Source organism: Lactuca saligna, chromosome 7 (assembly GCF_052625555.1).
Source record: "Lactuca saligna cultivar CGN05327 chromosome 7, ASM5262555v1, whole genome shotgun sequence".
Classification (NCBI taxonomy): domain Eukaryota; kingdom Viridiplantae; phylum Streptophyta; class Magnoliopsida; order Asterales; family Asteraceae; genus Lactuca; species Lactuca saligna.
Genome location: NC_136423.1, coordinates 119422903 through 119494991, shown reverse-complemented (window position 1 = coordinate 119494991; position 72089 = coordinate 119422903). Strand labels below are relative to the sequence as shown.

General features: G+C 38.9%; 2 protein-coding genes across 2 annotated transcripts; one reads left to right on the top strand and one right to left on the bottom strand.

Annotated features, from left to right (window-relative positions):
- Positions 1–36330: 36330 nt before the first annotated feature.
- On the bottom strand, positions 36331–39109 carry LOC145005892 (Pentatricopeptide repeat (PPR-like) superfamily protein). Its single transcript, XM_078965007.1, has 2 exons — positions 36762–39109; positions 36331–36625 (listed from the first exon to the last, which is right to left on the bottom strand). Exon 1 carries the CDS (start codon positions 38944–38946, stop codon positions 37120–37122), a length of 1827 nt encoding a protein of 608 aa, XP_078821133.1. The 5' UTR covers positions 38947–39109; the 3' UTR covers positions 36331–36625; positions 36762–37119.
- Positions 39110–44918: 5809 nt separating this feature from the next.
- Positions 44919–47406, top strand: LOC145007174 (protein FAR1-RELATED SEQUENCE 5-like). Its single transcript, XM_078966156.1, has 8 exons — positions 44919–44993; positions 45099–45274; positions 45345–45603; positions 45902–45966; positions 46133–46332; positions 46404–46462; positions 46785–47115; positions 47192–47406. The coding sequence occupies exons 1-8, from the start codon at positions 44919–44921 to the stop codon at positions 47404–47406; spliced, it is 1380 nt and encodes a 459-aa protein (XP_078822282.1).
- Positions 47407–72089: the final 24683 nt, after the last annotated feature.

Below are 72089 nucleotides of genomic sequence, written 5' to 3'. Positions count from 1 at the left end.
AACAACGGCTACCATCTGTTGGTATTTTTATCTTGCAGAAAGCATTTAACAATAACTGATTTTATCCATTGGTCTTTTAAAAAAAATTAAAATAAATTCTCACTACTAAGTTTAACAATATTATTGGTCGTAGGTTTGGAAATATCATTGTGCATTTTTTTTAAATCATGGTGAGCGAGATTTCTAAGACTTCATTTTCTAAAAATGCATTTTGTTGAGGCAATACGAGGAGTATCATTGAATTGTAGATAGTATACGAGTACTTAAGGAAATGTTGGAAATATTAGAGCATTGCAACTCATAACAGTGGCGAAGTCAGGCTCAAAGCTGTGACAACCCGATATTTCAACTATATGTAAACGACCTAAAAAGTCAAGTATTGTAACCATGTTCATTATAATGAAATTAATTTCGAAAATAAAATATCCAAAAATCACTAATTAAATTACCTATTATGTTAGATCTCATTAAACCGTGATCATACGTAAAAAGAACACCCAAATTCGACTTCGTATATTGAAGTTATGATTTTTCCAAGTTCGGCTTAACGACAAACGGCTAAAAACTCGAATCGGAGATCGAGCGACTTTTAGCCGGAATGACCTAAACGAGAATCGAAGGTCTCGACAATGGTATTTCAGCGGTAAAAAGTCTGGCAAAAACTGACGTCAGATAAAGAAGTTATGAATTTCTAAAAGAAATTTTCTTACCGCGACCTTTTAAAAATAAATAATAAAAATAATTTCAAAATTTGCCGACGGGATCTAAACAAAAGTTGTAGAGTATGGTCTCACCTTCGCATGGATATAAAAAACGTCGAAAACGGAGTTCGTATGAAGAATATATGAATTTTTGAAGTTTATTAAATAATTAATATATAAATTTTAATTAAAACCCTTGGTATTATCCGAAGGGGAGTCACCAGATACGGCCGAGTTACGCCCAACGTAAGCTCGTATGCCCAGCGTACGCGAGGCCTTGGCCTCGGATCGTCCACGTCACGCCTATGCGAGGCTATGCCCCGTCCCATCCGAGCTTCGTTGCAGTCGAGGATCCGGTCATGCGTGACGTACGCGTACGCCCAGCGTACAGGCGTACGCCCTGCGTACGAGGTCGGTTCCCAGCCCCTATAAAAGAGATGCGAGGGTTCCGAAGAAAGGGCTCCATTTCTCTCAATTCTCTTGTGTTCTTGCCTCGTTTTCCGTGTCTGTGCTACCCCGAAGCCCCGATCACTTTGTTCAAGTCCCGAAGGTTGTTTGTGCTCCCGAGATTCCCGAGAATCCCGAGAAAATCCACTTCTCGAGTCGAAATTATGTCCGGTTTTTCATCCCGCCTCCTCCGATCTTTCAAGTGAGTTCATACCCCTATAATTCACACTTTTAAATGTTTTATGAGTACTTTTACATGCTTTTAAAGGGGGGAATACAAGTAAAACACTCGATTATTATCGTGTGTTATATAAACTTTCACTATACGCGTTTTATCAAATGAATCATATGTGATTTAAAACTATTATAGAGAAACTTTCATATGCAAATTATACAACGACAACATTTTATCTTTTGAAATGAGAAACGATTTATTTATTTATATAAATCAGATACTTTGCTTATACTACATTTCTGTGTGTCGGTATTGGCACTACAAAAACTACACTTTTCATAACAAGTGAACATTTTCATTAAGGGTTTATTATACAAACGAACACACTTTTAGGAAACTATAATAGGTATAGTTTTACGAGAATACTACGAACTTTTACATACATGGAAATACTATTTCAAGAAGCTACTTTCCTATACAATAACAAACGAACATTTCCCAACGTAAATATGTTTTATACTAAGTTTTGTGAGACATTAACTTCACGTACGTTCGAGTACACATTTCAAGTCATGTATTATAAACCAGAATCCCTTGGAGGGGGAGCATGGTGTTTGTGTATAGATCTATACGGGCTTGACAACCCCGCGCCCTGACTGTTAGCTACAATACACCATTTGGGGTGACAAATGTCAGAACATTCCAATGCCTGAAGAACGTTGTGTATAGGCATTCCTTGTCAATAGCATGGTTATAAAACTCACATAGAGTATTAAAAACACATTGATTTACGGGAGTTTTCAAATATAATGGAGGTTTTATACATACATAAGTTCATTTATTTTATGCATGAAAAACCCAATTGTGATATAAGTTTGGAACTTCTAACCATCACTCATGGATGGAAAAGCATCAACTTTTTAACATATATTAGTCTTGATTTAAGGCTACATTTATACTACTAGGAAATATGGGATTTTCTAGAGTCTAATGAACCATTTCATTTACATACAAATACTATCATTAAATGCTTATGAAACTCACCAGCTTAAATGCTTATCTACTCTTTCAAAACTACTTGTATGTCCCATGGATTCAGTAATTACAGGTACTAAATCGCTTTTGAAGAAGGAACGCTGCGGCACTAGTTTAAATTCATGTTTTGACATCATATTGTAATTGGTTTTGAACATATACTCTTTTAAACAATGTAAACTTTCAATTATATATATATATATATATATATATATATATATATATATATATATATATATATATATATATATATATATATGATGGTTGTATTGCTTTCTTTACTATGTATTCATTTGTTACGTTACCACATGAAGTCATCCGCCCCCGAACGTTTCCGCCGTTCCGGTTTGGGGGTGTGACAGATTGGTATCGGTGCAATGTTTATAGTGAACTAAGTATATCGAACCTCATAAGATATACAAACTATAAATGCTTAGGGACTCAAAGTCTCTGACAAAAGGTTTTCACACCAAAAATCTTTATTTCATTTAAATAGATTATTTTAAGTCATGAAAAATTCAAAATACATGCATACAACAACATATTTTCATAATGAGAACTATACAAAAGTATTAAGACAATTTGGACACTACGATTAGTTCTCGAGATATGTAATCAAAATTGGGACGAATATAGCCTGATCAACTATGTTTATCCGAAATTGGACTAACGTATATCGAGGAATGATCGTAGTGAGCAACGAGTCAAAACTTACTACAAATGGACACTAGTATCAAACGTACAATTTAAATACTATAGGAGTATTTGGTGCATACAATAGATTAATTAGTATTACATATTCTCAAGTTTGTTCAAATCATATAACCCTATTCTCGTATAGTCAAATGACTGGATTTCACCCGCATGGGGACCCCTACTACCCGAACCAAGGCAACGGAGGATGGGTAGAGGAGGATCCGGAAGAGGATGAAGATCCTATCGAGTTGGATGGAGGGGACGAATCTGGTACAGAATCGGAACCAGAAGTAGTCAACCCTCCAGCCATTAGGAGGAACTTCCAAGGACCGACTCCCGTTTAGGGAAGTCACCTCATCCATTGGAGCCAACAACAAGGGATACGCACTCCCTACGGTATGTGTCGAGACTTCTACGACATCAGGGATGGAGGTTCATTTGACCGAGCACTTCCGGTCATGGTAGGTAAACTGGCCAACCAGTCCTACCAATCGGGGGTTCAAGAAAATCGAATCCGCGAAGTCAATGTGGAAGTACAAGTTCACATGGCCGATATCCGTCGACTGGATATGTTGCAGAATGACACCCACCTCCGCGCCGATGCATTCCAAACACAAATGAATGCGGCCCTCGCAGAGTTGAGGGAACAACAAGCCGCCTTCGATAGGCGTCTTATGAAGTCAAAACAATCGGATGCCGAGTCAAGCTCCAAGCGCAACACACGTCGCAAGTAGTACTTGCGAAAACCTCAAATTTTGTTATAAGATAGGACTTCGGCTAAAAGTTTTTACTTCCTTAAAATTTTTGTAATCGGAGACCCTTTTTAAGGGTCAAATTTTCATGATCGTTGTATAATCTATTATATTAATATAATTCGCACGCTATTATTACTACGTTAAGTATCTTGTTCAATCTTTAAAATATTATGGTAAAACCATACGCTTGTTCATATATTCGGATTGACGAATAGCCTTCGCTCTTCTATCTTTGAGACTCATACTATCATCTATTGTTGAACTATAGCAATTTAGTTCATGAGACACATACATTTTCTATACTATGGACTTCTTACCCTTGTCTTGTCAACCTTTAGCTGAAGGATGCCTCCGCGTAGAAATCCGAGACGAAACAACAGTGGGGAAGAACCAATACCACCACCACCTCCACCTCCTCAATTCGACGCTGTCATGTTCCAGGCAGCAGTCACCGTAGCTGTAGTAGCTGCCATGTCACAGATCAATACCCCTATTACTACTGGGTCAGGAATTGGCATACATCCCTCCAACCATGGCGATAGTCATGGGTAACCCCGGGAGTGCACCTATAAAGACTTTACGAATGCTAAGCCCCGAATTTTTAATGGAACGGGTGGTGTGATGATTTTAAGGTAGTGGATTGAAAGGATGGAATCAGTATTTGAAATCTGCTCCTGCCCAGAGCACAACAAAGTCAAGTTTGCAACTTACACACTTACTAATAGGGATTTAACTTGGTGGAATGGCCACGTTAAGGTACTTACCCTGATAGTGGCAAACTCAATAAACTGGGAGAGCTTGAAAATCATGTGGATGAGGGAGTACTGTCCACGAGGAGAGATTCAAAAACTCGAGCACGAACTCTGGACTCTAGGAATGATTGGTACCGACATAGAAACTTATACCAACAGATTCTACGATCTGGCAATCCTTTTCCCAGATATGATTGTTCCTGAGAGCAAGAAAATAGAGCGATACATTTGGGGATTTTCGCCCCAAATTTAGTCAAGCGTGTTAGCTTCAAAACCTGACACTTTTGAAAGTGCCAAGGAGCTGGCACAATCGCTTATTGATCACGGAAATCATCGAAACTCAACAACTTCTGCACCAGAAACACAAAAGGGAAACAACAATAACAACAACAAGAAGAAGAGAGGGTGGAATACGGGGAAGGGTGGGTCTTCCTAAGAATATTCGAAGAAACAACAACTGGTTGCCGTAAACACTACGACGGTACCTACTACCGTTCCTACAAATCACTACCCAACAAAGCCTTATGTGGGCAACCTCCCAAAGTGCACCAAGTGCAATTACCACCACCACAGACCTTGTTGGGAGATGCAGTGCTCCAACTGCAACAGAAAGGGATACACTGTTGGTTTCTGCAAGGCCCCCGTAAAGCCGATCACTCAAGTTCCCGGTGCTGGTGTAGGCCAAGCATGCTACGGTTGTGGCGAGGTGGGCCACTACAAAAGAAACTGCCCAAAGGCAGCAAATACCGGCGGAGTGGGACGACTATTAGCTATTGGTCACGAGGAAGCTGTAACTAATCCTACAGTAGTTGTTGGTACGTTTCTTCTCGATAACTCATATGCATGCATCCTATTCGATAGCGGAGCAGAGAGAAGCTTTGTGAGCCAAAACTTTATTCACTTACTTAAACGTAAACCTAGCATGTTAGAAGAATCATTCACTGTATAAATGGCAAATGGGAAAACGGAAAACACTAATTGCATATACAAGGGTTGTACATTAACTTTAGACGGTTACTCTTTCCCACTCAACCTTATGCCAGTCCAAATAAAAAGTTTTAACGTTATAGTTGGCATGGATTGGTTAAGTCCTCTTCGCCCCGACATCATGTGCTTTGAAAAATCCGTTCGTCTGAATCTCCCTAACCATGAAACATTAGTGATTTACAGCAACAAATCAAGTACAAACCTTCGCATCATTTCGTGCATCCAAGCTCGAAAGTGTTTGCGGAAGGATTATCAGGCATTTCTTGCACACATCGTCGATACAAGTCGGGAGGTAAAGGATATAAACAGCATCCTAGAAGTACGTGACTTTCCCGATATCTTCCCAGAAGAACTATCGGGATTACCACCACAACACCAAGTCGAGTTCAGAATTGACTTAATTCTAGGGGCTACCCCTGTAGCAAAATCGACTTATCGCCTGGCACCAGCAGAGATGCAAGAACTTTCCAGTCAGCTTAACGAACTTCACCAAAAAGGATTCATTAGACCAAGTTTCTCACCTTGGGGAGCACCGTTCTTGTTTGTGAAGAAGAAAGACGGATCGTTCCGGATGTGCATTGACTACCGAGAGCTGAACAAACTCACTGTCAAGAATCGTTACCCTCTACCCCGCATTGACGACCTATTTGATCAACTTCAAGGAGCGAGCTACTTCTCGAAGATAGATCTACGATCCGGGTATCACCAATAACGAGTGCTGGAGGAAGATGTTCCTAAGACAGCCTTCCGAACCCGTTATGGACACTACGAATTTGTAGTGATGCCGTTCGGATTAACCAACGCACCAGCAGTATTCATGGACCTAATGAATAGAGTGTTCTGCCCTTACTTAGATCAATTCGTCATCGTATTCATCGATGATATACTTATCTACTCCCGAAGTAAGGAAGAACATAGTCAGCACCTACGAAGAGTCTTAGAAACACTACGATCAGAGAAGCTCTATGCGAAGTTCTCTAAATGTGAATTTTGGATTCGAAGAGTCGAATTTTTGGGCCACGTTGTTAGCGAAAAAGGGATACATGTGGACCCCTCCAAAATTAAGGCCATTAAGAACTGGTCAGCACCAAAGACACCTACAGAGATTCATCAATTTCTAGGTCTAGCAGGCTACTATCGCAGATTCATAAAGAACTTCTCTAGCATCGCGAAACCTCTTACTACATTAACCCAGAAAGGCATGGTCTTTGACTGGGAAGCAAAACAAGAGAAGGCGTTCCAAACACTGAAACAAGCCTTATGCACCGCACCAATACTATCCCTCCCCGAAGGGATAGAATATTTTGTAGTGTATTGCGATGCATCGAATCAAGGGCTTGGTTGTGTTCTTATGCAATGAGGGAAGGTTATTGCTTATGCCTCCCGTCAGCTTAAGACACACGAAGTAAACTATACAACACACGATCTTGAGTTAGGAGCAGTGGTATTTGCTTTAAAAATCTGGAGACACTACCTGTACGGAACGAAGAGTACTATTTACACTAACCACAAGAGCCTTCAACACATTTTTGATCAGAAGGAGCTCAACATGCGACAACGACGATGGTTCGAGTTACTCAATGATTACGAATGCGAGATTCGTTATCATCCTGGCAAGGCCAATTTAGTAGCTGACGCCCTCAGTCGAAAAGAATACAATGGCGGAGAGTGAAATCTCTGAATATGACCATCCATTCCCACTTATCCACACAAATTAAGGAGGCTCAACTGGAAGCTTTACAACCCGAGCATGTGACGGGTGAATCCCTGAGAGGAATGGAAAAGAATCTAGAAATCAAGGGTGGCGGAGCCTATTATCTCATGGAACGTATCTGGACACCAAGACATGGTGGTTTCAGGGATGTGGTCATGACTGAAGCGCACAACACGAGGTATTCCGTTCACCCAGGTTCAGATAAAATGTATTTGGATCTTAAGAAACTGTACTGGTGGCCTAACATGAAAGCAGAGATTGCTACCTTTGTAAGTAAATGTCTTATTTGTGCTAAGGTTAAGGTCGAGTACCAGAAACCTTCAGGATTACTACAACAACCAGAGATACCAGAATGGAAATGGGAACAGATTCCTATGGATTTCATAATCAAGTTGCCCAAGACAACGGGTGGACTTGATACCATATGGGTCATCGTCGACAGATTGACCAAATCCGCGCATTTTCTACCAATCAAGGAGACAGACAAGATGGAAAGGCTTACAAGAACTTACATAAGGGAAATAGTACGATTGCATGGACTTCTGATGTCCATTATCTCCGATAGAGATAGTAGATTTACATCAAGGTTCTGGCAGTCACTACAAAGTTCCCTAAGGACTAGATTAGACATGAGTACAGCCTACCATCCACAAATAGACGGGCAAAGTGAGAGAACGATACAAACTTTGGAAGATATGTTGAGAGCTTGTGTGATTGACTTTGGAAAGGCATGGGATATCCATTTACCTCTTTTCGAATTTTCATACAACAATAGTTATCATACGAGCATAAAGGTTGCTCCATTTGAAGCCCTCTATGGCCGCAAGTGCAGATCCCCTCTGTGCTGGACAGAAGTTGGCGACACACAACTAGCTAAAGGACGAGATACTGAAAACACTCTCACCGGTCCAGAAATCATACGAGAAATGACAGAGAAGATTGTTCAGATTCGTGAACGGTTGAGAGCATCTAGAGACCGACAGAAAAGCTACGCTGACCAACGGAGAAAACCTTTGGAATTCCTAGTAGGAGACCGTGTTCTATTGAAAGTCTCGCCATGGAAAGGCTTAATACGCTTTGGAAAGCGTGGAAAGCTAAATCCAAGGTACATAGGGCCTTTCGAGATTCTCACCAGAATCGACCCTGTAGCTTACAAACTTAATCTACCAAGGGAACTTAGTAACATACACCCAACCTTCCACGTATCGAATTTGAAAAAGTGTTTGTCCGATGAGACTCTTGTTATCCGACTTGACGAGATCGAGATCAACGAGAGCCTCAACTTCGTGGAAGAACCGGTAGAAATCATGGACCGAGAGGTCAAACAAACGAAACAAAGTCGCATACCCATCGTGAAAGTCCGTTGGAACGCCAAGCGAGGACCTGAATTCACATGGGAACGCAAAGATCAGATGAAACAAAAGTACCCGCATCTTTTTCTCTGATTCACTTGTATCTTTCTTACTTTAAATTTCGGGACGAAATTCCCTCTAACAGCGGGATGATGCGACAACCCGATATTTCAACTATATCTAAACTACTTAAAAAGTCAAGTATTGTAACCACATTCATTATAATGAAATTAACTTCGAAAATAAAATATCCAAAAATCACTAACTAAATTACCTATTATGTTAGATGTCATTAAACCGTGATCATACGTAAAAGGAACTCCCAAATTCGACTTCGTATATTGAAGTTATGATTTTTCCAAGTTCGGCTTAACGACAGACGGCTAAAAACTCGAATCGGAGATCGAACGACTTTTGGCCGGAATGACCTAAAAGCGAATCGAAGGTCTTGACAATGGTATTTCAACGGTAAAAAGTCTGGCAAAAACTAACGTCAGATAAAGAAGTTATGAATTTCAAAAAGAAATTTTCTTACTGCGACCTTTTAAAAATAAATAATAAAAATAATTTCAAAATTTGCCGACAAGATCTAAACGAAAGTTATAGAGTATGGTCTCACCTTCGCGTGGATATAAATAACGTCGAAAACGGAGTTCGTATGAAGAAGATATGAGTTTTTTAAATTTATTAAATAATTAAAATATAAATTTTAATTAAAACCCTTGCTATTATCCGAAGGGGAGTCACCAGATAGGGCCGAGTTACGCCCAACGTACGCGAGGCCTTGGCCTCGGATCGTCCACGTCGCGCCTATGCGAGGCTATGCCCCGTCTCATCCGAGCTCCGATGCAGTCGAGGATCCGGTCATGCGTGACGTACGCGTACGCCCAGCGTACAGGCGTACGCCCTTGCGTACGAGGTCGGTTCCCAGCCCCTATAAAAGGGATGCGAGGGTTCCGAAGAAAGGGCTCCAGTTCTCTCATTTCTCTTGCGTTATTGCCTCATTTTCCGTGCCCATGCTACCCCGAAGCCCCGATCACTTTGCTCAAGTCCCGAAGGTTGTTTGTGCTCCCGAGATTCCCAAGAAAATCCACTTCTCGAGTCGAAATTTTGTCCGGTTTTCATCCCGCCTCCTCCGATCTTTCAAGTGAGTTCATACCCCTATAATTCACACTTTTAAATGTTTTATGTGTACTTTTACACGCTTTTAAGGGGGGGAATACAAGTAAAACACTCAATTATTATCGTGTGTTATATAAACTTTCACTATACGCGTTTTATCAAAGGAATCATATGTGATTTAAAACTATTATAAGGAAACTTTCATATGCAAATTATACCACGACAGCATTTTATCTTTTGAAATGAGAAACGATTTATGTATTTATATAAATCAGATACTTTGCTTATACTACATTTCTGTGTGTCGGTTTTGGCACTACAAAAACTACACTTTTCATAACAAGTGAACATTTTCACTAAGGGTTTATTATACAAACAAAACACACTTTTAGGAAACTATAATAGGTATAGTTTTACGAGAATACTACGAACTTTTACATACATGGAAATACTATTTCAAGAAGCTAATTTCATATACAATAACAAACGAACATTTCCACACGTAAATATGTTGTATACTAAGTTTTGTGAGACATTAACTTCACGTACGTTCGAGTACACATTTCAAGTCATGTATTATAAACCAGAATCCCTTGGAGGGGGAGCATGGTGTTCGTGTATAGATCTATACGGGCTTGACAACCTTGCGCCCTGACTGTTAGCTACAGTACACCATTTGGGGTGACAAACGTCAGAACATTCCAACGCCTGAAGAACGTTGTGTATAGGCATTCTTTGTCAATAGCATGGTTATAAAACTCACATAGAGTATTAAAAACACATTGATTTATGGGAGTTTCAGATATAATGGAGGTTTTATACATACATAAGTTCATTTATTTTATGCATGAAAAACCCAATTGTGATATAGGTTTGGAACTTCTAACCATCACTCATGGATGGAAAAACTTCAACTTTTTAACATATATTAGTCTTGATTTAAGGCTACATTTATACTAGTAGGAAATTTGGGATTTTCTAGAGTCTAACGAACCATTTCATTTACATAAAAATACTATCATTAAACGCTTATGAAACTCACCAGCTTAAATGTTGATCTACTCTTTCAAAACTACTTGTATGTCCCATGGATTCAGTAATTATAGGTACTAAACCGCTTTTGAAGAAGAAACACTGCGGCACTAGTTTAAATTCATATTTTGACATCATATTGTAATTGGTTTTGAACATATACTCTTTTAAACAATGTAAACTTTCAATTTTATATATAATGGTTGTATTGCTTTCTTTACTATGTATTCATTTGTTACGTTACCACATGAAGTCATCCGCCCCCGAACGTTTCCGCCGTTCCGGTTTGGGGGTGTGACAAAAGCAAAGGGGTATCCCATTTTTTTGGGTATCACCATAAGGGTTGAGCATGGGGCGGGAGGAGTCAATTTTAACCTAAAATCGAACCCAAAACTGATAGCCTCGGTTTGGTGTTTCGATTTTCAGTTTAGACTTGGATTTTCTGGTTTGGTTTTGGTTTTAGATTCAAACCCTAATGGAATCCTTAGCTCACTTCAAGTCTTTCTTTATAAACATGAAGTTGAAGTATCTTTTGATACTTCAATCGATGTGAGATTTAAAGCACATATCATATGAAGCATGTGAATAACATGTTTATATAACAAATGAAAATAACTGAGTTTACATGTGTTTGACGATGTGGGATAGAATAGCTGAGAAAATAAAAGAATAGCATAGCTGGAAAAATAAATAAATAAAATGTAAACAAATGATTTGTAAGGAGTAAGAATTGATCTTAAGACCTTTGTTTTAATAAGTTAACACCTTAACCAATAAACTTGATGTTTGTTTTTGCTTATAAGTGAATCGATGTGTATATATACACTACATAAAATGAATTTTTTCTAAGAAATTAAACTACTGGAATTTTTTGAGGGGTATCCCAGGCTACCCCGAGATACCCCTTGGATCCGCCCCTGACTCAGAAGGATTTTCATCCATCATATATTTTTGAGTGGAATTCAAGTACTTAATAGCTTTACTCATTAATTAGAAGGTTTATCTCATTTATTAGTTTTCTCTCCTCCGCTCTCTATTGGGCACAAAGTTATCCATATATGACTTTGTAAATGATTTGACTTTTTGTAGACTCACTTGCATGTGGTGCATTAGCTTTGTGACATGAGAGATAGAGAGTGAGAGAGAGACATGTAAACACCTCTATATATAAGGTGGGTTCATACAATTTATAGAGGTGTGCTTGAGAGATATAACATTAAGTGTGTGTGTGTGTGTGTGTTTGTGTGTGTTTATGTGTTAATTATGTAGATTTAGATCTAGATCCTTTTTTGTGCAACACCATACATAATCGAATGCCTCTCTTAAACACCCAAATCATTTTGTTCATTGTGTGTTCTTTAATTCCGCATGCCAAACCAATGTTCATAATTCACTACATTTGGTATCAGAGCGATTCTTCGAAGATCAACATGATTGTTTGAAGAAATGATTCTCGGTTATTCTTCATCTATCAATCACGCCCTATTTTGACTAAATCAGATATTGTTCTTTCCTTAACGCCTTGTTCCCGAGTTTTTATGTAAATTCATTAAAAAAAGGGAAGGAAAATTTTGACAGAAAGAAAGGGAGGTGAAGGAAAATATTCATTATTCTGTGTTCCCGAGTTCAAAGGAAATAAAAGGAAAGGAAAGGAAAAATTTTAGTTTTTGTGTTCCCGAGTTAGGAGGAAAAAGAAAATAAAACTTAAAATTTTCCTTCCCCTCACTTTCTTTCCAAATCCGTCCAATTTGGGAGGAAAATTTGGAAGGAAAATATGACTCAAAAATCCTTCCCCTCCCCTCACTTTCCTTTCATTAATGAAACTCGGGAACACGATTTTTCTTCGACACCCCTCACTTTCCTTCCGTATCCTCCCATTTCTCTCCTTAAGTGGAACTCGGGAACAAAGCGTAAATCCAAGTGAAAATTAATTTAATCACATATCATGATTCTCACATATGCTCTCTGTTCAAAATATGAATCAAGTATCAATTTGTGTAGAGCAAAAGTCAAAAATAAGTTCGGTTAGTACTGAATTGAGTCGGAACTCGATTTTCATAATGATCATTGTAGTTTCGTTTGTGATCTCACAAGAAGCTATTTATCGATTTTCCAAAAAGTTTGAAGTTTTGATTTGGTTTTAATTCGATTCTTGAAATTCGATAATAGTGTTTGATTATGGATTTAGTGGTTTGATGTGATTTTGATCGCTTTGTTTTGAGTCAAGAGTCGACTTTGATATCGATTGGGAAAATGTGAAGTCAAGTATCAGTTAATGGATTTCAAAGGTTTGAAGAATAGTTGAAGAAATTGATTTTGGGGTCGATGTATTGAATTTGAAGTCGATGTACAATTTCGATGAATTGATTGTGGGTTACAAAGTATTTGGATTTTGGATTCAATGTCTAGTTTAGTATTATCGATTATTTGTCAAAGCAGATGAAGGCGAATATGTTCGATTTTTGATCTCGAAGGGTATCGATGAAAATCATTGGGTTAAAATCGAACAGTTATGTTGATAATTGAAGGTTGAAAACGTATTCGACACAGTTGAAGTCACGGTTATTTGATTTCAAATTGATGGGGATGATGTCGTGTTTAGATTTTGATTTCAAAATGGGGACGATGAAATGAAGTTAGTGAAATTGATGATTTTGAGTCGAAGGAAATTGCTTTATTTTGAAATTGGAACCATGATTTCAAAGGAAGGTTTTGATCACTAAATTTTTGAATTAAGTGAAGAATTTGAAGACAATGTAACAAAGGTTTTGATGTTGTTGTTTGCGAACTGTGAAACAAACGAATGGAAAAGAAGATACCATAGTTTCGAAAAGAGACCCTAATGTTTCGAAAGTTTGATACTTTAAGCCCACCTTCGACATTTGAGGCAATTTTCGATAGTTTAGAAGAAAACAAACAACTTTCGAAATTTTCCCTTAAAGTTTTGAAAGTTTGACAGATTGCACCCACATTCGAAAGTTGGGTTAAATTTCGAAATTTTGGGACAAAAGGCAGAAATCTCAAAAGCAGTCCCTAAAGTTTCAAAATCTTGGTTGTTTATACCCAATTTCAAAAATAGACTAATTTTGCTGAGAAATTGAAGAATATGCATTTCAGGCCCCTGCAGTTCATGCGAATTGACGCTTTCTACCCAGTTTCGCAAATGGGGGAGTGTTTCGCATATTTGGTTGTTTTAGGCGCACCGGGTGTCACACCCCAAAACCGGAACGGTGGAAACGTTCTGGGGTGGATGACATCATGTCAAATATCACAACATGTGCAGTATAGTAATCAAAGTACAACAACCATTGCATTAATAGTAATAGTTTTACATAGTTTACATTTCATAGCAAGATCAAAGTAATACAAGAAATAATATAGATGCAGCTCGGTACTAGGCTGTGTCCGCAATTACTTCCGGGATGTACCTGTCTATCGATGACCTGAGAATACAAGTTATTTTGAAAGCGAGTATCAGCATTTTTATAATGCTGGTGAGTTCATAAGTATTTAGTGTCATTTGTATAAATACACATTTTTTATTAAAAATAACTTTATGAAAGATAGTAGTTAGAATCTACGGTGTATTAGCGTCCTTTCCAGAAAATCCTATATTTTCTAAATAAAAGAATTCTTCTATCAAGACCTGACAGGTTTATGTTTTAAAGAGTAATTTTCCCCAAAATACTATCATTACCAAAATACAGTATTGACTTTAAAGGAAATATGAGAAAACACAAGTAAAAATACTAGGGGAATATAACATATACTTCAGCAGTAATACTGTTGACTAAAGGCAAATGAAAACATAGACTCCAGGAAAGTATCGAATAACTGATACGCCTGGCTCAATCTAATAAAAGGAAGCACAAAATCTAGACAGTATCAAAGGAACGATACAGCTTGAAAAATCTAAAACAAAAGGGTCAATGTGAACTCGAATTTAACCTTGCTGATCGACGATAAAGTATCCGATAACCCTCCAGGTCATGCGTAGAGGTAGTGGCATTATGTCACCCATGGGCCTTACTGGCGTGGACTGTAGCTAGGTTTCTGGGTGTGGGAGTGTCAGTCCCGTATAGATCTATACACATGATCTATACCGTGACGGAATAAATTTTGGGTTGTCACATCATCCCCCCATTAGAGGGAATTTCGTCTCGAAATTAAGCTTTAGGTAGAGAGGTGTGCATGAACAATCGGGTAGAGAGATGAGGGTACTTCCTATTCAGTTGGTCTTTGCGCTCCCAAGTGAACTCTGGCCTTTGCTTGCTTTCTAACAAACCCTCACTTACGGAATCCGGATTTCGTTTTGTTCACTTGATCGCTCAGCTCATGCTTCCTATAGGTTCTTATACGAAGTTAGAGTCCCCAATGATTTCTATCACGACGAGTGGGATTCAGAGAGTTGCGTCGGGCAAACACTTTTCAAGTATAAGAAGTGGATTGATTTGGGGCGAAGCTTATGGAATTTCCGAAAGTAGTCGTGGTCTGATGAGGGTTGACCCTATTTTTGTAAAGAAACTTGGATGGTCCTATGCTCTCAGAAAGGTAGAGTTTTTCAGTACTTAGAACATAGTGTACTTCTATGATGAGATCATCACTGGCGTGATCGCCGTTCTGAAGTTCCAAACGTTCTCTCATTCTGGGGCTGTAGTCCTTTAGGTTGGTTCTTAGAAAGTTCAGGTTATCCTTGGATTCGTGTTTCCTGTTGATTTGCTTTCAGAGGTTTTATGGATCACCGGATGAATTGGATGTATACGGGTATCTGTTTGCTGTGGGGCATCTATCTCAACCTATTGCAAAATGAACCTGCACTTTTGGTTCTTGAGATGTTCCTAATAGAACTATCAGGGTCGGGGAGATAGGGTTTTACCAGACGGCTGTTTAGAAAGTTTCTAAACTTTACATCATCGTCTAGTTGAGGCACTCACAATATGATTCCTAATAGGAAAGAACCATGCTCTTACTTGCCTTGTTGCTTCATGATTAGCAATCTCTGCTCAGGGCTAACTCAGTTCTTAGAGATTTTCTGCAGTGTTGGACTATCTCGGGAGGTGGTTCTGCTATTTCCGTGTGAGATAGTATTCTTGGAACACCTGGTAATCCAATGAACCTCTAAGACATGCCCTATTCTCTAAGGTGTCGGTTTATTCTAGTTGCAGAAGGAGTGTGCTCTTGTATAACCCATCTACTAACACCTAGACTGGTGTCAAGTCTAAAATCTCTTCGGGATTTGGGTTACGAGGTTTAATGCAACCTACTTTAAGACTTTAATCGAGTATTCTTGGCTGCGGAGGTTATTCTGTGGTTCTTGAAATTCTAGTATTCACTTTATAGAATGCAGTCTTTCATTTACAGGGTGACAGTGACTTCTTCCATGTGGGGAGGTGAAGTGTCCTAGGCACTACTCGTCAGTAACGGGGTGGACGAAGTGCCTGAGTAGTGTAAGTGTCTTTTGCAACTACTCTTCCGATGGTTTTGAGTTTTCTCGATCTAGGTCAAATCTAGAGAGTATAGGGTTCTGTTACTCGGAACTTCTAATTTCCTCATCTACTCTTCTCAGCATTTAACTTATCGCAGCTTCCTGGTTTTCGGGATATCTGCTAAGATGCTTGATTCATGGGATTAAGCGTGAATGGATGGTCGTAGTCAACGTCCTTGACTCTTACGACTTGAGTTGCTTTTCCAACTGAGGGTGTTAGTTACTAAATTGGTTTAACCGGGATGGCAAAAATTTCGGATTTGTGGTCATTTTAGTAGCTCAACCCACAGTGGTTCTCTTGACTCTAGTTCCTATTCTATGGGATAGGATGAAGGGTTTTTACTATGAGGTTCGTGGTAGAGCTCATACTTGGCATAACCACTAATACTTGGTGTATGCAAGCCGTATATAATTGAGATCGATGAGATGTTCAGTTGTGCGACTCCACCCCAGACCCACAACCCAATAAGGAACAAGGAGTAGGGAGGAAACACACCTCTTAAATCTTTTTGATCTAAATTTTATACCACTCTTATGCATATACTCAGTTAATAGTAGTCAATCCCATGAGTGCTTTCCTCTTGATTCACAAACCTGATTGTGAGGTGCTAAGGGTCTGTCTGGGGGATCTATGGAGTAGGTTTTGGGTGGTTATCGTCTTCTAAAATGCCTGCAGTGTCTTTGACTTCGGGTTCTATCTGTCTAAGAAGGGGTTGGTCAACAATGCGCGGTACCCTACTCAGGGGTATTTCGGATGGTCTTGGATAAGAGAGACGACTGATGGGACACATTATCTTTTATTATTAGGTTCGGAAGGACCTTTATTTTTCGAAATGGCTATGGTGAAAGTTCTTTTTACACAACACCTAGGAATTTACACATGGTTGTACTAAGTTGAACCATGATTGATAGAGGCGTCGAAGTTGGCATACATCAACATGACATAGAATGAGGGTCGATAGGGCCATGTGCTGAATAGGCACACAAGTTCTTGGCATCTCGAGTTTCGTCCCATATCACTGTCGCGGATACATGGACCGATAGAGTCGACGCGGAATTATAGAGGGTCCTGAGTGTTTCGGAATATTGTACCTTTCATGAATGGATTCTCACGAGTCCTTTCTATAATCACCAAGCATACACTAGTCATGTATAATTAAGGTGGGGAGTACTGTTGACTGAGCGACTCCGCCCTAAATCCACAACCAAACGAGGAACAGGAAATGAGGCGGCATCACTCACTCGAGGTCTATCCATCTTAATTATACATAGTTTTAACGTATATACCGAGCCATTATAGTTTTACCTTGTGAAATTTTTAGTTTTACAACAGCGTTGCGACTTTCAACAGAGTTATAGTGTAACACTCTAAAATTTCAAACCAATTTAAACATTTCAAAAACAACCCAAATTCATTAAGTTATTATAAAAAGGTTTTTCAATACATTTATTATCAGAGTATTCCCAGAACCATAACATAAAACGTAAACATGAGGAGCGGTACGATCATGCCTTTGCCTTGCCACGGTCTCCTGAAGTACCTGAAAAACATTAAACCACAAATGTAAGCCCGAAATCTTAGTGGGATACCCCCAAAATACCAACCACATATACCAAGCATAACATATCATAACCTAACAGAACAGCCATGCACTTCGGGTCTACTCTGTGACTGGTCCGCCGCACCGGGCCTTCAGTCCACCTGGTCCACCCTCCGAGTCTAGCCATATCCCTCGAGTCTGTAGTGTGGTTGGTACGCCCGCACTGGGCCTTCAACCCACTTGGTCCACTCTCTGAGTCTACAGTATGACTGGTCCGCCCGCATCGGGCCTTCAGTCGGTCTGGTCCACTCTTCGAGCCTCGGCACATCTGGTCCGCCCTCATAGAGCCTACAGCCTATCCAGACCGCTCGTTGGGCCTTCGGGATAACTGGTCCACCCTGGGTATGTTGGCCTACAGCACAAAGTAGGACCCGCCTCAACACAACCCCAGTCAAATAACCATGTACACATAAACATACAATCATATAACAATTCACATTCAATCAAACCGATCTAGCAGATCACAGAACATAACATACTCTAAACAGGATACCAACCTAACCGGTCACTAGCATAGCATCATCCTATATACCAGGGTGCAAACATAGCAAAGCAACAACATAACAACGATACCCGGATTACCATCCGATAAAGGGCCGGCCTTGGTGCCTTAGACCTTGTTGATATAGTGAGGATAACTCACCTTGCAACTGCTAACTAAAAAGACAAGATCACGCTGCTCCAACCTCCGACACGAACTCCACCCTGATAATACTAAAAGACTGAACCCAATAAATACCAATAATTACATAAATCCCCTTGGAAGTCAACTGGTCAACCCTTGGTCAAAGTCAAAGTCCTCAGTCAAAGTCAAACTTCCTGACTGACCCTACTCGCCGAGTCAGCCCGCTGACTCGCCGAGTCCCTCAACTCTGAAAAATCCCATCTCAACTCACTGAGTCATCCCTTGACTCACCGACTCTCAGCTTAACCAGAAAAGGCTAAGACCACAAGACCATACTCGCCGAGTCCAAGATCCGACTCGCCGAGTCCAAGTCTATCTTCAACCAACTCGCCGAGTTGTTGTTCCAACTCGTCGAGTTTCTTTCTATCTTCATGCAACTCTCCGGGTACACCCATGTGAATCGCCGATTACCACTATCTCTTAACCCATACAGAGGCTTTCCAAGCCATGCAGGGGCTCCAATCCATAGATCTACTCTTCCACACGCTATACCTCATGTAAAGTTGCAAACTTTACGTGAATCCAAAGAGATCTAAGCATAATATACTCTTGGGCTAGAGTTTGGGACAAAAAAACTTCACCAAAAACTCTTGAGCATTGACTTTATGGCTTTCTGTTTCATTAACAACCTAGATCTGAGGTAGCAACCTTAGATCTTACACCAAACTTGAGATGGACCTCATTCATACCACAAGAACCCCACAATTGATAGATCTAGATGCACAAAAACCCAAACAGCAGATTATTACCTCAAATGAAAACTCCAACTGAAGAATAAGATAAATCTCTGCAAATCCCCTTGCTCCAACCTTCTTGTTCTTCACTTCCCCTCCAAGATTTCCTCCTCCAAGACTCTATATGCTCTCCAACTCTCTCACAATCGAAAGCTAGGTTTTTTGGACTTCGAGGGAGAGTAAAGAGGTTGGGGAGAGGGTATTATGTTCATTATATAGGGCTCAACCCCGGGATTAGGGTTTTCTCCATACAACACCAACTCGCCGAGTTGGTCACTTAACACGCGACTCAACTCGCCGAGTCTATCCATTGACTCGCCGAGTTGACCCTCTTAATTACACCATTAACCCTTCAACTTTACTTCTGAATTTACGGGATGTTACAATTCTCGTCCACTTAAATTAGGCTTCATCCTTGAAGCCTGCGGCAACACAAATCCAGAAACTGATCTCGCAATGCACCACCTGGCATTAACCAAACCAGGTTCCTCAAAACACTATCATCGAAACCCGAAACCCAACTCTTCCCTTGCGGTGTCCTGACCACTACCTCAAGCCGGCCACCGGCTTCATCCTCTGATAACCACACTTATCAACCGAGTACCACTCCATGGTACTTCACTCGTTCCAGATCACAACAATGACTTGACTCTTACGAGCTAGATATAACCTTGAACCACCGGGATCCTGACCCGGTACCACTACTATCGATTTCCGCGTTAGACATATCCTTCACCGAAATCATTGCAGAGACTTAACCTACTCCCTTTTTGAGTCCAACTCTATCCCTTCCATGCTGACGGGATGACACATCCTTTAGCTTTAGAGAAACTCCCATGAGTTCTCCTCTGCAATCACATACACATGCTGAACTAGCTCTAGCATTCTCGGGCTGGAAAACCCCACATACTAATGATACCTCCTGACATTCCCAGGATGAATTACCGCCACATATGCATCCTTTTGATTACAACCATACCGAAAATTCAAGGCTCCATCCTTGCATCCCTTCCGAACTCCTCTTTGGCTCTATACCCTCGGAATTCCTTCCGTGTCCTTCGCAGACATCCAACCCGGATGTGATTCCATACCACTGGCACAAACACACTGCTCATCAACCATGATTGGAACACCTCAATCATACCTCCACGCCACTGCTTTCACTTTCGTGAACTTACACTCCCTCTCGGAGCTACATACCTTTCCCTTTCCTTATCCAAGGAAATCTACTTGGCCGCCTTGTCACTACGACAAATGCCACTGTGGTCGCCCAACACTACACCATTCCCTTATAGCATAACTGTTATCCCATTCACCACACATGCTCTGAATCTGCTCATAAGGACTCTCGAGTCCATGCACTATCCTACACTAATCATGATCAATACCCGGGGCCAGACCTTCTGATGCTATCACATCACAACATACTCATTCCACCTCCTCATACAGATCTATCAACACATTCAGAGTCTTCAGCACGACTGGACCGCCTTACCAGGCCTTCATTCAATCTGGACCACTCTCAGAACCTTCAGCATGTCTGGACCGCCCTCCAGGGCCTTCAGCCTATCTGGACCGTCCCCGAGCCTTCAGCCTGACTGGTACGCGCACCGGCCTTCAGTCTGTCCGGACCGCCCGACTAGCATTCATCAACCCGAATTATCCCTTTGGAAAACTCTTCTATGCATACTATTCTAGCCCTCTAGGGGTTCCGAACTCTAACTCCATCCTACATACTCACTCGCAGCCTGATCCTAGGCCTTCGATAATCAATCTCCCTTTTACAAAACCCTTGGTCTGTGTCCCGCCCCGCTTGCCTGTCACTTTCTCAAACCAGCCTACGCTCTTGGCTGACAAAACCGCTACTGAATCCCAAACAGCTAATTAACCTCTCATAATTTTCGACCTTCCGGAGAAATTTCCAATTCTCCCTACTTAGAGCTCTGACTATCAACCACTAGTTGCCATAACCAACCTCCCCTAGCATCCTTACACAACACATAACCTTACACACGAACCGATTCCCAGAAGAACGAACAACCTTCATAAAATCCCATATCAACACTGATCATCTCAGACTTGAAAGAAGTTCGACCTTCAGCTAACCATTCTTCAGACCGCATATGCTACCCGACATTCAGACCAGGAACCTGATTCCCCACTGATAAACCCCATGAGTGATAACCAATGAAACTCCCAATACCAAGAACCTTAACCAATGAAACTCCCTCGAGGAACAACAATTACAATACCAAAAATCACACCACGAGACTAGCAGATATACAATACTCCATAATAATCACAAGATAAACAAATATCAAGAAGGAAACATACCCGCAGCTGCATCCGGCACTACCCTGACCTCCTCTGTTGTGAGATGAAAAGCACGACCCTGAGCCCTCGGGGGCTCTGCTCCACCCTGACCTCCACCCGTAATCCTCAATGTGGTCGGTGCTGGAGCCTGCACCGGTCCTGCAATAAGTTGTGGATAGTTGGCCCTCATGTGACCAACCTGATGGCACTGGTAACAAATCCTGGTATCCTGAACCGGGGCTGACTGACGACAATCCCTCACATAATACCCCTCTCTCCCGCACTTGCGGCATGAACCTCCAGTCCTACAAAATCCGGTGTGACCCTTCCCACACTTCCCACAAGTGCAGCTTCCCTGACTGCTCAAACTAAAATCAACGGTCTTAGGCCGTTTCAGCGTCGGCTGCGACTGTACCGGAGCCTATCTCTATTCTCTCAACTGTAACTCGATCTCCAACTCCCGCCGCCTAGCGGCTTCCTGCAACTCCAACAATGTCTTGCACCTCTGCGTAGACACAAACTGCCTGATATCCCTCTTCAGCATGCTCAGATATCGGGACATCTGGGCCTGCTCAGAAGCAAACTCAGGGCAAAACATCTCCCTCTCAGTGAACATCCTGGTGATCTCCGTCACCGACTCCGAATCTTGCTTCAGCTCCAGGAACTCCTAGGCTAATCTCTCCCTCTCAACTCGCAGAACATAGCGAGTACTGAACATCTCTTTGAACTGATCCCAAGAAACCGCAGCTCGCTGCGCATCAGAATATGATCCCGTGGTCAACCTCCACCAATCCTTCGCCCCGAGCCTCAAAAGGTTCAGAGCATACCTTACCCTCTGATCAGCAGGGCATGAACACCTAAAGAAACACCCCTCCACATATGACAACCATCTCATAGCAACAATCGGGTCCTGAACTTCATCGAAGGTAGGGGGCTTCATATTATCGAAGTCCCGATATTGAAAACCTCTACCGGCCCCTCCCCGTGCCGCTGTTACAGCCGTTGTAGCTGCCACAGCAGCCGTCTCTGTAAGAGCTGCATAACGCTCATCAAAATACTCAACCATAGCAGTCTTGATCGACCCAAATAGTTCCGGAAACTCAGCCCGGAATATCGCAGCAACCTCATCATGCAGGATCTCACGAATCCTAGCATCCAACTCGTCTGTGCTCATCTGACCGATAACCTCGGGTGGTGCTGACCCACCCTGACCGCCCTCTCCTGCTCCTGATCCTGATCTGGATCCGCTCCCAGCATGCCTCGTAACCACCATACTGAAAAACACCGCAAAACATCAGATACCTCCCACTAATCCGGGAACCAACCCCCAACCCAACCCTAGGGGTTGTGACTTCCTTGATACGTGTATGGGTCCTGTGCTTTCAGTAGTATGGGCCCATACTACCTTCCACACCTACCCATATTTATATCAAGTATCACCACAGCACCCTAGAGATGAATATACATAACAAGCAACAAATCCTCAATCCTAGAGGAATACTAGATATCTCATACTGACCTACCGGTCCTACAACTCACCCGACCATGAAACTTCCACCAACTCCTGCCGCACTAGTCTATGCTAGTCATACATAATGCTAGAACCTATAGACTTCGAATATTCAATCCTACCCTAAGCTCCCAATCAAACAAGAACAGAACATAAGTCCAAATCAAACATTCTCAGGCTATAAGATCTTAAACACATATGGTCGTGATGCATACACTAAATATCTACAGTAATGATGTCAATTTCATACAAGGAAACCCTAGGCTAGTAGGCATCATATACTCAGGTAATTCTATCATGCAATTCCTGAAGATCCCTAGCCTAGTACTACCATTTTGTTCTATCATATCTCATAAACAAATAACTTGCATGGTATTTTAGGGCTACTTACTGGCTCTGGCTGATCGTACCTCCGTGTCCTCTTTTACTCATTTTGAAAACCATTTTAAATACTCTTTTGAAAACTCTCCTTGATTTGAGATTGGATTCACACGAATGTTCCTCCAATTCACTCAAACCAAGGCTATGATACCAACTTGTAACACTCTAAAATTTCAAACCAATTTAAGCTTTTAAAAAACAACCCAAATTCATTAAGTTATTATAAAAAGGTTTTTCAATACATTTATTACCAGAGTATTCCAAGAACCATAACATAAAACGTAAACATGAGGAGCGGTACGATCACGCCTTCGCCTTGCCACGGTCTCCTGAAGTACCTGAAAAACATTAAACCACAATTGTAAGCCCGAAAGCTTAGTGAGATACCCCCAAAATACTAACCACATATACCAAGCATAACATATCATAACCGAACAGAACAGCCATACACTTCAGGTCTACTGTGCGACTGGTCCGCCGCACCGGGCCTTCAGTCCACCTGGTCCACCCTCTGAGTCTAGCCATATCCCTCGATTCTGCAGTGTGGTTGGTCCGCCCGCACCGGGATTTCAACCCACCTGGTCTACTCTCTTAGTCTACAGTATGACTGGTCCGCCCGCATCGGGCCTTCAGTCGTCCTGGTCCACTCTCCGAGCCTCGGCACGTCTAGTCCACCCTCGTGGGGCCTACAGCCAATCCGGACCGCTCGATAGGCCTTCGGGATAACCGTTCCGCCGTGGGTATGTTAGCCTACAGCACAAAGCAGAACCCACCTCAACCCAACCCCAGCCAAACAACCATTTGCACATAAACATGAAATCATATAAGAATTCACATTCAATCAAACCAATCTAGTAGATCACATAACATAACATACTCTAAACAGGATAACGACCTAACCGGTCACTAGCATAGCATCATCCTATATACCAGTGTGCAAACATAGCAAAGCAACAACATAACAACGATACCCGGATTACCATCCGATAAAGGGCCGGCCTTGGTGCCTTAGACCCTGTTGATATAGTGAGGATAACTCACTTTGCAACTGCTGACTGAAAAGATAAGATCACGCTGCTCCAACCTCCGACAAAAACTCCACCCCTGATAATACCAAAAAACTGAACCCAATAAATACCAATAATTACCAAAATCCCCTTGGAAGTCAACTGGTCAACTCTTGGTCAAAGTCAAAGTCCTCAGTCAAAGTCAAACTTCCTGACTGACCCTACTCGCCGAGTCAGCCCGCTGACTCGCCGAGTCCCTCAACTCTGAAAAATCCCATCTCAGCTCACTGAGTCATCCCTTGACTCACCGATTCTCAGCTTAACCAGAAAAGGCTAAGACCACAAGACCATACTCGCCGAGTCCAAGATCAGACTCACTGAGCCCAAGGCTATCTTCAACCAACTCGCAGAGTTGTTCTTCCAACTCTCCGAGTTTCTTGCTATCTTCATGCAACTCGCCGGGTACACCCATGTGACTCGCCGAGTACCACTAGCTCTTAACCCATACAGAGGCTTTCCAAGCCATGCAGGGGCTCCAATCCATATATCTACTCTTCCACACGCTATACCTCACGTAAAGTTGCAAACTTTACGTGAATCCAAAGAGATCTAAGCATAATATACTCTAGGGCTAGGGTTTGGAACAAAAAGAACTTCACTAACAACTCTTGAGCATAGACTTTATGGCTTTCTGTTTCATTAACAACCTAGATCTGAGGTAGCAACCTCAGATCTTACACCAAACTTGAGATGGACCTCATTCATACCACAAAAACCCCACAATTGATAGATCTAGATGCACAGAAGCTCAAACAGCAGATTATTACCTCAAATGAAAACTCCAACTGAAGAATAAGTTAAATCTCTGCAAAGCTCCTTGCTCCAACCTTCTTGTTCTTCACTTCCCCTCCAATATTTCCTCCTCCAAGACTCTATATGCTCTCCAAATCTCTCACAACCGAAAGCTAGGGTTTCTGGACTTCAAGGGAGAGTAAAGAGATTGGGGAGAGGGTATTATGTTCATTATATAAGGCTCAACCCCCGGGATTAGGGTTTTCTCCATACAGCACCAAGTCGCTGATTCCACTCATCCGACTTGCCGAGTTGGTCACTTAACACGTGACGTGACACGCGACTCAACTCGCCGAGTCTATCCATCGACTCGTCGAGTTGACCCTCTTAATTGCACCATTAGCCCTTCAACTTTACTTCTGAATTTCCGGGATGTTATATACATTATTGGATTTACTACAATATTAATGTTGTGAACTAGGTGTATTACAAAAACAAGTATACGCAGTAGGAGGGTCCCTATACTGATGGGATCTCGCAAGAGATAAGACTCTAGTCGCACTAGTTCTAAACAGTTTACGAGTCTGATACAATGAATGCTTAGAATACTTTAATGAGGGTCTGGAGTAGTTTCTCCTGCAGCAGTGATCCTTAGTATCTTCCTGTCTGTGCCGGAGTTCTTTATTATAGGACACTCCTTTTGAGGTGTCCCATCTCACCGCACTGGGGACATGTCTGGTTCTTACTAGTATTGGTGGTGGGAGTGAGGTTCTTAGTCAGAGTTAAGTGGACACAGGTGCCCTCCTCGTTCCTCCACTTTGAAAATTTCCCTTTAAAGAGTCTGGCTTTAACCCCACTTTTGTGTGTAGGGTTGGTCCCGTTGCCAGGTACTTGTGAAATTGGTCGTGTTGGTGCTGAAGGGGCGCAGGTTGCCACTTGCTGTTGTTGCGTGGCAAGTCTTTGGATTCATTGGCGTTCCTTTCGAGCTCGGCGTTTTCGTTTCCTCCTCTCGGTTTTACAACTTTGTGTGTCCGTGACTGTAGCCATTTGTTGGCTTCTTTGATCGGTACGATGATCAGAATTTTCCATTCCTTTGTCAGTGATTGCATTACTAGCGTTGAGGTTTGCAAGGACAGATGGCACGGCAACTGTTACTGCGGTTTGGGAAGTGGCAACGTCGATATAAAGGATAGGGGCTTCGTTGTTTGGCTGACTATCTCCGGATGACGACATGATTCTGTAACACGAAAGACAAGGGGTTCGTGAGTGACCAAGGTTGGCTCTAGATTATTTGATTCTGACTAAGAAATGAGTTATTATGCATGATAACTTAGCTTATACACGTTATGATATATTCAAGACTGGGCGGATAGTAAAATGTGTGATTCTATTTTAGTTTCACATCCCGACGAGGAAAAGAAACTAAGTCAGCAACCTCACATTTTACTGTCTACCAAGTCTTTGTTATATATAACTTGGGAATGTATGAGCGAGGAAATCATACTAATAACCTTCTTACTAACCCTTCATAATTGAAATAGAATTCCTAGTAAGGGATATCTTTGGACCTAGATGTATTTCAATCGTTTACCAATGGAGTAAGAGTATGTTCTCGAAGGTTTGACCTACATCCCTATGATGCAGTCCTGGTATCAAGGTAGGGGTATGAGTATCGGAAAGCCATAAGATGGGGGGTCATTCCTACTAAGTTATCTTTATACTGGAGAGATTCAATCTCCGGCTCTGGAAAGATCTGAGGACGTCGGAACAAAGACCACGGGAAGAAAGGCTCATGAAGACTTATGGCTAAACACTCTCAATCGAGGTTTTGGGATATGATCTAATCGTATTACTTACGACGAGAAAAGGAGATTTACCTAACACATAATGTGAGTAGTGTAATCACTAACTCACTAAAGTGTATTATTTTATGGGTGTATTAGCACGACAATAACGAGAAAAATACACTTCTTAGTTTCCATGTATTGGCTCCCTCTGTCTACCTCTTATCCTAGACTGGGACCGACGTTGGTTTTCTTTGGATAGATACTTACGATTCTATTCTCGTGTAGACATATTGAATTTCTACTCCATCTTACTTCCGATTATGACTCTGAGTGTCACCACTTCATGATGTATAACTGGCAATCACGGAAGTTCAAGCAAATTTCCCACCGATGTCCTAAAAGGTATAGGCAATTAGTGGTTTCAATAGTCTCGTCCCAGTTCATTTATTTCTGAACTGGAAATCTTCCCAATGAACTTCTTCTGGGTTTGGATCAACTCTTCTGTCAAATACTAAAGTGGATAAGGTTTTCTACAGGGTTCGTGCGAGAATAGAAATGTCTAAAGAATCCTAAGAGATTATTAAAACATTTCACTGGGTGATCCATATCGAGTCCTGCTACAATTACACAGGGTACACAAATTATACATAGCTTAGATCTGATAGGCCTTCGAATATGTGATACTACTCTATATCCACATCCCAACGAGGAAAAGGAATTAGAGCGAAACAACACATTCTTAGCCTATGGGATCCTTACTATGCAAAATCTTGGAAGTATACCCTCTGTAATCATAGGTCTATCAATAAGGGATCTTTTTAGTTTTTCACACAATGTTATCTATGGATCCTAAAATAACCCTATGGTATTTTAATTACTTGATTGGCTCTTTAACTTCTGAATATGATTCTGGGATTAATGTGAGTCTTTTAGTATTCCAAAATACTCCCATAGTATTTTTAAACTTTACTTTTGGCTATAGAATTCCTGTTTGGTAAGTTTCAGATTCATTGTAACACTACCATCACTCCCAAGCACACATTGGTCGCATCTCGAATAAATGTAATTGATCAGGTTACATTTATTCCAGCTTACGATTACATAACTGCCCAGGTGTGTCGGTAATAGTCAACATCCAAAGACTTTTATTTTGTTCTTCTTGTGATACTTTTGTTCGAGTGTTAAGATTCTGGATGTTCTTATACTTTCGTAAAATATGGTTATATTTTAAAGTATAATTCTTGGTCAGAGTGTTTTATCCTAATGTATTTATAGGCTGTATATCTATTATGAATTAATATACTGAGCTCACTATAAACAATGCTCTGATACCAATCTGCCACACCCCAAAACCGGAACGGCGGAAACGTTCTGAGGTGGATGATGTCATGTCAAGTATCACAACATGTGCAGTATAGTAATCAAAGTACAACAACCATTCCATTAATAGTAATAGTTTTACATAATTTACATTTCATAGCAACATCAAAGTAATACAAGAAATAATATAGATGCAACTCGGTACTAGGCTTTCTCCGCAATTGCTCCCGGGATGTACCTGTTTATCGATGACCTGAGAACACAAGTTATTTTGAAAGCGAGTATCAGCATTTTTATAATGCTGGTGAGTTCATAAGTATTTAGTGTCATTTGTATAAATACACATTTTTTATTAAAAATAACTTTATGAAAGATAGTAGTTAGAATCTACGGTGTATTAGCGTCCTTTCCAGAAAATCCTATATTTTCTAAATAAAAGAATTCTTCTATCAAGACCTGACAGGTTTATGTTTTAAAGAGTAATTTTCCCCAAAATACTATCATTACCAAAATACAGTATTGACTTTAAAGGAAATATGAGAAAACACAAGTAAAAATACTAGGGGAATATAACATATACTTAAGCAGTAATACTGCTGACTAAAGGCAAATGAAAACATAGACTCCAGGAGAGTATCGAATAACTGTAGTTGATCAGGTTACATTTATTCCAGCTTACAATTACATAACTGCCCAGGTGTGTCGGTAATAGTCAACATCCAAAGACTTTTATTTTGTTCTTCTTGTGATACTTTTGTTCGAGTGTTAAGATTCTGGATGTTCTTATACTTTCGTAAAATATGGGTATATTTTAAAGTATAATTCTTGGTCAGAGTGTTTTATCCTAATGTATTTATAGGCTGTATATCTATTATGAATTAATATACTGAGCTCACTATAAACAATGCTCTGATACCAATCTGTCACACCCCAAAACCGGAACGGCGGAAACGTTCTGAGGTGGATGATGTCATGTCAAGTATCACAACATGTGCAGTATAGTAATCAAAGTACAACAACCATTCCATTAATAGTAATAGTTTTACATAGTTTACATTTCATAGCAACATCAAAGTAATACAAGAAATAATATAGATGCAACTCGGTACTATGCTTTCTCCGCAATTGCTCCCGGGATGTACCTGTTTATCGATGACCTGAGAACACAAGTTATTTTGAAAGCGAGTATCAGCATTTTTATAATGCTGGTGAGTTCATAAGTATTTAGTGTCATTTGTATAAATACACATTTTTTTATTAAAAATAACTTTATGAAAGATAGTAGTTAGAATCTACGGTGTATTAGCGTCCTTTCCAGAAAATCCTATATTTTCTAAATAAAAGAATTCTTCTATCAAGACCTGACAGGTTTATGTTTTAAAGAGTAATTTTCCCCAAAATACTATCATTACCAAAATACAGTATTGACTTTAAAGGAAATATGAGAAAACACAAGTAAAAATACTAGGGGAATATAACATATACTTAAGCAGTAATACTGCTGACTAAAGGCAAATGAAAACATAGACTCCAGGAGAGTATCGAATAACTGATACGCCTGGCTCAATCTAATAAAAGGAAGCACAAAATCCAGACAGTATCGAAGGAACGATACAGCTTGAAAAATCTAAAACAAAAGGGTCAATGTGAACTCGAATGTAACCATGCTGATCGACGATAAAGTATCTGATGACCCTCCAGGTCACGCGTAGAGGTAGTGGCATTATGTCACCCATGGGCCTTACCGGCGCGAACTGTAGCTAGTAGTCTGGGTGTGGGAGTGTCAGTCCCATATAGATCTATACACATGATGTTCGCTCTCCTTCCCAGAGACTCTGGTTACATGGCGTTGTCGCAATGAAGCGTCATAGAGGGAAATAGTGTGTCACATTCTAAAGCAAAAGAGAGAGAGATAGAGATAGAGATAGAGATAAAGATCGAGATAGAGATCGAGATAGAGATAGAGATAGAGAGAGAGAGAGAGAGAGAGAGAGATAGAGATAGAGATAGAGTCTCCTAACTATTCCTATAATAGTTACTAGGGTTCTAGAAACGTGAATAATAGTAGGTTGCCTTTACTACCCAAAGGCGTTGAACTAGCTGAGAGAGAGGGAGAGAGAGAGAGAGAGAGAGAGAGAGAGAGAGAGAGAGAGAGATTTTATTTCCATATATGTATACGTGATATATAATTAATGTTTAAACGACCTTCGGACGGATGCCCGATACCCACCAGACCACATCCCAACGAGGAAAAGGAAATAGGGCGAACTAACCTTCGTAAGTCCTTTAAACATTATTTATATAATTATACAAATATAGGCATGCATTTAACGAAATAAAAGCATAGAAGAAACGTTATTAAAACCTTTATAATTAAGAAATTTACGACTTGATGTCATTTTGTAAAACAAGCTTTGGAAATGGTTTTTATAAGACAGTTTAAGTGAAGAAAACCTTTGGAAAACCTTTCATAAGTCATTACAACTGGATGTCTCTTTAGCAAACGCACTTTGGAAAACTTTGGATAACCTTTAATGATCTAAAAATAGATATTCATACTTTAACAAGATTTGAAAACATGATTTGAAAATCTTAATTTGATAAAAATAGTTAACATGCAAAAGTCTAGTTTGCTATACAGTTGTTAATCATATGCGATTTATCTAATAACTGTATAGTTCAACTTGTATCCCCCCCCCCCTATAAAAGTAGTTAAAATCATTTAAAAGGTTAATTCAGGGGTATGAACTCACCTGTGGCAAGTGGAGCCAATGGAAGTGTCAGTCGAGTGCTCGGTGTCATGTGAAGACTCGAACACACTTAATGACCTAGTAACATATGATGACATATGTTTACATACAATTAGTGATTATAATACTATTTAAACATGTATAAGCATCCTAATGAGCGGAAAACACTTTGGTCGAGTGCTAGGAGGCTATTGGGTTGCAATAAGGGAGTGTATGGCCTAGTTAGGGAGTTTACTCTTCAAGAGTAAACTCTTTATGGAGATTTCGGCCCTAAGACCATATCCCCATGAGTTTAAAGCCGTAAACTCATGGGTGGTGTGTTCTTGGATGTTTTAAGGTCTTATATCACTCGTAGAATTAGGCTACGTTCACGTTTAGGGCATATGAAGGGGCTGAGGCTCCAAATGGACCATTTAAGGGAGTTCACGGCTGTAAACATAGAGTTTACGGCCGTAAACTCTCACTTGGTCCTTCAACTCATGATTTAAGGTCTTAAATGAAAGAGTATAAGGTTTTATGCATTTTTCCAAGCCAAAGGAGGAAGTTAGGGCATCATTTGGCCTTCTTAAGGGAGTTTATGGCCCATGGACCAATCCTTGGGGGGTTTACGGCCGTAAACTCCTATGTCCTTAGTTTCTTTGATGTTTAAAGGCCCTACTTCATTTGTGGTAGATTCTAGACATTTATCCAAGCCTTAAGAGGTGTTTAAGGGAAATTTAACACCCTAATTGGTGTTCACAACTCAAGAAGAGGGGTGTACGGTCCAAGAGTGTTCTTGGGCCGTAAACCCTTGTTTAATCCTCAATATACCAGGTTTTGGTGTTCTAAGCTCCTACATGCAAGTCCACAAGTCTTATCTAAGCCCTAGGAGTGATTTGAAAGGGTTTTGTGGCTTCAAAACCCCATTTATGAGTCTTTGCGGTCCAAGAGTGTTCTTGGGCCGTAAACACATGTTTATGAGGGTTTTGGGTGATTTAAACACTATTTTGTAGGTATGTCAAGCTAAACAATAAGGTAGGATAGATTACTTACGATTATGGAGCTCGAAATGGGTGTTTTAGGATCGAAAGCAACTTGTAGTGAGAGAGAGTAGAGAGAGAGTGAAAAGGTGTAAATGAGGTTCACTCACCCTTTTATAGGGTTTAAGTTTGTGGCTCGGTGGAAATCTACCCGATACTGACGTTGAACGGGGCTTTTGGTCGTACCCGATTGAATGGTTGTAACTCGATGGGGTCGTGAATTAGAAATTCTTAAAAAGTGTATCGAGGGCTTTCACGTGTTTCTACTGCATTTTGAACACTCATGAAGTTATAGTAAAAGTCCCAATTTAATTAACCTAATCCAAAAAGGTTAACGGAACAATTTAATAAAACAAGTTTTATTAGCGAAATAAGGGTTTACCGTGACAGAATAAATTTCAGGTTGTCACATCGGGTCACTGCAGAATTCTGAAATTGACAATTTCTACCCATTTTTGAGAAATTTTGTCAAAGGCGGTCAGTGAACGAAGCTAAAAATTGAAGATTTTTTGGGTTTTGTGGATTGAAGCAAAAAGTTTATGCCACATGTTAACGGAGAGTTTTGGCAAGAAAAATTCCGAATATAGCACGTTCTCCTTCCTTGTTGGTTTTATAATCAAATTTCGATTATAAAAAGGGGGAGAAATCTATATGGAAATTCGAAAGTTGAATTTTTCATATTACGTGGACTTGAAGACCGAAGTGACCTCGAGTATTTGAAGCTTATGAAATGATTTGATTGGAAATTTGGAAGTGGTTTCGGTTCATGATGGCTTTGAACTTATTGAAGATTTTTGGGGTGTGTTTTTATGCTCAATTTTAGGGTGATTATTTGGAGTTTTAGAAGCTCTTGATCATTCGTTGATGCTCAGTTCGTATGGTCTCACATCCTAGAACCCATATTGAAGAATCATGGAAGAATTGAAGATTTGAAGTTCATCTTTACATGTGTCACGCTTGAGGCTTCAATCTCGTAGTTGCTCGATTTTGGAAGATTTGAAGTGGGTCATCCATTCCTAACTTTGAAGGGGAGAATGTTGGGTACAAAGTTATCGATGTATGACTTTGTAAATGGTTTGAATTTTGTAGACCCACTTGCATGTGATGCATTATCCTTGTGACATGATATGTAGAGAGTGTGAGAGAGACATGTAAACACCTCTATATAAGGTGGGCTCATACCACTTATGGAGGTGTGCTTGAGAGATGTAACATTAAGCGTGTGTGTGTGTGTTAATTATGTAGATTTAGATCTAGATCATTTTTTTGTGTAACACCACACATAATCAAATGCATCTCTTAAACACCCAAATCACCGTGTTCATTGTGTGTTCTTTAATTCTGCATGCCAAACCAATGTTAATAATTCACTACACTCTCGTTAAGCCATGATTGAATTGTGGAGAAAATGGTGCACTAAGGGTATTTTTCTCTGTTTGTAATACATAAATCATTCTGCTTGGGAGACACTTGTTGAAATGTGAAGTAATTAGAAGGTAACTAATACCAATATTGATGAGGCGAAAGACACAACTAGTGAAAGTAAGCAATGTTGATAATCTTTTGTACAATAGATCATTTGATAGAATTGTTTTCATCACTTTTCAGTTTTCCTATGGTCGGTCCAGACGGTGGGCAACCCAGACGACCACCCAGGGCCCACGTCTCTAAGGGCCCAAAATTTTTGGGCTATGTAGTGTATATATATAAAAATTACCTAATTGATTTTTAAGCCCTAAAGTTGGTTCAAACTCAGATTAGCTCAAAAGATAAACAATTTAGTTTGTTTGTTATGCTAATTGAACATGTCTATGGTGAAGATTAAATGATATTTTTTTTTGAATCTTTATGATATTTTTCTTTGAGGGGCCTTTTTTTTCTTTTCGCCCCGGACCCCATATACGTTTGGACCGTCCCTGAGTTTTCCATTTTACTTCATGTTTTAATCCTGTACATATTCTCACCTAAGAGTCATAAATGTTCGTTGTTTCCTGAGTGTTTATGGAATGTGTATTGAATGTAGGATTAACCTATTAACCACTATGTTTGATTAAAGTAAGTTGTTATTAAAATGGAAATCTAACAGTGAAACATAATGAAATTCCAAGTTTAGGGTTGTTCAAGAAGTTAAAATCTATTTCTTCTTATCTACTATTCTGCTTGGAATAGAGAATATACTAATTTTTAAGCCATCAGTTGTGTTTACTCTTATCTGTTTGTGCTTAGTTAGGCTAGGCATGTCGACATCTTGCTCACCACCTGAACGCATATAATATAAGACTTTTTATAGGGTTCTAAAACCATCGTCCAAGCTACTACAAAACCGAATACGTTGATTATCATTTGTGTCATTGTTTCGTTGTACTTAGTTAAAACTTTAATACAAGATTTTTTTTTGTAATGTTTTATGTATAAAAATATATGGTTTTGATGTAAGAATATGTCTTGGAGTTCTTGATAAACAATGTGGCAAATTTTTTTTTCAAGAAACTCAATATACTTTTGCTTTCATGCCATGTTTTTATAAGAAAAATAAAAGAACTTTGAAAAAGCAAAATACAAAATGCCTAATCACAAAATATGAAAGTTTGAAACACAACATATTAACAACAAGATATTCGTGAACATTTTTTTTTTATTCATGTTTCAACCGAAGAAAAAACACATCCCTATCTATGCACATATGAGAATAGTAAAATGTTAAAAAAATAACGTCTTTTATGTAAATATTTATATATACACATCCAACAAATGCAACATCGAATATGCGTTTGACATATGTTCTTTGAAATATAACATATTTCCAAAAGGAAAATTTTTTCACTATCTTTATTTATATTTTTTTCTACGATAATAAAAAGGAATTTGCAAATTTATTATTAATTATTATGTATATAAAATTTAAAATTTGTTTTACTTGGCAGACCCCGCATCGTACATGGTTTATAATCTAGTTCATCATATGTTACTAAATACATATACTCAGATATGATTAAATGCATGAGAAAAGTTATTGAATGAAAACATAAAAACGAATCTTGTTTATATAAATTATGTGTGATTAGATATATATAATCATATGTGATTCTATATCTTTAATTATTTGTAATTTATGTGATAAAATATATAGAATCAAACATGATTTATGTGATTATATGAATTCAATCACATTTGGTTGTATGTAGTAGGTGGTGATTGTACGGTGGAGATGGGTGGTAGTGGATGGTGGTGGAGGTGGGGATGGTAGTAGGTGGTGAAGGGTGATATTGATAGGTGGTGGTGGTCATGGTCGTGGATGGTGGGTGATGGGGATCATCGGTGATAATTGGTTCATTGTAGTGGTGGGTGGTAACGATGATAGGTGGTGGGTGGGTCAGTGATTGTTGTGTTGATGGGTGGGTGATATAAGATGGTGGTTGCATGTGGTAATGTTGGTGGTGATGGTGTGGAGGTGGGTGGTGGTAGTGGGTTGTAGGTTGTGTTGGGTGGATGGTGGTGAGTGAATGGTTGTGGTTGGTGCTTAGTGGGTTGTAAGTCATGATTATAGATGGTGTTGGGTAATGAGTTTTTAATTGTTTTTAACTATTTTTTATTTATATGAATATTATTTTATAATTTTAATTAAAAAAAAAAATTTGTGCTTTGTTCTCACAATAAGAATTTTTTTTCGATTGAACGCTTATATATATATATATATATATATATATATATATAGAGAGAGAGAGAATTATAAAATTTTTGAAATTTTGTTAAAAATAATGTAAAAAAAGAAATTAAAATGGCAAAAATGTCATTTCAAGTTTTCTAAGCACAAAATAATAATAATAATAATAATTGGGCCAAATGGTGCAAGTTGAAAATATTTTGAAACTTCTAAAAAAAAATTTGCTAACTATAAGGACTAAATTTGCAATTAATCTAGTTTTTTTATTAACATAGACTGAAATACTTATTAAATATAAACTCCTCATATCAAGTAGTGGAATTATTAAGCTAAAAAGTGCATTGACTCCAACGGTAATAGACTAGTTTTAAGGTCGATTTTAAAAATTCGATCCCTTCATCACCCTAACCATTGGAGATAATCTAAGATAGCATTCTAAAAAGTTATTTGCGATAATTTATTACGAAACTCATAGGGTTTATACTACAAATTTTCCAATTTTACCCTTATATGTTCATTTTCCAAATATATCTAAAGGGAAGTCACAACAATTTTTTGTCATACACAACAATTCATGCATTATATACTTGTACAATACAACATTTTAAAGCACCAATTGTTGTGTATGGAGAAAAATTGTTGTGTACGGATCAGCTCCCAATTTTTTGTCATACACAACAATTCATGCATTATATACTTGTACAATACAACATTTTAAAGCACCAATTGTTGTGTATGGAGAAAAATTGTTGTGTACGGATCAGCTCCCATATCTAAATGTCCTTTTACAATAATTTTGAATTGCCACCCTGCATGACATGAGAGCTAGCTTTAGTCAATACTACTACTTTACCAGCTACTTTATCAAGCAAAAAACTTTGTAAATATTTATATAATTCATTATACAAGAAATTAAGAATAACCCATCAACTAGCTTGTTTTTACCTCTAAAGAAGCATCATTTCACCTTATATGCATTAGACAACTTCTCTTTAAAAAGATATAATGGGGGTACTTTGGTCTTCTAACAAAAAACAGAAGAATGGAATTGAATTCCTTCCACCCAAACAGACACAACTTTATCATTTCATTACCTCTGTAGATTGTAGAATCTTCCACCTTTTGTGCTCTTGTATCTTCCATTTTCAAATTGTCAACCAAAAGCATCAAACTTTAAAGGTCAACACCACCACCCCTATGGACCCCACTCAATGGGTCCCACATGTGGAGGGTAAATTAAATCACAACATCCCCAATAAAAAAAGGTGATGCCAAGATTTAAACCTGAAACCTCATTTACAAATCAAGAAGTAACAAGATTGTTATAAAGATGTCCATCAATATCAGGAACAAATCCTCTCTCCATCATTTCCTCTTTAACAATATCATAAGTTCTTTGATTAGGCACCAAACCTTTCTCAAGCATCTTGTTAAGAAACACATTAGCTTCTTCCAATTTACCTTTTTCACAAAAAGCCTTAATCAACACATTATATGTAACAACATTACAACGCCTCCCTTCTTTCTCCATTCTTGTCATTATATTTAAAGCACCCTTGAGATTACCCTCCCCACAATAACCAGCAATCAAGATATTATAAGTCAGCTGAATAGGAATCAAACCCACTACAGACATCTCATTAAGTAGCTTAACTGCCTCCCCTGTTTTCCCCTGTTTACAAAGTGCACCAATTCTTATATTATATGTTACAATATCAGCTTTCAAATCTTTTTCCTTCATGTTATCTAAAACCTTGTTAGCTTCCTTCATGTTTCCTTCTTTACAATATCCAGTTATTAAAGAATTATATGTTGAAACATTGGGAGTAACACTGCCTTCTACCATTGATTTGTATACTTTAACTGCTTCTTCAAAATTCCCACTTCGGAAATAAGCATTGATTAGAGTATTATAAGTATATACATTGGGAATCAAACCTTGGTTATGAATATCATTGAATAACTCTTTACATTTGTTTACCATTTTCTTCTTGGAAAACCCATTCATTAAGGAATTATATGTGATAATACTCGGCTTCACGTTCGATTCCACCATTTTGTCATGTAACACAAGAGCTTCATCAAGCTTCCCCAAATTACATAGCCCATTGATTAAAGAATTATAAGTAGCCACATCGGGTTTTAATCCACTGACTTCCATTTTCTTGAAAAAGTTCATTGCAGTAGAGAGATTTTCATCTTTACAAAACCCATCAATGAGGGCATTGTATGTAATTTCATTAGGGGAGATTTTCTTTTTGATCATTTCTTTCATTAGGGCTTCAGCTTTATACATTTTACCAGATCCACCTTTTTTACAGTAGCCATCAATGAGTGTGTTGTAGGTCACTACTGAAGGCAAAATCCCTCTACTTTGCATATCTTCAAGAACATCTCCTGCCTTGTGAAGCCTCCCAACTTTGCATAACCCATTGATTACCATGTTAAATGTAGATAAATTAAGCTCAATTCTTCTCTTAATCATCTCTCTGTAAACAAACTCAACACGTCCAAATTTCTCTTGATTTATCAATAACTTTATCAATCGATTACATGACCATACTGATAACTTCAGCCCGTAATCACCAGCTCTATCAAAAGCCTCGAAACATAAATCTGTCTTTGAGTTCTTCGCATAACCTAATATTAACAAATCAACTATAATCGAATTTGCACAGACATTATCGCAAACCCTCTCAAGCATACGGAGAATTGAAGAAGGAGAGTACTTACTAATCGCAATCTTAACATAATGATTATCCAACAAAGCCCTAATTCTTCCGAACTGTTTACCATTTGCTAGCAGGTAAAACAATCTGCAGTAATGTTCAAGTGAGTGGGATACCTGGAACTCTTGGTGTGACCACTTGAAGTATCCTAGAACGACGTCGTAAGGTGCGCCCCAATCATAAAGTTGTTGAAGAAAACTGTCGGGGTTTGTGGATTTGGTTAGGATTTTGAGAGCACTCCAATGTTGTTTTCTTATGAGATCAGAGGACGAATGTAAGTCTAATGGGTGAGAAGGAAGAGGTTCAGGAACGGAATCTGATGAATAAGAAGAAGAACCGAGCGGCGAAGCCCTAATGCAGGGAACTCGGGTGGTAAAACGAAAACGACGAAGAGCAATCATGGTAAACGATGATCACTAAGATATCTTTTGTGTTCGATTGTAATGACTAGGGTTCCAAACGGGTGTTTGAGATTGTTGATTCCTAAAACGTTTTTGTGCAAAAATGCTAAAATTAAAACGGAAAATGACTTTCGGTAACTTAGGTGTTTTGTTTTCTGATTAAAAAAAAAAAAAAAAAAAAAAAAAAAAACTTTATTGATGCGCAGCATACGTGGTAAGATTTTTAATTTTACAGTTCTTTCATTTTTTAGAATTTTTCGGAATAAAAAACTTTATGTTTGTTAAAAAAAAAGATAATGCCTCCACTCAAAAAATAAAATTAAAGTATACTACATCTAAAGTATACTAACAACTCTCAAATTTCGGTCAATAAATTTCAATCGATTCTCGAACGTTTCTAAGACTTGATCTCAAGAATGATATCATTGTATTTTCGGGAAAATATTAATGACAAAGTAACCGTAATAACTATAATCGTGTACTATTTTATATATATATATATATATATATATATATATATATATATATATATATATATATATATATATATATATATATATATATATATAAAAGTTCAATAGAAAACCAATATGGATCAAAGAACCAATGAATTCATCTTAACCATCTATTTTCTTTTAATCTTGGCCATTAATCATTAATTAACAAAAAGAAAAACACAGAGGGGCATTTTGGTAAGTTCAGGGTCTCATTTAATATTCATGTTTGTCTCTGTTAGCGGTTTTTGTTTTTGTCATTCATCTTCTCTAACACCGATCGATCCAAAATGCATGTTCTTTGAAATCTCAACATTTTTCATCCAGTTTACTAATAGTTTCTTCAGATTTCAGCTGATAATCAGGTATTTTTAACATCTATTCATTTTTCGTTTATGATTATTAGGTTAATTATGGACTTTGATTTTACCGTTTTTTTTTCGATGCATTGTTTATCAATCTTATTTTTATTGTTATTGCAATCGTCTAATTGTCAAATTCTATTGATTTTACCGTTTAATCTTCAGATTGTTATGTTTAGTATTGATAATTTGCTAATTTTATGTCATATGTTGAATATCCGTTTGATGTTACTGTTTTTCATTCGATCGTTTATGTAATCATTCGTCTATAATGCATATTCGACATTTAGATAATGTCACACCCCAAAACCGGAACGGCGGAAACGTTCTGGGGTGGATGACGTCATGTCAAGTATCACAACACATGCATTATAGTAATCAAAGTACAACAAAACATTGCATTAATAGTAATAGTTTTACAAGGTTACATTACAACAATTTAAAGTAATACAAGTAATAGAATAAATACAGCGTGGTACTAAGCTATCTTCATCAACAGCTCCGGGGATGTACCTGTCTAATGCTAACCTGAGAATACAAGTTATTTAAAAAGCGAGTATCAGCATTTTTACAATGCTGGTGAGTTCATAAGCATTTAGTGACATTTCATTCAAATAACTTAATAAAGTGATAGTTTAAGTGATTTCAGTGTATTAGTGTTCTTTCCAGAAAATCCTATATTTTTTTTAATAAAAGCAGCCTTCTACCAAGACTGGTCAGTGTAATGTGGTAAGAAAAGTTTCCCTTAGTTGCTAATAATATCAAAATGCTGAATTTGATTATTAAAGAAAGCAGAGGCATTAGGGAATAACAAATGCCTCAGCAGTGAGGACTGCTGACTAAGGCAAAAGAGTCATAGACTCCAGGAAAGTATTGAACTAACGACACGCCTGGTTCAGTCTAACAAATGGAGAAACAGACCCCCGAAGGTACCAAATGCAAGGTACAACTGGTAAGGTCTAAAACAGTGAACGCAGACCGAAGACGATACCAAATGGAAGGTACATCTTGCGAGGTCATAAAAATGAAGACAGACCGCAGACGTTACCAAATGAAAGGTACATCTCGCAAGGTCAAAACAGTGAAGACAGACCACAGACGATACCAAATGAAAGGTACATCTCGCAAGGTCAAAACAGTGAAGACAGACCACAGATGATACCAAATGAATGGTACATCTCGCAAGGTCAAAACAGTGAAGACAGACCACAGACGATACCAAATGAATGGTACATCTCGCAAGGTCAAAACAGTGAAGACAGACCGCAGACGATACCAAATGAAAGGTATATCTCGCAAGGTCAAACAGAGATAACAGACCCCAGACAGTATCAAGTGAAAGATACAGCTAGCAAGGTCAAAACAGTGTGACTCTGAAAAAGGTGATATCAGCATACAGTGTAAATCGCTGACAAAATACCGTTACCTTAAAGCCATGAATTATAAGGCAACCCAGGATACTCGTAACCATACTGACTAGATTCTAGACGCCCTACAGCATTTATATAATGTGACATTTATCACCCCTTGGCTTGGTAGGCCGTGGACTGTAGCTAGCAGTCAGGGTGCGGGGTTGTCAATCCCGTATAGGCCTATACACACAATGTCCGCTCTCCCTACAGGAGACTCTGGTTACCAACTAGACGACGGAGAAGGCCGCGTCCCGAAGATGCATCCCAAATAGAGGATAGTGTGTTACTAAGAGGGAGTGGGTTTCTAATGTAAGTGTAGACTAGAGGTAGAGACTCTTAACAGACTGAAGAAAACTCGTATGTCTATGCTCGTATACATAATATATAACTAATGAATCGAACGACCTTCAGATGGACATCCGATCCCACCAGACCACATCTCAACGAAGAAAAGGAAATAGGGCGGACAAGCCTTCCTAAGTCCTTCAATCATTATTTATATGCATCTATACAAGCATAAACATACATCTAACTACGCTTGAGTGTGTATCATACAGTGAAGTATAAGTGTACAGTGGAACATCTGAGTCATGAAGTATAAGAGTACAGTGGAACATTCGAGTCGTGAAGTATAAGAGTACAGTGGAACATCCGAGTCGTGAAGTATACGTGTACAGTATGGGATAATCGAACCATGAAGTATAAGCGTACCAAGTATAAGTGTATCACGAAGCAGAGACGACAATAAGTGATGTAAGAACTTCTATCAAGTATAAGTGGAGTAAAGTCGTTATCCAGTATAAGTGAAGGAGAAATCGTATCACTAAGTAAGAGCGTGAATAAGTATAAGCGTCATCAAGTATAAGCGACTATAGGTATAAGTGAAAGTGTTACCGAGTCAGAGTATAACATAAGTATAAGTGAAGCAGCAGTGTTTAACAAGTAAAAGTATACGTCAAAAAGGGAAATCTTTAATGAAAAGCCTTTATGTACAGAGAAAATCACAAATTGTATTCCTTTGTAAACTACATTTAAAACCTTAGAGGATCTTTCATAAACCAATTTAGGATGAATTTGAATAAATCAGTATAAGTAAAAGTTATGAAACAGGTAAAAGTCATTTTAGTGTCCCACTCGGTAAGACAATGTAAAAGTGGTAAAATCTTGTGCATGCGGGTTATCAATCATATACGATTGACATGATAACTGGCATGTTTAACTTGTATTCCCCCCTATAAAACATTTAAAAGCATTTAAAAGGTTCATTCAGGGGTATGAACTCACCTGGTGTAAGTAGGTCCGACGAAAGTGTCGATTGGGCGTTCGGGGTCACGCAAGGACTTGAACACACACAAGGACCTATTTTAACATATGATAGCATATGTTCACATACAATTAGCATATAATATACTAATTAAACAATTATAGACACTCAAAGGAGTGGAAAACACTTTTGGCTAAGTGTTTGGAGTCCCTGGTAGCGTTTAAGGGTGCTAAGGGCCTCCTATCGGTTGTGGAACTTTGCTAAACTCAAATATCAAGTGTGTGAAGGGTTTTAAAGCATTAACATGGACCATTTTGGAGTTTACGGCCCAACCTAAGGGAGTTTACGGCCGTAAACTCCCAAGGTCTTATTCTTGGGTGTTTGATGCTTCTAGCTTGTTCATTGAATTATTCTAAGCATTTTTCCTAAAGGGCATGAGTGGATTTGAGGTTCCTAAGGGCCTTATAATGGAGTTTACGGCCTAAGAACAACTCCTAAAGGAGTTTATGGCCGTAAACTCTAAATCATTGAGTTTGGTGATGTTTCAAGCCCCTAATGCCTTTCTAGTGATTTCTAATGAAGTTTGATGCTATTTTGGGTGATTAAAACCAACATTTTGGGCATGTTTGGGGAGTTTACGGCCTAAACTTGTGCTTGGGCCGTAAACTCTCTTTTGTCCTTCATTTTGGTGTGTTTTAGTGATCTAAACCCAAATACCAAGTCCCTAAATTATGTATGAAGCCCTAGGATGAGTTTGGAGTGCATTTGGGACCTTTTAACATGATTTTGAGGAGTTTACGGCCTAAGCTTGTGCTTGGGCCGTAAACTCTTGTTTGAGTCCTAAAATCATGCATTTTAATGTTTAAACACCCCAAGGCTATATCCCCTAATTATTTCCAAGCTTATGGACAAGTTTAGAGGCATGTTTGGCACCATTTTAGGGGTTTACGGCCCTAGAGTGTTCTTGGGCCGTAAACTCCTTATACCATGCCTTCTTGGATGATTTTTTTGGGCTATAAACATAAATTAATACGTTTAGAATAGGCTAGGGTAAGCGGACTTACAATTTGGAAGCGTTTGGTTGCGGATTCGGGGCGAAAACGGGTCTAGAGAGAGAGTATAGAGAGAGAGAGTGTAAAAAGTCTCCCATTTGACTCCACTCACCCATATATAGGTTTCACAGTCGGGGCTCAGTGGAATTCTACCGGATACTGCCGTTAAACGGGGCTTTTGGTCGCACCCGATTTAGTGGTCGTAATAATAAACTAATATTTTCCAAGTAAATGGAAATATGTGCTATGTATTTTATTTCCTTTTATCACGACTTAACGGCATATAAATATACACAATTGAAATGTTTATTAAACTTGAAGACTTCTCATTAACGGAACTTTTGAACAGTGGAATATTCCGTTAACGGTAACGGAGAAATGTAACGGGACAACTTGGGTTGTCACAGATAATCAATTATATCTTGAGTATCTTCTGACATTTAAGTTTTTTCCAAACTTTTAGTAATTTTCAGAATCTTATCTTATCTTGTGCATATATTTTAAAGTTTTTTGATTATTTTATTTATTTGTTTCCTTTTTTGTATAATTATCAATTCTAAATTTCTAATCTGTATATGAGTTCTCTGAATTCTTGTTCAGATTTGCATTCAACTATAACTATTAATGAACAATCACGTAAGTTTTTTTTTCTTAATATAAATTTCACATTTTCTATATAATGTAATAAAATAGATGTTTTTTTTTAGTTTTGCAGTTCATGATCAATCATCTTCAAATATGAATATTGATCATTTAAATAACAGTAATTCTTATTCAGATTTGCATTCAATTATTAATGAACAATCACGTAAGTTTTTTTTTCTTAATATAAATTTCACATTTTATATATAATGTAATAAAATAGATGTTTTATTTGGTTTTGCAGTTCATGATCAATCATCTACATGTATGAATATTGATCATTCATATAGCATTAATTCCCGTTATAGTTTTGATTTTGAGCTCTATAATACTGAAACTTTTAAGCTTGTTCCTTATGATAAGTTGATACATAAGAAGCCTTTCAAAGGATTGTTGTTTGATTCGTTGGACATTGGTCTTGACTTTTACAAGACTTATGGTCAAGAATCTAGTTTTGATGTGAATATGTCAAGTCAAAAAAGATACAATGATGGCACAATTCGTATTAGATATTCACCTGTAGTAGATCTGGTTTCACGGAGTCATTCAAGAATGAAAAAACTAATGTGAAATTTTCAGATGCTAAGAGAAGGAGAACTTCTTCTAAGAAGAACGGATGCCCTGTTGTTTCAAAGTTCAAGAATCTCTGATGTTCTTTAATGTTCTACATTTATGTGTTTGTCGAAGATCACAACCATGAACTTGTTGCTCAAGATTAGTTGCACTTATTAAGGATTAATAGGACAATGGATTTTCTTGATGAATCCTCTATACATAAGGTTGGTACTTGTAACATTGGTGCTTCAAAAGCTTATAACTTGGTGAGTATTATGAAGGGTGGCTTTGATTTTAAGGGAGGGACTGCGGTTGACTTTAAAAATTTTCATATAGATTTAAATTCTAAAATTGGTGTCAAAGATTCCCAGGTGGTTGTGGATATATTGACAAACAGAAAATTGTGTTTCTCTAATTTTTCGTATGAGGTCCAAAAAGATGTTGATGATCATCTTACTGGACTTTTTTGGGCTGATGATACTTCGAAATCCGATTATAAAGAATTTGGAGATGTACTATCTTTTGATGCTACTTATCAAACAAACAAGTAATTCCTAATTCTTATTTTTTCTTTTTATGGTATTTGTTCTTTTTAATAATACTTATAAAAAAATCAGGTATTCTATGGTATTTGTTCTTTTTACTGTAGTTGACTACCACAAGCATTGTGTTACTTTTGCTGCTGATTTACTAGCTCGTGAGACAACAAATGCATATGTGTGGTTGCTTGAAGTGTTTCGTAAAACATTTTTCAAGCCACTCATGATGATTGTAATAGATCAGGATTCATCAATGAAGAAAGTTGTTAATTTTGTTTTTCCTGAATCGAAGCATAGACTATGCATTTGGCACATCACTCAAAAACTTGAGGAAAAGGTATATTCGTTGTTTCTTGATTCCTATATATGTTTATAACCATATAGATCATAAAGCACATTGTGAATTCACAATGTAAATTTGCATATGATGAAACGAACAAATCTAAATCATAAATCACATTGTGAATTCATAATGTTAACCAAATGTTATGTTACTATGAATTACATCAAATATTCAACATATGTAATGCTTCTTGTGTGTATCTTTTTTTTAGATTCCGATCGATATTTATAACCATCCGGACTTCTAGAAGATATTTTTTGATATTATATGGAATCTTCAATGTTCTCCACAGGATTTTGAAAATTCGTGGTCAACAATGTTAGATAAGTTTCATCTAAAAGAAAATGATTGGTTAAGGTCTGTTTTTAAAACAAGGGATTTATGGATTCCAGTTTTTATGAGAGATCTTGAAATTTCTGGTTTGATGCGAACTACTTCAAGATCAGAGAGTCTGAATTATGCTTTCTCACATTTTTTTGCATCATAAATCAAATTTGGTGAAGTTCATGATGTCGTTTGATAGTGCAATGGAGAATCAAAAGCATCAACAATCTTTATTAGATTATCAGTCCACAATTAGTACCCCAAAGCTAAGGACTCGTTTGGCTATTGAAAAGCCTGCATTAGAAATTTATACACATAATATTTTCTTGGACATTCAGAAAGTGTTATACAAATTTGTGTTTTATTGTGTTCAAGAATCTTTAGTTATTGAAGATGAAAGTGAAGTTTATGTTTTGAGAGATAAGAAGAAAAAAAAAAGTTGATTGATAAAAATGTGAATGAGGATAAAGATTCTGATGATTTTTATCGAAATAGTGTTCCTTCTCATTGTCCTAATACTCGTTACAAGGTATGTCTCTTTATCCTAATACAGTTTATTAAATATAAAATGTAGTTTAAAAATTCACACTGTGAATGTAAGATGTTTTGCTAATTCACAGTGTGAATTTTTATAGAGTTATAAATCGGTTTGTACTTTTCATTAGATTAGTATGGAATATGTATTTTTTTTGAGAATTTGATTTGAAGTATTTATATTATAGTATTATGATTTCTAATGTCCTGTTGATTAATAATGTGAATCGATGTTAATTTGTATAATTTTTATCGAATGGTATGATATAGAATTTCTTATTCACATATTAATTTGTTTATTAATGATAATTTTGTAGGTTGTATTTAGTAGAAGGGGTGATAGCATTAGCATCAGTTGTAGGTGCATGCTTTTTGTCCAGGAAGGATTGTTATGTCGTCACATGTTTTTCACATTAAATATGAAAGAGTATGATGAAATTCCATCAAATTTCATTTTGAGGAGATGGGGAAAAGATATCATAGTCGATGGATTGTTGAGAAAAAAGTACTCATATCCTCATAAAGGCAGTAAAAATGAATGTTTGATTCAAGATGCATATGGTATTCTTCGTTTGTCCATTAACAAGATAGCAAATAATGAGGATGAGTTGGCTAAATATATAAAGCCACTTCAGGAGGTTAATAGTGGTATTCCTTTTATGCACCTCATCAAGGGCATCTTCGAGTAGATCAGTTCACATTGAAAAAATTATTGGAGCTGTAGTACCTGATGTTATCAACATTCATAATCCAGAGGGGATTGGAAACAAGGGATGTGCTGGTGGTAAAAGAATCAAGAGCACTAGAGAGAAAGTGATTGAGAAATCTAAAAAGGGTTCTAGGATGTGCAGTTTATGTCATAAACCAAATCATAATGCTAGGAGTTGCATTTTGAGGTTAAAGAAGTCTGATTTAGAATCTGAGGTTACAGAAGGCTGATTGTTTCTATTTCTTTTCTTTTTAAGACTACAAAAATAAGATTTGATTTTTATAATGATCATTCCATGGATATAAATGTTGAAATATTGATGTTAGTTTTGATATTCATTGTTTTAGACTTTATTTCTAATAATAGAATTTTTTTTTTCAAATTTGTTGTTTTTGGTTAAAGATATTTTTTATTGTTAATTTTTTGAATCTTTTCTAATAAAAATTTCATGCTAATGATTTAATTTATGTATATTATTGTTAATCTCATATATAAAATTTTCATGTTAAATATTGTCTTAATGTAATTTAAATCACATTGTGAATCTCAACTATTAATTGTTCTAATGATCTATATGTACCATAATCCACATTGTGAACCTCACATATAAAATATACATGTTATAATGTATTGTAATTCACATTGTGAATCTTACATATAAAATTTTCACAAGGTTAACATATAAACAATGTAAATTTTCTATATATATTGTATTGTTATTACATTAACATTTAATCATTTAGACAAAAAAAATGAAGTAAATGTATGAAATGACAATTTACTTTGAATTCTTTATTCAAAGTAGAAATATAATCACTCTCCCCCACCCACCCACCCACCCACACACTAATAGCATATTTTTAATAAAACATGTAATTGTATAACATACATGTAGACATTCACATGAAAATATAAACATCTTTTAAGTATTTAGTAAAGTTCATTATATTTTATATAGAAACTAACATCAAATTGTAAAATAACAAGCATGTATATGCTCTTAAAGAAATTAAAGTGCATCTAAACTTATACTAATTATAAATAGAAAACTAAGTTTTAAGTTTTACACTTCTTTTTCCAATTCTTGAAGTACTATATTTTTCTCCGCTTTTTTCCCATCCCTTGTTGAGAAAATCTTTTATTTCTTCATTAGTCTTTTTTGCGAACTTAGCTGTTTGTGCAATGATTTTTGACCTGTATGTGTTTGCGTCACTCAATAGTATCTTTGTCAAATACTTAATGTGTAAATCGTTTAACACACTTTGTTGTTGTTTTAATTCTTTTGGCAACCCACATGTCCAATTTACTGTTTTATCTCCCATATATGTCTCCATATGACACATGCAAAAAATTCCACAGTCAACATGTGTAACACCAGTCAAAATAGGTCAATAGACAATCACATGTGATTATACCAATCATGTAATGTGATTTGTAAATTAGTAATGTGATAAACGTACTATGTAGTTCATGATAAATTCTAATACAAATACGAACTTTCTTTACAATACAACTCCAAGTATATGTCCATACGATTCCAAAGATACAGAGAACGTCTGAATCTGACTTCGCATAAGGAAGTTGTGATAAACCGAACACTATATATCTCTATAATAAGAGTAATTTAAAATAGATTTAGAATTAGCCATTGGAGTCTGAAAGAGAGTCGTAGTACTCGTAAATACATACGTGTGGATATAAACAACGTCAAAAACGGAGTTTGTATACGAAAGTGACAATCTTCCGAAGATTCTCCTATCAGAAACCCTAATCTGACTGAACTCACGATGTGAACAAGGGTTTATTCACGACGTGAGGTGTCATTTGCTACATCTCGGAATCTAGAAGGTGTGTGACGAGGCTACGACGGGATAAGATCCAAACTCACGACGTGAGCAAGGATAACTCACGCGTGAGGAGTCACATGGCCACCCTCCGAAGCTAGGGACACAAATGGCAAGTCTATGGGATAAGCATCCAAGACTCACGACGTGAGCCTTATGAAACTCACGATGTGAGTTTCTCAAATCCTTACTATAAATACCAGGGCCGACTTCAGCCATTCTTACACCTAAACTTCTTCTCTTTTTCTCCTTTGCTGAGGCCATCTTGCATCCCAAGCCCCAACGACCTCGTATCGCTGACAGTTTCTGCTTCGATTACATAAAATCACACTACTAGGGTGAGTTTCACGGCCCCACTTTCTAATATTTTGGGGGAAAACACATGCTATATATTGTATATACGTTACTATTAGGTCTATATGATGGTTTATTTGTATCAATATAGAATGTTATATTAATCAAGATATAGTTGTTCTAAATATAATATTTTGAATATATACAACTATGGTCAACTTGTTAGCATGCTATTGTTATAGAAATATATTAATGTAGATCTTGAGTTATACTTAAGATTTTATATATATTGTGTGCGATATAGTTCCGAAGTTATATTCGGAAGTTCTATATGTTAAAAAGTATGTACGTTGTTATTTTTGGTTTTTTATATCATTATAAAACTTCTTATGTTATATGTTATTGTTATTATTGGTTTTATAACAAGATAAAACCTGGTTTTACTTCAAGTTATAGCTGTTATACTACCTAAATGTTATGAAGTTAGGAGTAATATTTAAAGGCAAAGTCTAGTAAGTTAGGGTTTTAGACACATAAATGCTTTTGTTGTTAGAGCTATAGGAAGTCGTCGAAGTCTACATGAGTAATTGTATTCATTAACTAAGATTGGGGATCTTAGTTGGAATCCTCTGAACTGTAACCGTTAATCCCATGTGAGCAAGGAAGTCATGTATAATTAGTATACGGGTTGACAACTCCACTTGTGATTGTTAGCTACAGTCAACCATAAACAAGTGACGAACTATCCTTTTATTTGTTATTGTTCCGGCGTCGATGAAGCGTACGGTGTTATTTCTCATGGAAATCATGAGTGTATTGTTTCACATGGAAATCATGAGTGTATTGTTTCTCATGGTAAATCATGAGTGTATTTTATCAGAGGTATTGTGTCATAGCAACAGTTACAGGCTCATGGTAACAATTTGTTAGAAACATTATACTTTGTCGTATACAAGTATTAATGTTATGTATAAGTTTCCCCCTACTTATATACTCTAGGTTCAAAGAACATTTAGGTATAACACATATTTGATAAGTAGAATATTATACCTGAAATATGTACTAAGTGTTGAAGAGTCAAAATGATACTTTCAAAACTATACTCTTGAACTTGGAAAATTTGTTATTTTTATATAGAGTCAAAATCTGTGGACTCACCAACTTTATGTTGACGTATTTTAAAATGTATGTGTTTTCAGGATTTTGAAAAGCTGGTATGTATTCGAACAAGAGAAGTTTTACTATTATCTTTCTGTTCATTAAGAAGTATGCTATAGTCGGATATTATGTAATAGGTTCTAGAAAAACAGTTATGTAACTTTCAATTATCAACAAAGGTATGTATTTTCTTTAGTACTGTTCAATGTATGTTATATAACTGTGATACGAAGAATGACGTTGCACCACTCAGTGTTTCCGCCGACGCCCGGGGTGTGACATATTTGGTATTAGAGCTATTAACTATAGTGAACTAGTACTTTCTTAGGAAAGCACGTCTATAGTTTAGGGCTTACTCTATTATGTTTAGGTATATCTCTTAGCCTACGATAAAAAGTATTATTAATTATTCTACTAAAGTAACAAATAATAATTAAAGCATGAATACAATAAATAAGAATATAGAGTCATATATAAAGACTCAGACCCGCAAAGAGAATACACCTTAATACCCGGAATGTTTTTGATCTCAAGGATTTAGATCAAATATTCCAACTAAAGCTTATATGTGCATTGATCCTATCACAACTAGGTGTAGGTGTGAAACTACATTTTATTATGATCAGATCATATGGAATATTTAATTTGGGAGAAATATTTGATAGACTAAACTCTTTATGATCCAAAATGTATAGGAATTCGACATGTTACATGCATGAGAATGGATAATCATCAAGGATGTGGATGAAGAAGAGTAAGTTTCATTTCCCAGGATGGTAGGCGATCCTTACTACCCTATAAATCCAACCACCTTTCATCCAATACCTTCTGATGATGGAGCACCTTTACCTTCCAATGAATGGGAAGAGAGTGAACCAATAGAAGAGAGCGAACCAATGGAGGAGACAGAATCAGTAGCATCATCTTTACCACCAATGAACACTCTTTATCATCAAGTTCCAGGAGGAGAAAAGATGAAACGCACAACACATAAATCCATACCAATATGGAAAAAGATTAAGAAGAATCAGAAGGCGACATCTTCAGGAAGTCATAGAGTTCAAGATGAACCTGTACGGATAGCCCAAACCGTCGATAGGTGGGTGGCAGAAGAAAGAGCTACTAAGATGTATGAGACTGGTCAATCATCTCGACCACATCCCCCACATTCTTCTGAAGTGAACGCCTTATCTTAATTGTTTGAGAAAAGTGTAAAAATTGAAGATAAGATGGAAAGTTGAAGGAAGGACTATTCATCTCTCTGGAAGAGTACGAAGGTTAGAAGGACAAAGAACGCGAGATCAGGAATCAGTGATGGATGTCCATCATCGTATAAATTTCACTTATAATGATATGATTACTCACGATGCAAGGATTTCAAAGTTAGAGCTATACAATCAAACCATGGGAAACGAGGAGCGCAAAGGAGGTCTTGAACAGAGAACTCAAGCACTTGAGGAGCAAGTGGTTAATGTCACTGATGTGCTAGGTCATCACTTGGGTTTCTGGTAGATAAGCTAAAACTAGTGGTTGTGTAAATATAGAAAATCAGACTAGTTAAGGCAAGAAGAGTAAAAGTTTATAGCAAGGATGTAGAAAACCTTGCAAATTTTGTAATGTTTATAGAAACTTTTCTCTTATAAGCCTAAATAAACTGATGTAACCACCAATAATAATATGAAGCATATATTACAATAATCATTGTATTGTCCATTATGTTTTACACTTTGAAGAATAATTGAAGTATTTAAGACTTTAAGTATTCTTGTATTAACTTACTAACAGAACTCATAAAATTCTTAATAGGAACTAAAACAAAATGCCTAGAAGGAGTAATCGGCTAACCCCTAACCGACCATCAACACCACAACAACAACAACAACCGCAACCACCACCAGAAATAAGCCCCTCAATAAGTACAGTACAACTTGAAGAAATCATATCTCAAAGAATTGTTTCAGCTCTATCTAATGTCACAAGAGATGGAGTTAGAAATGAAGGCCACGTAGGGACCAGTAGAACATGTACCTACAAAGATTTTATGAATTGCAAGCCAAAAAGCTTTCATGGAAATGAAGGGGTAGTTAATTTGACGAGGTGGATAGAAAAGACAAAGTCCATCTTTCAAATAAGCTTTTGTCCAGACAATTATAAAGTACGATTTGCATCATGCACTTTCGCTGATGTAGCGCTTACATGGTGGAATAGCCATGTGAATACAATGGGGATTGATACTACAAATTCCATGAAATGGGAAGAGCTAAAAATAATGCTAGTAGAGGAGTATTGTCCTAGGGAGGAAATACATAAGCTGGAACAAGAATTGTGGATCCTAACCATGAAGGGTTCAGAGATAAAAGCTTATACTGCTAGATTTAATGACCTTGCAGTAATGTGTCTAACACTTGTAACTCCTGAATATAAGAAGATTGAGCGATATATCTGGGGTTTAGCATCACAAATCAAAGGCATGGTGATCGCATCAAAGCCTACGACTTATGACAGCACCAAGAGGATAGCTCATCAGCTAACCCTCACAGAGATCCAAGGAACATAAGTAATCTCAAATGATGAGTCTCCCAAATCTAGAACAAACAAGAGGAAATTTAATAAGAAGAATCCCAAACAATCATCTGAGAAAAGACAAGAAGTGGCAACCAATTATGCAACAACAACAACAGTACCTACGCAACCAAAATCTTCATGGTGAAATCAGTGCAACCGTCATCATCCAGGTGACTGTTTTGTCTGCATGAAGTGCAAGAAAAAGGGGCATACTGCTAGTTACTGCAGGAGCACAACACCTACAACAGTCAATCAACAAACCAATAATGGGACAGGCCGTGGTGAAGGAAGAAAATGCTACGAGTGTGGGGAGGTTGGACATATCAAGAAAGAATGCCCAAAGTTAAGGAGTCAAGTAGGCATAGGACGTGGTGGGGCGTTTGTGATCGGAAGTGGAGAGGCTATCCAGGACCCTTCGGTCATATCTGGTACGTTTCTCATAGATAATTTATATGCTACCATACTCTTCGACTCTGGAGCAGATCGAAGTTTTATAACTCCGACATTTATAAAATTGTTAAGTCATAAGTCTAGCAGATTAAAAGAAATCTATGAAGTAGAAATCGCTAACGGACAATCTAAGAAAACACATGAAATCCTAGAAAACTATCTGTTAATTTTTAATAACTACCTTTTTCACGTCAACCTCATGCTAATACCTATCGGTAGTTTTGATGTCATAATTGGCATGGATTGGTTATCTTCACACCGCGCCGAATTTTTATGTCATGAGAAAGCCATACGACTGCCTTTACCAAACGGCGAAGCCCTGATTATCTATGGTGATAAATTTGGGACGAACCTCAAATTCATCTCTTGTACTAAGACCCAGAAATATCTACATAAGAAATGTAGCGCATTTTTAGCCCACATTGTAGATAGGAAGAGAAAGACAAAAGAAATCAAGGACATACCTCAAGTATGTGATTTCCCTGACGTGTTTTCTAAAGATCTACTTGAAATACCTCCTGTCCGACAAGTTGAGTTTCAAATCGACTTAATTCCGGGAGTAGTACCAATAGTGAAATCTCCTTATCGGTTGGCTCCATCTGAAATGCAAGAATTGTCTAGCCAACTACAAGAACTTCTTGACAAAGGCTTTATCCGACCAAGTTTTTCACCTTGGGGAGCACCAATCTTGTTTGTCAAGAAGAAGGACGGATCCTTTCGGATGTGTATTGATTATCGTGAGCTGAACAAGCTAACAATCAAGAATCATTATCCTCTTCCAAGAATTGATGATCTATTCGATCAACTGCAAGGATCTAGCTACTACTCAAAGATAGATCTTAGATCAGGATACCATCAACTTAGGGTACAAGAAGACGGCATTCCAAAAACAGTATTTAGAACTCGTTATGGTCATTATGAGTTCTTAGTTATGTCTTTTGGAATGACCAATGCCACAATAGTATTTATGGATCTCATGAATCGCGTTTACTAACCATACTTGGATAAATTTGTGATCGTATTTATCGATGATATATTGATATATTCACGAACCAAGGAAGAACATGGTCAACACCTACAATTAATCTTGGAGCTACTAAGAAAAGAAAAGTTGTACGCTAAATTCTCCAAATGCGAGTTTTGGATTAGAGAAGTACAATTTTTAGGTCATGTAGTTAGCAATGAAGGAATTCATGTTGACCCATCCAAAGTCGAGGAAATAAGGAATTGGAACGCACCAAAGACACCAACAGAAGTGCATCAATTCCTAGGACTGGCTGGCTATTACCGCAGATTCATAGAGAATTTCTCTAAAATAGCCAAGCCACTTACAACACTAACCCAGAAGGATACGAAGTTCAACTGGGAAGACAAACAAGAAGATGCTTTTCAGAAAGTGAAGCAAATGTTGTGTAGTTCACCAATCCTATCCCTTCTAGATGGGACAAAAGATTTCGTCGTGTACTGCGACGCATCAAATCAAGGATTGGGATGTGTGTTGATGCAAAGAGGAAAAGTTATCGCCTATGCATCACGACAACTTAAGGTGCATGAGAATAATTACACTACCCATGATATTGAATTGGTAGCTGTAGTTTTTTGCACTAAAAATTTGGAGACATTACTTATACGGTACTAAGTGTACTATTTTTACCGACCACAAGAGTCTCCAACACATATTCGAACAAAAAGATCTTAATATGAGACAAAGAAGATGGGTTGAATTATTGAATGATTACGAAGTTGAGATTCGTTATCATCCCGGAAAAGCAAATGTGGTAGCAGATGCCTTGAGCAGGAAAGAATATATTAAACCCCGACAGGTACGAGCATTAACTATAACTATCCATTCTAACTTTACCGCACAAATTAGAGAAGCTCAACATGAGGCTCTAAAAGAAGAAAACATCAAGAACGAAGCTTTGCGAGGAATGGAAAAGCAACTTATACAAAAAGATGACGGAACGCGACACTTTATGAACCGAATTTGGATGCCTAAGTTCGGTGGAGTCAGGGATTTGGTCTTAGAAGAAGCCCACAAGTCCAGATATTCCGTGCATCCAGGATCTGACAAAATGTACTTGGATTTAAAACTACATTATAGGTGGCCAAACATGAAGGCAAAAATCGCTACTTATGTGAGAAAATGTTTGACTTGTTCTAGAGTAAAGGCAGAACATCAAAAGCCTTCGGGTTTACTTCAACAACCGGAAATACCGGAATGGAAATGGGAACAGATGTAACGCCCAGGTTTTCAGGGCTAAGCATTTTTGTCAATGTAATAGTCTAGGTCAACTATTGTAACTCTTTTTGAAGTAATAAATATGAAATATTTGAGTATTATGTGTGTTTATGTGTTTATTATTTAATTATAAATGTATAATTAATAAAGAATAAAAATGAGCGTCAAAATTAAAGTGTGAGATAATCCCGATATCTCTACATAAAGTTGTAGAATATGTCTCAAGGTTTCCGTACATATAAAGAATGCCGAAATCCGAGCTATAACGAAGAAGTTATGACCCGCCGAAGTTTACGGCAAAACCGGCACGACACCGGAAGACATAAAATAGTAAATTTACGATAGAAGACTTTTTAGCCTTAGAAATCTAAACAAAAGTCGTAGAATATGTTAAAGTAAGAACATCGATAAAAAGAACGCCCAAATCTGACTTCGTATGAAGAAGTTACGATTTTTCGAAGTTTCGGACTAGCAGTGTACAGCCCGAAATTCAAATGTTTGATCGAGCGGTTTTTAGCCGACACGACCTAAACGAGAATCGAAGATCTCATTAAGAGTAACGTAACGAGAAAAATATGGGCGAAAACGGATATCGGATGAAGAAGTTATGAGAATTTAACAGACCAATCCTATCCCGACCCGTTGATAATATAAAATTTAAAATCGAGTCAATATTAGCCAACGAAGTCTAAACGAAAGTTGTAGAGTATGTTCCCACCTTCGCGTGGATATAAAGAACGTCAAAAACGGAGCTCGTATGCGAAAGTTACGAATTTTTGAAGTTAGAACTCGAAAATGCGAAAACTGTTGCGAAGCTGATGACGTGGCCGCTTCTGAACCGTTGCTTACTGACCAAGGCTTCGCTCCGGATCGCGCCACGACGACTCGCATTACGCCCCGCGTACGAGGTCCGGTACGCCCCGCGTACCTTCACTTCCCATCCGACCAGTGTGCGAAACAGCTGGCTGCCTCATCCGCGAGAACGCGCCGCGTAGCCGAGGATTACGCCCCGCGTAGTCCGAAGCTCGCAGGCTATAAAAAGGGGCGAGGGTCTCCGGATTTTTCACACCATTTCTCATTCTCTCTCTAAAATCTTTCTCTCTCTAGGGTTTTGAACCCTCCCTAAAATCTAGGTGAACCCCTAGCACCCTAAGGAATCCCCGAGGCTTCCGGAGTCCCGAGAAAAAGGAGTTTTTCGGTTTCAAAACACTGCTCCAATTAAGTCCCGGTTTTTGATAAAATTCGCTGTAAGTATGCTACGCTTACGCAATTTTTAATATATCTTTCAAATAATTATAGGAATGTTATTAGGTCCTTAAAATAATTATTTGGGCTATTATTAAGAGATATATCGAGTATTATTAATGCTTAATAATACTCAGACTAATTAATCTGTCGCGGTTATCATTAAACTAAACCCTAGTGGTATCGATACTAGGTTTTATCGAAGGAATATCATTTTGAGAGTATCAAAGCGTTGTCCGAGTGCTGAGTCACCACCTAATCAGGTAAGTGCATAGTTACTTTCAACTTACACATAGATATGAAGTATTTAATATAAATTACGTGCTATGTGTGCATATTATCTGAATACTTGCTATCTATGCTGGATGAACGTTTTATACATGTTTTCAAAGATTTAAAATGTATATGTATTTTATATCTACAAAATGTGTTGGGTAAAACATGGGTAGATGTAATAGTTGCTGTGTGACAAAATAAAATAATGAGAGGCCTCGTTATAGATGTTATTGATGATCCAGTCATCTAGCGGAGTATAGATGACGACCACGGACTATTCTAGACAGTCCAGTGGAACACTAGCAGGCTCGCAACCTGTAGGTGTTTATTTGAACTGTGTGTTTATTTGAACTGTGTGCTCACCAGATGTACTCCATCCCCCACATGGTTGCCTATTAGGACATTTATTGCTGAGGAATCCCCTTAGCAGTAGTGTCCATCCCGATGATGATCCTTAGGCTAGGTCCCTTATGATAGGTGTTTAGGGACGTAAAGTGAGGATAACGGGAACGGGTAATCGGGTTATTATTGATTGATGAAACTAATAAACTTATTTATTGTGGGTTGAAAACCCTATGTGCTCACCAGGCTCCCAAGCCTGACCCACTCAGTTTTATGCATTACAGGTAGTGGCGCATGAGCATAGGTGTGATGTTTTGGACGAGGGATTACGCATATAGGCCTGTAGATATGAAATAATGTAGTAAGGCTTATATTGTACTGTTTATACTTTTGATCTGTACGAACATGACATCCCGAGTCTTTTAATGATTACATTTCTATGGAAATGCTTTTGATAAATCTTTATCATATTATTGTTTTGGGACAAATTCCGCAAACCTTTTATTAAAAGATAACTCTGATTTTGAAATAAAGTATAAACAAAACCGGTCTTTTCTGGCCTTGATTTTGGGGATGTCACAGTTGGTATCAGAGCATTAGTTTAAGCGAACTAGGAATTTGTAGGATTTCTAGACTTAAACTTAGAATGCTAAGCGTTGATTGTGAGGTGTGAGCACTAGCTTATTTTAGGAATTGTGCCTAAAATGCTTTTATGTGCTAAATGCTTTATGCATGATATGCTGTTATTTTGTTCGGATCTATGGTCTGTTGCCGACCGGATCTGGAAACCTTATGTGTTTAGGATTCTAAACGTACGACTACGCTATTAGAACTAGCATGTAAACGTTTCGAAGTGATAAGGACGATTTAAAACGTCTCTCCTAAATAAAGATCTGAATTCGCCTTATTCGGTGTATAGATCAAGATGGTAAGGACCCGTAGCGGAAACGTAAACGCAAATGGGAATGGACACCAACCCCCCGTAATCGAGCAAATACCAGTTGTGGAAGCCGCTGCCGGACCAATAACGATGGCCGTAGTGCAAGCGATGATCCAGGCAATGTTGGATCGTCAAATGGAGGAAACCAGGCATTTGCTCCAGCAAAATCGAGAGGAAGCGACTATTCAAATCGAACAGCCCGAGTTGAACGAAGGGCAGACTGAGGAAGGAGACTACAGTGGAACCGTTGGTCAAGCCAACCCACCACTAGTTCAACAAAACAACCAAGGTGACGAAGTCGAGAGGAATGGATGCAAGTACAAGGATTTTCTTACTTGCAAGCCATCGACTTTCACGGGAAAAGAAGATCCAATCGGGGTCATGGATTGGATCTCGGAGATGGAGTTAGCTTTCATGACGTGCGGTTGCAGAGGAAAGCTACAAACCACATTTGCAGTACGTCAGTTTCGAGGAGGCGCTGTACGTTGGTGGAATACCTTGGGGAAGACTTTAAGCCCCAACAAGCCCCTGCAACTGACATGGGCAGAATTTCTGGTGCAATTCAAAAGAAAATACTGCTCGGCTCAAAACCTGCTAGAGTTAGAGAACCAGTTTCTAACCCTGAAGAAGGGAAGCATGTCAATCGATGAATAGACAAACAACTTCACAGAAAAGATGGAGTTTGCCTTGCGTCTTGTTCCGGATGAGCTGACGAAAATTGATAAGTACGCAAAGGGACTTCCATGGGAGTACGCGGTGCCAGTACGTCAGGCACCTACTTTGGAGGCAGCTATCTAGGCTGGCAAGTCTGTGGAGGACATGATTAAGGGAAGAGCTGCCAGCAAAATCGAGGTTGGCGAGAAGAGGAAATTTGAAGGGTCTGCTAAAGCCAACAAAAAGAAGAACAAGTTCGGTTCAAAAAAATTCGGGGGAGGAAACGAATTTAAATGGTGCGAGAAGTGCAAGAAGAAGCACTCGGGAAAATGTGGCGATGAAGTAACCTGCTACAAGTGTGGGAAAACAGGGCACTATGCCAATGAGTGCACCACCAACAAGAAGGTGTACTACGAGTGTCGTGAAGAAGGGCATATTGCTAAGGATTGCCCAAAGAAGAAAGATGCGGGAAGGCCCAACATACCACCAAAGCCAAAGGCGAGAGCCTTTCAGATGACGCTCGAGGCTGCGAAGGAGGCAGCAGACGTCGCTTCAGGTACCTTTCTTGTAAATGGTTTACCTGCAAATATACTATTTGATTCCGGAGCCAATTACTCCTTTGTGTCGCATAAATTTGGTGGAAAATTAGCATTACCTGTAGAAAAACTAGATAATGCCCTGATTGTAGAAGTTGCCAGTGGCAAATTCGTACCTGTTAGTAATTGTATTAGGAACATCGTCATTGACCTAAACGGAAACGAATTCCATGAGGAACTATTACCCATAGAGTTAAACGGTTTCGACATTGTTTCGGGTATGGATTGGCTTAGCGCCAACGATGCCGAGATATTATGCCGAAAGAAGATAGTTAGGATAAACCCACCCGGAAAGGGATCATTTATGGTGTACGGGGACAAACGCAGAGTAACTTCTGGAATCATCTCCCTGATGAAAGCTAGGAAATGTTTGTTCAAAGGATGTGCATCATACTTGGCATTCGTAATCGATGCTAAGAAAGAAAAGAAAGAGGTGCAGAATATACCGGTTGTGTGCGATTATCCGGAAGTCTTTCCCGAAGATCTTCCCGGATTACCACCTGATAGACAAGTGGAGTTTCGTATAGACTTGTTACCAGGAACAACACCGATAGCAAAGCCACCTTACCGATTAGCACCGATGGAGATGAAGAAGCTCATGACGCAACTTCAGGAGCTGTTGGACAGCGGTTTCATTCGACCTAGTTCATCACCCTGGGGAGCTCCGGTGTTATTCGTGAAGAAGAAGGACGGAAGCATGAGGATGTGCATAGACTACCGAGAGTTGAATAAAGCAACGGTGAAGAACAAGTATCCATTGCCGAGGATTGATGACCTATTCGATCAGCTGCAAGGTTCGAGCTACTTCTCAAAGATCGACCTTAGGTCAGGATATCATCAGCTGAAGGTGAGAGAGCAGGATATTGAGAAGACTGCATTCAGAACAAGATATGGACACTACGAGTTCTTGGTTATGTCGTTCGGACTAACCAATGCCCCCGCAGCATTCATGGATTTGATGAATAGGGTTTGTAAACCATTCCTCGATAAATCTGTGATAGTGTTCATCGACGACATTCTCGTCTACTCGAAAAGCCAGGAGGAGCATGGCAAGCATCTACGAGAAGTGTTGGAGGTGTTAAAGAAGGAGAAGCTTTTTGCAAAGTTCTCCAAATGCGACTTTTGGATACGGGAAGTCCAATTCTTGGGTCATGTTGTTAACCAAGAAGGAATAATGGTTGACCCCGCCAAGATCGAAGCTGTAATGAAGTGGGAACGTCCGAAGAATCCCACGGAGATTAGAAGCTTTCTAGGATTAGCCGGATATTACCGACGATTTATCCAAGGCTTTTCTTTGATAGCTGCTCCATTAATAGCTTTGACCCATAAAGGAGCTACGTATACGTGGAGTGAGAAACACGATGAGGCGTTCGAGAAGCTAAAGAAGAAGTTATGTGAAGCACCGATACTTTCTCTACCCGATGGAGTCGAAGATTTCGCAGTTTATAGTGATGCATCTAGATTCGGGTTGGGTTGTGTTCTGACCCAAAGAGAAAAGGTGATAGCATACGCATCTCGACAATTGAAAGAGCACGAAAAGAACTACCCCACTCATGATCTGGAGTTGGCAGCGGTAGTATTTGCCTTAAAGATATGGAGGCATTACCTCTACGGCACGAAGTGCAAGCTCTTCACTGATCATAAGAGTCTCCAGTATCTCTTTAATCAGAAGGAGTTGAACATGAGGCAACGACGCTGGCTAGAACTTCTCAAGGACTACGACTGTGAGATACTTTACCACCCAGGTAAAGCAAATATTGTTGCTGATGCTCTCAGTCGGAAAGTCAATCTTGAAAGAAAAAGGCCAAGAGCGTTAAGGATTGAAGTCGTCTCGACGATTGTGGAAAGTATCAGGAAAGCTCAAGAAGAAGCCTTAGAAAAGAATGACCGAAAGGAAGAACGTTTGGGAAAAACGTTAGTGTTCGGTACGAACAGTCGAGGACTGAAGGTATTCCAAGATCGAATTTGGGTACCTAAGATGGGAGGAATAAGAGATCTTCTAATGGAAGAAGCACACAAGACCATGTACTCGATTCATCCCGGTAGCACTAAAATGTATAGGGACCTAAAACCCTACTACTGGTGGCCGACAATGAAGCTCGATGTTGCGAAGTATGTGGCTGAGTGCGTAACATGTGCAAGGGTCAAGGCACAACATCAGAAACCATATGGGAGTTTAGAACCTTTACCTGTACCCATGGGTAAATGGGAAGACATCACCATGGATTTTGTGACTAAACTGCCCAAAACAAAGAACGGACACGACATGTTTTGGGTAGTCGTGGATCGTTTCACCAAGAGTGCACACTTCATAGCAGCCAACGAGAAGTGGTCTATGGATAAGCTCGCAAATGCTTACGTGAAGGAAATTGTAAGACTTCACGGTGTCCCTCTTACGATTGTGTCAGATCGTGATAGTCGTTTCACGTCGAGGTTTTGGAGGAGTCTACAAGAGGAGTTGGGTACAAAGTTGTGTTTAAGTACTGCTTACCATCCGCAAACTGATGGTCAGAGTGAAAGAACGATTCAGACGTTGGAAGATATGCTAAGAGCATGTACCCTCGAATTCCAAGGGAATTGGGACGAACACTTACCTCTAGTAGAATTTTCCTACAATAATAGTTTTCACTCGAGCATCAAGATGGCACCTTATCAAGCCTTGTATGGACAGAAGTGTCGTACGCCGTCTTGTTGGCTTGAAGCCGGAGAGAAGCAGTTTTTGGGCCCCGATATGGTCCATGAGACTGCTGAGAAATTGAAGGTGATTAGGGAAAGAATGTTAGCAGCTCAGGATCGTCAGAAGAGCTATGCTGACAAGAAAAGACGACCGATAACCTTCGAAGTTGGGGATTCCGTTTTACTTAAAGTCTCACCGTGGAAGGGACTTATACGATTTGGGAAATGAGGAAAGTTGAATCCAAGGTTTATTGGACCGTTCAAAGTTCTTCAGAGGATTGGGAACCAAGCTTACAAGCTGGAATTGCCCGAAGAACTCAATGGTATTCATAACACCTTCCATGTGTGTTATTTGAGGAAATTCATGGGAGATGTTCCCGACATAATTCCAATCTCAGAGTTAAGGATGGATGAAAATAAACGGCTGATTGAAGAGCCCGAGGTAATTGCTGACCATAAGACTAAGAAGTTACGACGCAAGATGGTCGACTTAGTGCTAGTCCAATGGAAACATTCGAATGGGCCGAATCTCACTTGGGAAACAGAGGATGACATGATGAGTCGTTATCCACATCTGTTTGCTGATGCATGATTCCGGGACGGAATCATCCTAAGGGGGAGAGAATTGTAACGCCCAGGTTTTCAGGGCTAAGCATTTTTGTCAATGTAATAGTCTAGGTCAACTATTGTAACTCTTTTTGAAGTAATAAATATGAAATATTTGAGTATTATGTGTGTTTATGTGTTTATTATTTAATTATAAATGTATAATTAATAAAGAATAAAAATGAGCGTCAAAATTAAAGTGTGAGATAATCCCGATATCTCTACATAAAGTTGTAGAATGTGTCTCAAGGTTTCCGTACATATAAAGAATGCCGAAATCCGAGCTATAACGAAGAAGTTATGACCCGCCGAAGTTTACGGCAAAACCGGCACGGCACCGGAAGACATAAAATAGTAAATTTACGATAGAAGACTTTTTAGCCTTAGAAATCTAAACAAAAGTCGTAGAATATGTTAAAGTAAGAACATCGATAAAAAGAACGCCCAAATCTGACTTCGTATGAAGAAGTTACGATTTTTCGAAGTTTCGGACTAGCAGTGTACAGCCCGAAATTCAAATGTTTGATCGAGCGGTTTTTAGCCGACACGACCTAAACGAGAATCGAAGATCTCGTTAATAGTAACGTAACGAGAAAAAGATGGGCGTAAACAGATAACGGATGAAGAAGTTATGAGGATTTAACAGACCAATCCTATCCCGACCCGTTGATAATATAAAATTTAAAATCGAGTCAAAATTAGCCAATGAAGTCTAAACGAAAGTTGTAGATTATGTTCCCACCTTCGCGTGGATATAAAGAACGTCAAAAACGGAGCTCGTATGCGTAAGTTACAAATTTTTGAAGTTAGAACTCGAAAATGCGAAAACTGTTGCGAAGCTGATGACGTGGCCGCTTCTGAACCGTTGCTTGCTGACCAAGGCTTCGCTCCGGATCGCGCCACGACGACTCGCATTACGCCCCGCGTACGAGGTCCGGTACGCCCCGCGTACCTTCGCTTCCCATCCGACCAGTGTGCGAAACAGCTGGCTGCGAGCTGGCATCCTCATCCGCGAGAACGCGCCGCGTAGCCGAGGATTACGCCCCGCGTAGTCCGAAGCTCGCAGGCTATAAAAAGGGGCGAGGGTCTCCGGATTTTTCACACCATTTCTCATTCTCTCTCTAAAATCTTTCTCTCTCTAGGGTTTTGAACCCTCCCTAAAATCTAGGTGAACCCCTAGCACCCTAAGGAATCCCCGAGGCTTCCGGAGTCCCGAGAAAAAGGAGTTTTTCGGTTTCAAAATACTGCTCCAATTAAGTCCCGGTTTTCGATAAAATTCGCTGTAAGTATGCTACGCTTACGCAATTTTTAATATAGCTTTCAAACAATTATAGGAATGTTATTAGGTCCTTAAAATAATTATTTGGGCTATTATTATGAGATATATCGAGTATTATTAATGCTTAATAATACTCAGACTAATTAATCTATCGCGGTTATCATTAAACTAAACCCTAGTGGTATCGATACTAGGTTTTATCGAAGGAATATCATTTTGAGAGTATCAAAGCGCTGTCCGAGTGCTGAGTCACCACCTAATCAGGTGAGTGCATAGTTACTTTCAACTTACACATAGATATGAAGTATTTAATATAAATTACGTGCTATGTGTGCATATTATCTGAATACTTGCTATCTATGCTGGATGAACGTTTTATACATGTTTTCAAAGATTTAAACTGTATATGTATTTTATATCTACAAAATGTGTTGGGTAAAACATGGGTAGATGTAATAGTTGCTGTGTGACAAAATAAAATAATGAGAGGCCTCGTTATAGATGTTATTGATGATCCAGTCATCTAGCGGAGTATAGATGACGACCACGGACTATTCTAGACAGTCCAGTGGAACACTAGCAGGCTCGCAACCTGTAGGTGTTTATTTGAACTGTGTGTTTATTTGAACTGTGTGCTCACCAGATGTACTCCATCCCCCACATGGTTGCCTATTAGGACATTTATTGCTGAGGAATCCCCTTAGCAGTAGTGTCCATCCCGATGATGATCCTTAGGCTAGGTCCCTTATGATAGGTGTTTAGGGACGTAAGGTGAGGATAACGGGAACGGGTAATCGGGTTATTATTGATTGATGAAACTAATAAACTTATTTATTGTGGGTTGAAAACCCTATGTGCTCACCAGGCTCCCAAGCCTGACCCACTCAGTTTTATGCATTACAGGTAGTGGCGCATGAGCATAGGTGTGATGTTTTGGACGAGGGATTACGCATATAGGCCTGTAGATATGAAATAATGTAGTAAGGCTTATATTGTACTGTTTATACTTTTGATCTGTACGAACATGACATCCCGAGTCTTTTAATGATTACATTTCTATGGAAATGCTTTTGATAAATCTTTATCATATTATTGTTTTGGGACAAATTCCGCAAACCTTTTATTAAAAGATAACTCTGATTTTGAAATAAAGTATAAACAAAACCGGTCTTTTCTGGCCTTGATTTTGGGGATGTCACAGTTGGTATCAGAGCATTAGTTTAAGCGAACTAGGAATTTGTAGGATTTCTAGACTTAAACTTAGAATGCTAAGCGTTGATTGTGAGGTGTGAGCACTAGCTTATTTTAGGAATTGTGCCTAAAATGCTTTTATGTGCTAAATGCTTTATGCATGATATGCTGTTATTTTGTTCGGATCTATGGTCTGTTGCCGACCGGATCTGGAAACCTTATGTGTTTAGGATTCTAAACGTACGACTACGCTATTAGAACTAGCATGTAAACGTTTCGAAGTGATAAGGACGATTTAAAACGTCTCTCCTAAATAAAGATCTGAATTCGCCTTATTCGGTGTATAGATCAAGATGGTAAGGACCCGTAGCGGAAACGTAAACGCAAATGGGAATGGACACCAACCCCCCGTAATCGAGCAAATACCAGTTGTGGAAGCCGCTGCCGGACCAATAACGATGGCCGTAGTGCAAGCGATGATCCAGGCAATGTTGGATCGTCAAATGGAGGAAACCAGGCATTTGCTCCAGCAAAATCGAGAGGAAGCGACTATTCAAATCGAACAGCCCGAGTTGAACGAAGGGCAGACTGAGGAAGGAGACTACAGTGGAACCGTTGGTCAAGCCAACCCACCACTAGTTCAACAAAACAACCAAGGTGACGAAGTCGAGAGGAATGGATGCAAGTACAAGGATTTTCTTACTTGCAAGCCATCGACTTTCACGGGAAAAGAAGATCCAATCGGGGTCATGGATTGGATCTCGGAGATGGAGTTAGCTTTCATGACGTGCGGTTGCAGAGGAAAGCTACAAACCACATTTGCAGTACGTCAGTTTCGAGGAGGCGCTGTACGTTGGTGGAATACCTTGGGGAAGACTTTAAGCCCCAACAAGCCCCTGCAACTGACATGGGCAGAATTTCTGGTGCAATTCAAAAGAAAATACTGCTCGGCTCAAAACCTGCTAGAGTTAGAGAACCAGTTTCTAACCCTGAAGAAGGGAAGCATGTCAATCGATGAATAGACAAACAACTTCACAGAAAAGATGGAGTTTGCCTTGCGTCTTGTTCCGGATGAGCTGACGAAAATTGATAAGTACGCAAAGGGACTTCCATGGGAGTACGCGGTGCCAGTACGTCAGGCACCTACTTTGGAGGCAGCTATCTAGGCTGGCAAGTCTGTGGAGGACATGATTAAGGGAAGAGCTGCCAGCAAAATCGAGGTTGGCGAGAAGAGGAAATTTGAAGGGTCTACTAAAGCCAACAAAAAGAAGAACAAGTTCGGTTCAAAAAAATTCGGGGGAGGAAACGAATTTAAATGGTGCGAGAAGTGCAAGAAGAAGCACTCGGGAAAATGTGGCGATGAAGTAACCTGCTACAAGTGTGGGAAAACAGGGCACTATGCCAATGAGTGCACCACCAACAAGAAGGTGTACTACGAGTGTCGTGAAGAAGGGCATATTGCTAAGGATTGCCCAAAGAAGAAAGATGCGGGAAGGCCCAACATACCACCAAAGCCAAAGGCGAGAGCCTTTCAGATGACGCTCGAGGCTGCGAAGGAGGCAGCAGACGTCGCTTCAGGTACCTTTCTTGTAAATGGTTTACCTGCAAATATACTATTTGATTCCGGAGCCAATTACTCCTTTGTGTCGCATAAATTTGGTGGAAAATTAGCATTACCTGTAGAAAAACTAGATAATGCCCTGATTGTAGAAGTTGCCAGTGGCAAATTCGTACCTGTTAGTAATTGTATTAGGAACATCGTCATTGACCTAAACGGAAACGAATTCCATGAGGAACTATTACCCATAGAGTTAAACGGTTTCGACATTGTTTCGGGTATGGATTGGCTTAGCGCCAACGATGCCGAGATATTATGCCGAAAGAAGATAGTTAGGATAAACCCACCCGGAAAGGGATCATTTATGGTGTACGGGGACAAACGCAGAGTAACTTCTGGAATCATCTCCCTGATGAAAGCTAGGAAATGTTTGTTCAAAGGATGTGCATCATACTTGGCATTCGTAATCGATGCTAAGAAAGAAAAGAAAGAGGTGCAGAATATACCGGTTGTGTGCGATTATCCGGAAGTCTTTCCCGAAGATCTTCCCGGATTACCACCTGATAGACAAGTGGAGTTTCGTATAGACTTGTTACCAGGAACAACACCGATAGCAAAGCCACCTTACCGATTAGCACCGATGGAGATGAAGAAGCTCATGACGCAACTTCAGGAGCTGTTGGACAGCGGTTTCATTCGACCTAGTTCATCACCCTGGGGAGCTCCGGTGTTATTCGTGAAGAAGAAGGACGGAAGCATGAGGATGTGCATAGACTACCGAGAGTTGAATAAAGCAACGGTGAAGAACAAGTATCCATTGCCGAGGATTGATGACCTATTCGATCAGCTGCAAGGTTCGAGCTACTTCTCAAAGATCGACCTTAGGTCAGGATATCATCAGCTGAAGGTGAGAGAGCAGGATATTGAGAAGACTGCATTCAGAACAAGATATGGACACTACGAGTTCTTGGTTATGTCGTTCGGACTAACCAATGCCCCCGCAGCATTCATGGATTTGATGAATAGGGTTTGTAAACCATTCCTCGATAAATCTGTGATAGTGTTCATCGACGACATTCTCGTCTACTCGAAAAGCCAGGAGGAGCATGGCAAGCATCTACGAGAAGTGTTGGAGGTGTTAAAGAAGGAGAAGCTTTTTGCAAAGTTCTCCAAATGCGACTTTTGGATACGGGAAGTCCAATTCTTGGGTCATGTTGTTAACCAAGAAGGAATAATGGTTGACCCCGCCAAGATCGAAGCTGTAATGAAGTGGGAACGTCCGAAGAATCCCACGGAGATTAGAAGCTTTCTAGGATTAGCCGGATATTACCGACGATTTATCCAAGGCTTTTCTTTGATAGCTGCTCCATTAATAGCTTTGACCCATAAAGGAGCTACGTATACGTGGAGTGAGAAACACGATGAGGCGTTCGAGAAGCTAAAGAAGAAGTTATGTGAAGCACCGATACTTTCTCTACCCGATGGAGTCGAAGATTTCGCAGTTTATAGTGATGCATCTAGATTCGGGTTGGGTTGTGTTCTGACCCAAAGAGAAAAGGTGATAGCATACGCATCTCGACAATTGAAAGAGCACGAAAAGAACTACCCCACTCATGATCTGGAGTTGGCAGCGGTAGTATTTGCCTTAAAGATATGGAGGCATTACCTCTACGGCACGAAGTGCAAGCTCTTCACTGATCATAAGAGTCTCCAGTATCTCTTTAATCAGAAGGAGTTGAACATGAGGCAACGACGCTGGCTAGAACTTCTCAAGGACTACGACTGTGAGATACTTTACCACCCAGGTAAAGCAAATATTGTTGCTGATGCTCTCAGTCGGAAAGTCAATCTTGAAAGAAAAAGGCCAAGAGCGTTAAGGATTGAAGTCGTCTCGACGATTGTGGAAAGTATCAGGAAAGCTCAAGAAGAAGCCTTAGAAAAGAATGACCGAAAGGAAGAACGTTTGGGAAAAACGTTAGTGTTCGGTACGAACAGTCGAGGACTGAAGGTATTCCAAGATCGAATTTGGGTACCTAAGATGGGAGGAATAAGAGATCTTCTAATGGAAGAAGCACACAAGACCATGTACTCGATTCATCCCGGTAGCACTAAAATGTATAGGGACCTAAAACCCTACTACTGGTGGCCGACAATGAAGCTCGATGTTGCGAAGTATGTGGCTGAGTGCGTAACATGTGCAAGGGTCAAGGCACAACATCAGAAACCATATGGGAGTTTAGAACCTTTACCTGTACCCATGGGTAAATGGGAAGACATCACCATGGATTTTGTGACTAAACTGCCCAAAACAAAGAACGGACACGACATGTTTTGGGTAGTCGTGGATCGTTTCACCAAGAGTGCACACTTCATAGCAGCCAACGAGAAGTGGTCTATGGATAAGCTCGCAAATGCTTACGTGAAGGAAATTGTAAGACTTCACGGTGTCCCTCTTACGATTGTGTCAGATCGTGATAGTCGTTTCACGTCGAGGTTTTGGAGGAGTCTACAAGAGGAGTTGGGTACAAAGTTGTGTTTAAGTACTGCTTACCATCCGCAAACTGATGGTCAGAGTGAAAGAACGATTCAGACGTTGGAAGATATGCTAAGAGCATGTACCCTCGAATTCCAAGGGAATTGGGACGAACACTTACCTCTAGTAGAATTTTCCTACAATAATAGTTTTCACTCGAGCATCAAGATGGCACCTTATCAAGCCTTGTATGGACAGAAGTGTCGTACGCCGTCTTGTTGGCTTGAAGCCGGAGAGAAGCAGTTTTTGGGCCCCGATATGGTCCATGAGACTGCTGAGAAATTGAAGGTGATTAGGGAAAGAATGTTAGCAGCTCAGGATCGTCAGAAGAGCTATGCTGACAAGAAAAGACGACCGATAACCTTCGAAGTTGGGGATTCCGTTTTACTTAAAGTCTCACCGTGGAAGGGACTTATACGATTTGGGAAACGAGGAAAGTTGAATCCAAGGTTTATTGGACCGTTCAAAGTTCTTCAGAGGATTGGGAACCAAGCTTACAAGCTGGAATTGCCCGAAGAACTCAATGGTATTCATAACACCTTCCATGTGTGTTATTTGAGGAAATTCATGGGAGATGTTCCCGACATAATTCCAATCTCAGAGTTAAGGATGGATGAAAATAAACGGCTGATTGAAGAGCCCGAGGTAATTGCTGACCATAAGACTAAGAAGTTACGACGCAAGATGGTCGACTTAGTGCTAGTCCAATGGAAACATTCGAATGGGCCGAATCTCACTTGGGAAACAGAGGATGACATGATGAGTCGTTATCCACATCTGTTTGCTGATGCATGATTCCGGGACGGAATCATCCTAAGGGGGAGAGAATTGTAACGCCCAGGTTTTCAGGGCTAAGCATTTTTGTCAATGTAATAGTCTAGGTCAACTATTGTAACTCTTTTTGAAGTAATAAATATGAAATATTTGAGTATTATGTGTGTTTATGTGTTTATTATTTAATTATAAATGTATAATTAATAAAGAATAAAAATGAGCGTCAAAATTAAAGTGTGAGATAATCCCGATATCTCTACATAAAGTTGTAGAATGTGTCTCAAGGTTTCCGTACATATAAAGAATGCCGAAATCCGAGCTATAACGAAGAAGTTATGACCCGCCGAAGTTTACGGCAAAACCGGCACGGCACCGGAAGACATAAAATAGTAAATTTACGATAGAAGACTTTTTAGCCTTAGAAATCTAAACAAAAGTCGTAGAATATGTTAAAGTAAGAACATCGATAAAAAGAACGCCCAAATCTGACTTCGTATGAAGAAGTTACGATTTTTCGAAGTTTCGGACTAGCAGTGTACAGCCCGAAATTCAAATGTTTGATCGAGCGGTTTTTAGCCGACACGACCTAAACGAGAATCGAAGATCTCGTTAATAGTAACGTAACGAGAAAAAGATGGGCGTAAACAGATAACGGATGAAGAAGTTATGAGGATTTAACAGACCAATCCTATCCCGACCCGTTGATAATATAAAATTTAAAATCGAGTCAAAATTAGCCAATGAAGTCTAAACGAAAGTTGTAGATTATGTTCCCACCTTCGCGTGGATATAAAGAACGTCAAAAACAGAGCTCGTATGCGTAAGTTACAAATTTTTGAAGTTAGAACTCGAAAATGCGAAAACTGTTGCGAAGCTGATGACGTGGCCGCTTCTGAACCGTTGCTTGCTGACCAAGGCTTCGCTCCGGATCGCGCCACGACGACTCGCATTACGCCCCGCGTACGAGGTCCGGTACGCCCCGCGTACCTTCGCTTCCCATCCGACCAGTGTGCGAAACAGCTGGCTGCGAGCTGGCATCCTCATCCGCGAGAACGCGCCGCGTAGCCGAGGATTACGCCCCGCGTAGTCCGAAGCTCGCAGGCTATAAAAAGGGGCGAGGGTCTCCGGATTTTTCACACCATTTCTCATTCTCTCTCTAAAATCTTTCTCTCTCTAGGGTTTTGAACCCTCCCTAAAATCTAGGTGAACCCCTAGCACCCTAAGGAATCCCCGAGGCTTCCGGAGTCCCGAGAAAAAGGAGTTTTTCGGTTTCAAAATACTGCTCCAATTAAGTCCCGGTTTTCGATAAAATTCGCTGTAAGTATGCTACGCTTACGCAATTTTTAATATAGCTTTCAAACAATTATAGGAATGTTATTAGGTCCTTAAAATAATTATTTGGGCTATTATTATGAGATATATCGAGTATTATTAATGCTTAATAATACTCAGACTAATTAATCTATCGCGGTTATCATTAAACTAAACCCTAGTGGTATCGATACTAGGTTTTATCGAAGGAATATCATTTTGAGAGTATCAAAGCGCTGTCCGAGTGCTGAGTCACCACCTAATCAGGTGAGTGCATAGTTACTTTCAACTTACACATAGATATGAAGTATTTAATATAAATTACGTGCTATGTGTGCATATTATCTGAATACTTGCTATCTATGCTGGATGAACGTTT

What these genes read in the sequence shown, in the direction of transcription:
- LOC145005892 (XM_078965007.1), bottom strand. Translation starts at nt 38,946, where the DNA reads ATGATTGCTCTTCGTCGTTTTCGTTTTACCACCCGAGTTCCCTGCATT.
- LOC145007174 (XM_078966156.1), top strand. Translation starts at nt 44,919, where the DNA reads ATGGATTTTCTTGATGAATCCTCTATACATAAGGTTGGTACTTGTAAC. An exon ending in TTTAGTTATTGAAGATGAAA is followed by an intron (nt 46,333 to 46,403) that starts GTGAAGTTTATG and finishes ATGAGGATAAAG; the next exon opens with ATTCTGATGATTTTTATCGA. An exon ending in GTCCTAATACTCGTTACAAG is followed by an intron (nt 46,463 to 46,784) that starts GTATGTCTCTTT and finishes ATAATTTTGTAG; the next exon opens with GTTGTATTTAGTAGAAGGGG.